Source organism: Eimeria maxima, genomic scaffold, assembly GCF_000499605.1.
Source record: "Eimeria maxima Weybridge genomic scaffold, Emw_scaff63, whole genome shotgun sequence".
Taxonomy (NCBI): Eukaryota; Apicomplexa; class Conoidasida; order Eucoccidiorida; family Eimeriidae; genus Eimeria; species Eimeria maxima.
Genome location: NW_013566651.1, coordinates 1 through 68,506, shown reverse-complemented (window position 1 = coordinate 68,506; position 68,506 = coordinate 1). Strand labels below are relative to the sequence as shown.

Genomic DNA, 68,506 nt, shown 5'->3' with positions numbered 1-68,506 from the left:
AAAAAGAAGAAGAATAAGAAGAATAAGAATAAGACTTACATCTTGTGGCGTGACGATATTATGAAGAACTAGTACTCTTGTACATACTTGTGTCCTTAATAGAGGAGGTGCAGCATTAGATCCAACAATAGATATTTTATCCTTTAAATAAGAAGAGACAGCCCCTTCATTTATTGCATGCTCTGCTGTTACTACTCTATAAGGAGAATTTGTATGCAATATCTCCATTGCTTGCTGCTGTGAATCCGCATCTATATACTCTATTACGCATACTAACTGCAGAAAAAAAAAAAAAAGAAACAAAAATAAATAAATAAAAATAATTAAATTACTTATTAATATCTATTTTATCTTATTTTAGTTTACTTTATTAAGAAAGAAAAGAGAAGAAAAAAAAAGAAAGAGAAGAGGAAAAAAAGTTGAACAGGAAGGAAACAAAACATGAAATTTGAATAATTATTTACATTTATATATTTATATTTATATATTTATACTTATATATTTATTATTTATTATTTATATTTATTATTTATATTTATTATTTATATTTATTATTTATTATTTACCTGTGAATCATCAGTATCCTTCCTTAATATATCAAAGGATTTAAGAGGACCAAATGTCTCAACAAGTTGACGGATCTAAACAAGAAAAAAAAACAAACATATTTATTTATTTATTTATTTATTTATTATTTATTTATTTATTTATTTATTTGTTTATCTATTTTATTTATTTATTATGCAATAAAACGAAAAGAGAGGCATATAATAATAAAAAAAGTACAACAACAAGGCAACATAAAAGAAAGCAAAAGAACCTGCAAAAGAGATAGAGGGGGAGAGAGGAAAATAAATAAATAAATAAATAAAGCAGCAGAGGCAGCAGCAGAAGAAGAAGAAACAGCTGAAACAGCTGAAGCAGCAGAAGCAGCATAAGCAGCAAAAGCAGCAGTTCAGCTCTCTGCAGGCAAGGGAACAAAGACAACAAAGACTAGGAGAATAAATAAATGCTCAATATACACATTTATATTATATATTATATAATGTATACATTATATATACTATATATATTTATTTTCTTAAGAAAAAAAGAATAAAAATAAATAAAAAAGACTAACCTTCTCCTCCGCCATTGTTGGTGGCAAACCCAACACACATAACTTGTCCGTTTGTGGCGGACCTGCAAAACAGCAGCAGCAGCAGCAGCAGCAAGCAGCAGCAAGTAGCAAAAATACACGTACATATACATATACAAATCCATATTCTATTTATCCGCCTATATATATATCTTCATTCCTCATTAGGGTTTAGGGTTTAGGGTTTAGGGTTTAGGGTTTAGAGTTGATAATTTGTGCTTACCATCATTACCATTAGTAGCCCTTGCTGCTGCCTGTGCAGCCTCTAATGCAGCCTTAGGATTAACAGCAACAGTAGGTAATTCAGTATTAATAAGAGATTGTTGTTGTTGTTGTATTTGATGAACAATAGCATTAGCAACAGCAGCAGCAGGATTAAGCATAGGTATAGTAGGAGGAGGAACAATATGTTGTAACTCCATAGGATAAGTCTTAGGTCTACCTATACGTAAATTAAATCCAAGACAGCTAAGTCCATTTAATTGCATAGCATTTGATGCCTCCTCCATAGTTCGAAATTCAACAAATGCGTAGTGCCCGTCGCTGCTCCTCCAGGCCTTAATTGCTGGTGGGCCGGGAAGAATTCCACCGCCTACCGCACTCATAGCTGCATTCAAGAATTCTAAGAGTTGTGGTACTTCTACGTTAGGGGGAAGATTTCCTATATATAATTCTCTTGCTGCTTTTGTTGCTGCTGGATCTAATTGTAATAAACCTGTTGTTGCTGTTGTTGCTCCTCCTGGTGCACCTGCTGCAGCTGCTGCAGCTGCTGCAGCTGCAGCTGCTGCTGCTGGTGTACCTGCTGCACCTGCACCTGCACCTAATGCTATTCCTCCTCCACCTAATGATAATGCACCTAAACCTGGTACAGCACCAGGAGTTCCTCCTGCTGCTAATCCTGCACCTGCTGCTAATGCTGCAGTACCTGCTGTTGCTGCTGCTGCACCACCTAATACACCACTTAATGCTGCTGCTGCACCCGGTACAGATGCAAATGCTGCTGCTGCACTTGCTGCTGCTGCTGCTGCTGCACCACCTAATGCATCTTCACCTTCATCCATACGAGGAGGTGAATCAAATCTATATGCTTTACGACCCTCAGAACGCCATGTACTACGACGAAATGGAGGACCGCGATCCCGATCCCGATCCCGATCACGATCACGATCACGATCACGATCACGACTACGCGAACGACGACTAAATGGAGGACCGTCACGACGGAAACGATCCATACTACGACGTTCTCTTTCTCTCTCTCTTTCTCTCTCTCTTTCTCTCTCTCTTTCCCTCTCTCTCTCCCTCTCCCTCTCACGTTGCTTCTCCCTCTCTCTATCTCTATCTCTTTCTCTTTCTCTATCTCTTTCTCTATCACGCTGTTGTCTTTCCCTCTCTTTGTCTCTCATTCTATCACGTTCTTTATCTCTTTCTCTTTCTCTTTCTTTCTCTCTTTCTCTTTCCCTATCCCTATCTCCTCTATCTCTATCCCTATCCCTGTCTCTATCTCTGTCTCTATCTCTGTCTCTTTCTCTGTCTCTATCCCTATCTCTTTCTCTATCTCTGTCTCTGTCTCTATCTCTATCTCTGTCTCTATCACGATCCTTTCCATCCTTCTCGTTATGTTTAGCCCCCTCCCTCTCTCTCCCCCTCCTATCGTCCCTCGCCATTCTCCTCTTCCTTCTTCACCTCCTATTATATATTTTATCTTCTCCTCTTAAACAATTACTTATACAGACGGCAAATTAACGAAAACTCTACTCCAATTAGAAGATCCATTCATATACATATATATACACGACATATACCTACTATGTAGGATGGATGATGATCTGCTGCTGCCGCTGCCACTGCTGCTGCTGCTGCTGTTATTGTTATCCAACCAAACAATTAATTAAACAGTCTGTCTATACACCTCAGAGAACGCCTCCTTCCTTTCTGCTGCTTCAGCTCCAGCGGGAATAGGCGCCACCCGCCGCGACAGATGTCACGCCATATGCATGCATGCATGCACGGCTGCATGCATGCATGCATGCACACAAGTGCAAGGCTCGTGTAACCCCCCAAACAGCGGCAACAAATCCAAAATGAAGAAAGCCAAAACACCAAGCTGTCCGTCCATACACTTCACCACTACTGCAGCTTCTTATCAAGGGGAAAAGCAGAAAGCTGCGCCCGCCGACGTCCTCCGACGCCCCACGAAGAAGATTGGGGTAACTGGGGAAAGCGATATAAAAAATTAAAGAAAATGAATAATAAACAAAGATGATTCAACGCAAAAAGCGACAGATCAAGCACAAAAGCTCTAGGCAATCACCAGCATGCACTGCACGCAGCCGCGAGGAAGCGAAACTCCCAGGCCTTGTCTGCCTATGGCCGTTGTTTTTTGCACTTCTTCGGGTATTTTTATTTTGCCTAAAAGAAAAAAGACAGGTGAAACGCAAAACAAACAAACTCCGAAAACATGAAAGTGCAAAGAGCCACCATGGGGCTGTGGGCTGCTCCCTCCAGCTGCAGCTCTAGTACATGCGTAGTATACGTAGAACAGTACTAGGGGGAGTCGTCAAAATTTAACAAATTTCCTTCTTTAGACGAATTAATCAAATAAGAACACTTCGTCTTTATTTCCTACCTTCTTTCGGGGTCCATCTGAACCCCCGAGTAACAGCAAAACCACTTACAAGAAACCCGTGTATATGCATACCTACAGCTGTATCGCAGCGTATGTCTATAGTGGGTATATACATTTCTGCTCGTGTACAAGTAGATTAGTGAGGCACAAGGAAGTGTCTAGCCATTTTCTATGGTGTTGGTGCGTTCGGGCTTGGGTAGGTTTGTTTTGCGTGTTGCCCTTCACCTGTAATTGCAGCAAAGAGTGGTACAGAGTGCTGCACCTCACAAAAGGCCGATCCCCCCCTCCAAACCAGCAAATGGTCTATGCTTTGGTCTGTATAGATAAAAGAGGGGATATCAGTGCTCCTGATGACATCTTATCTAACAATTTGGCTCCACCGCAGCTCACAGTGGTGGATCTAGCGAGACACAGCACCTTCGATTGTACCTCGTTGCACTACATGTTTAATCAAGGTAGGCTAAATGGCAAGAAGTGAACAGTAGTGAGGGCTCTTTGTAATGAAAGTGAAGTTAATATATCTACGAGACGTCCCCAAAATTCAAATGCCAGTGAGAGACGAGGCTACTTCTTGGGGATTCCCATTGCGGATGTTTTGCAACATTCCCTGTGAGGTAGGTATGTCGCCAACTAGGAAAGGGAACGGAGTGCAACGGAATCAAGGAAAGTCAAATATGGGAAGTCAGCGGTAGAGCGGTTTCTTAGGTGACCGGCATCACAGTGCGTGAGCTTCATTTTTTGTTACACACCAGACATCACAATGTCTGAAGTCCTCATTCAGTGTTTCATACCAGGCACAAATGAGGTTTCCAGATGAGCGTATTCGAGTGTCTGCTCCCAACAAAATGGTAGAGCAAACCTCTCGTCGTTCCAAGCATCATTCGTTACTTCCATGGTAGAACGACCGGAAACGGAATCCCAAGGAGAAATTGATCCAAAAATTCTTACTCATTGCATTGCAGGAAAACGTGAAGTGCATGCACGCCACAATGACGGTATCACGAGCGCCAAATATGCAGGACGCGATCCAATCACACCAGAGGAACATCAGACATGGGCACAAATGTCGAAACAGTTCCTCGGTGTAGTCAATAACCAGGAACTACCGAATGAGGGGCCACCTGGTGGACTTTTAATACAGTCGGCCAAAGGTACAGGAGACCCCAGCAATCTTGATGAGGAAAGGGGAAAACAGACAATTATGAGAAGAAAAGCCGGCCCTTTACACTCTACTGGCTCAAAATGGCACAATCCTGCGTTGGCGATGGAAAATAATGGGAACTGGGTGCTAGAGGGTTAAATTCATGGCGGACGTACCTGTTTTTAGCCAATTCTGCAGTGACTCTTGCAGGTCAGATTGCAAGGTTTGTCTCAACTCATGAAAATCAGCTCCGTTTGGAGGTGATATAACATGGATTCTATCCGACGACTATTGTGAGCAGCCGTTGCGCCAAAATACTTAAGAGTTCCTTAAAAGCAGCTTATCTCCATCAGCAGTCTCCAGGCCTCCCGAGTTCATCGGCTCAAGCACCTGGAACTGCGGGATATGAGATGGCATGCCATGGGTTGCGACGCACATTGCTGCATTTAAAGGTGCAAGACAGACCAAGACAAGCCTACTTGGTAGTATGTACTGATATTGCAGACAGTTGTTGAGAAGTTTACGCTAGCGTGCCGTTTGTCTACTGGGGCCTGGTAAGGGCTCATACGCCAGCACACACAGACCTGCCAACGCCGGACAGAGCATGCTACGGAAAACGCCTCTGGATTATGGTGTCGCCTAGAGACGGAATGATATGTTGCTCTTATCTGCCTGAAGAAAGGCATTACATGTATTTTCTTTCATTGTACTGCAGTTCCCAAAGGCCCTCTCCTTCGGCTGAGGATTCTGGCTTCTCTTTCACGTGTCCCTCGCTAGCCCACGCACAAGCAGAAAAACAGAAGGTAGTTGCAAACGTACCATAAACAACTAAATCAAGTAGTATAAACTACAAAATACATCATAAGAGGCAAAAACACAGTATGAACAAGCATACCAACTAATCATTGGTTATCGACCACACACTGGTTGCGTGGTTATTCGCAGTTTTGCCAGTAGAAAAGCCTCTAGCTGATAGCGAAGCATGCACATGTCAACTCGGGTTGTGTTTGCAGCCCCATCTGAAACAAATGCTGACCATTTCAATTAATTTTTCTAATAAAATAACAACGTAAACTTTCTAGGGAACGGATGCTGCGGCGGCGCCCAGCGGTCGCTGGGGAATGCATGCGTGGAAGACCTGTAGCAGCTGACCCAGGCGCAGCAGCCTCAAGCGTCTTTCGTTAGCAGTATACTCCAATTAAATTTGTTTTTCGTTCGTTTTATAAATTATAAATAGCAAGGAAGCATTCACCGAGCCCTACGGGGCTCTGCCGGCTCCGCCGGTTTCTCGCCGACAGCTGAATTGTTTAAACTGGAGCAATTTTGTTTGGTTTTTCTCTTCTCAAAGCAGAAATCTTTGACCAGACACTGTTTAAGCTCATTTGGGAGACAAACTATGAACTTTCCATTGTAATGACTATGCATTTCTCCCGTGTATGCCTCCTCCTGCTGCTCGCGGGCGTCTTGGGCATCGACAGCACCAGCTTCATTGTAGCAGCTTCTGCTGAATTTCAAGGCAAAATTCATGATTGCGCTGCAACTCAAAATTGTCAAAGTCAGCGGAGGCCCTATATAGGCCATATGCCTTGTTCCATATTAGGTGTCTGGCCCTCAGTGCCGACAAACGACAGCAGCAAGACGAGCAGAACTGCAACCCCTGCACGTTTTCTCTCTTTTGTTCGTGCAAAATCTCCTCATTGCATTAGGTATGGCTGGTGTTTGTATTTAATGCATCGAGCAACACTCAATGTCCCAAGTCATTTCAATTATCTATCCACATCTGCAGCATGCATTAATAATATTCGTGTGTAACGACGTCACTACGACTGTTGAAAACTGCATATTCTTTGTGCATGTTTGCCATTATGACCTTCAAATCCGTCTATTTCGCGCGTGCTCCATCCGGTTCGTGTTACCTCTGAAACGAGCATTTTGTTGCAGTTTGTGTCGCGAAACTGTGTCTTTTTTTTTTATACCCACTTGTTGACGTAATTATTCGTGACTTTTAAATTGCCCTTTTTCTGCGTTTCTTTCTTGCAGTCTTACCCCCACGAAATCTTCTCTGTTGCTCTCCAGTTCTTCTCTATATGCGACATCACGAGGCGGTGCCGCAACAAAAAACAACAGGGACTCTGGGCCAAAGCATTTGGGCAAGTTCTTTGCGTTTGTGTGTTCATCTGTTTGTTGACTTCTCCCATCGTGCTTGTTTTGTTTCTTAGCATCATTATGCATTTTGATGCTTCATCCACCTGCTGACTGCTGAAGTAGCAGATGACTTGTGCTGTTTGTCTTTTCATCGTTTTGCGTCTCCTTGCTTGATAATTGAGACAATTACGCAAACAATCTTGTGTGTTCGCTTCATGTTTTAATTGATGCAAGAGAAACCCTTCTTTTGCAGTGTACAACAAATTAGGCATTTGTTTTGTGTGTGATGCAACAAAGAACAAGTAGTAGAAGTGCAGTAGCTATATCTTAATGGATTCGTTCATCAAGAAGTTTTCTGCTACGACATTTTCCACGCCTTCATCTGCTTCCCTCAAAGCGTACACTGTTGTTTGCCATGCACTTTCTCAATATGCCCTGCTTATTCAGACTACTTATTCCATTTTTATCCATCTATTTTTACGTATTCTCAATACGATTTGCAGGAGTAAAGAAGACTGGGGGGGAATTTGTCTTAAGCGGAAATATTCTCATTCGCCAGCGCGGCACTCCCTTTAAACCGGGCGAAGGTTCGACATCAGCTAATATATGTGCTGTTTGTTTTCTAATTGATGTCATTGTTATGTTTTTATTCTATTTGTTGCTTGCGGGAGATTTGTGGCAATGTTGGTCAGATTTGCCTCTGAAACGGTCATGCTGTCTTCCGGAGCAACAACCACCACTATTACTTTTGGTTTGTTAGTGTTTATTTGCCCGTCTGTCCTAATTGGTTTCCTTCTGCTCTGAATGTACTTGCATTGGTTTATTTTTATGTATGCATCCATTGTTTTTGTTGTTATTTGCACGTTGTCAGTATAGTTATGTTGACAACCTATTCGTGTGTAGTGTCACTAACATCTGAGATTGTTCTCATCGGTTCTAAATATTCTCTGCGTGCCCTTTATTTGCTTTTATGCTCATTCAAGCGAACCTGCACTTCTTTCATTATTTTGCCTTATTGTACGTAATACTATCATATATCGAGTTGTTTGCATGTATGCTTCTGCAGGCGTGTACTTGTGGGCATATGCGCAGTTGTAAATTTGCTAGTGCTTGTGTACGTATGTATATTTTGCATGTTTTTCTTTATCTGTCCCTCCACATTGTATGCTGCAGCTGTTGTGTGCTGTCGTGTTTTGTCTAGGAGTTATTCGGACAGGAGACGACACCTTAGTGGCGAAAACTGCGGGCTATGTTTGTATGCGACAAACCTACAGCAGCACCACCAGGGGCAGCGGCGGCAGGCTGCGCGTCAGCCCCTGCAGCAGCAGAGGTCGTCGCGTGAAGGCGGCTTGTATCGTGTCAATAAAACCTTCCTTAGAAGAGACGCGGAATGAAAAGGCAGAGAAAGTTGGTCTGCTCAGGACTCTCGCACGCACCTGGATGCAAGAGGAAAACCCCAACGCTCTGTTGCCACCCATTAACACAGCAGAGAAAGATGATTCGTAATACTTCACCTTTTTACATCCTTTTCACCTACTTCTGGCGTCACAACATCGGTTGATCCCGTCTACCGTCGTTCTTACTTCATATGCATTCTTATTTGCCCTGTGTTGTACGCTGCTTTATTTAGCTTTACAATCTGACTCCAAGAATCGCCGTAAACACTAAACCACAAAATCATTCTAAACTCATTCTTTACCCTAAGTTATAAACTCTGAGCACTCTGTCAACGCGGCGGCAGATATCCTTTAGCATTAACTGCCTCCAGCGAGCAAACTTTGATTTGTATTCTTTCCGAGCACGAGCTCAATGGACCTCTTCACTTGCTTTTGCATTTGTCGGCTGTTTTGCTGGCTTCTACACTTGCTTATTTGCCAGTCGGTCGACACCACCTCAGGCAGAAGCCGCACAAGCACGCAGTTATATCTTCACGCGAACATGTGTATACATAAATATATATGCGTACGCATGCATGTACACTTGCAGACGATATGCATACAGATGTATATATTTATGTATATATGCATATATAGACAGGACGGGCTAATTTTGCCTGTGTATCTCTCCGCACTCAATTCGTTTCTTCAAACCGAACTCCAGGTACTTGATTGGGCCTCCCCCCATTTTCTGTGTATATTAGATTACAAACACTTTCTACATAAGGTATGCATGCACATATGTACATGTATCTATGCACGCATATACGTGCATAAGAATGCACAGATTTCTAGGATATATACTTCTGTACATAAACTAGCGAATTGCGGCAATACGTTCTTCAACACACTACACTCGCACGCAACTGCAACCGGAGAACTCATGAAGGGGTAAATTTAAAACGGCGTCTTAACCTGTTGGAGCTGCATGCGCTGCAAAGGTCAGCGGAAAGCAGCCAAGTATGCTGCTGCGTCTGCAGCAATCTGCAGATGCGGCGGAGGGCAACTGAAGGAAGAAACAAAAGTGGAGAGAGGCAAAGCTACGACCAGAGATAGAGACATACATTTATGGTGTCCGTACACCTCAACACAAAAGACCACAAAAAGTGCTCTTGGTAGCCATTGTTGTCTTTGTACTCCTGACGGGTCGATGACCTTGATCACAATTGTTATAGAGGGACTGTCGTATACATTTCATTTCACGAGGGCGTAATATATATATGTATAATATGTATGTACTGTACGTATACATGCATGCACATTCAACATGCATGTTAAAATCGCATTTAAGCGTATACTAGGCCATGCTTTTATTTGCACAACTCTACATTTGCATTTGTATGGGTATCAAGGTGTGCAAATGGAAACAAAAAAGGACAGAGATGAGACAGCTCCTCTAGAGATGAGACAGCTCCTCTTTAGCGCCACCTCCTCTTCGGCATTAAGCGGACCTGCATTTGGTACTGTCTTCCTCTTATCGTTATTATTGTTCTCTTCATGTCATGTTTGTTTTGCGCGTGTTTTGCGTACAAGCGTATATAACCTCGTATATTTCCGTTTAGTGAACTTGTCTTTGGAATCACGTTATGTTCTTAACTGTTGGGTTCTTCCTGTGTACATTGTTCCTTTTCTCTCTTCATTATACCTGCCACTTCGGTTGTTGTTTTTATGTTTATTGCTGTTGTTACTTGGGAGTGTGTCTGCAGCTCGATTGCCCCTTATCTCTTACTGACAGTTTTGTGTGCACCTACTTTAATTGTGCGACATTTGCAACCAACGAAGCACGCAGAAACCGAAGAATAAGCAGAAAGCGCCAGAGCAACAGCAGCACCCCCACTAGGAAGATCGGACGAACTTGGAACAGCATCCACAGCGACAACAAGACCGAGCGCATGGATACACACGTACAAGGAGAAACTGTGATGTTTCTTCGCGTTGTCTCGCTACACGCTGCATTGGGTTGACTTGAATCCCTCGACTTACTCAACCTTGAAACCATTCTTCAGGAACATACACAATTCTTTCCAGCGTAAAGCCTTGGTCGTGCACGCACTTGATGAATTCGGCGCGTTTGCTGCGGACTAGAGAGGGCAGGCATTTGCTCTGGACGTGGTTGATGCTGACGGGGGCCTCATGCAGCAGGAATTGCGGCATTCGAGGCAACTGCGTTACAATGTACTCTTCTGTGCTTTCGCGCAACCTCCCTTCGTGCCATAGACACGAATATAAGTCCCTCAACACCGACAAACATGCGGGGTATGGGGGCGTTCTACACTTACGACTCCGCATATCACAAAACCCAAAACCCCCCACTCCCCAGCACTCTCTGTCGGTCACGCAGCTCCTCTTGTCCAGCTCTATGCATCTCCCTGAAAACTTGCGGAACGTCCTTACAATGTCTCTGCCTAGGTTGTTCGCATACGGGTTGGGAGCTTCGAGGGGCGACGGCAATGCCAGCTGGGGAGGCCCGCCGATGCTCCCGCCGCCTACTGAAGTCCCTCCAGGGGCCCCGTACTCAAAGCGCTGCCAAGGCGCGCACACACTATCAAGGTCGACGTTGTCTGTCAAGAGGATCGGATCTCCAGCGGAGGCGTACCTTGAAGTGAACCATGGGCTGCACTGCCCGTTTATGCACGATAGCCGATCTTCGCATTCTCTTTCGCTGTCTCCCACACAGGCAGCGCCTTCGCGTTTTCGCAGCTGACAGCCTTGAGATGCATGTAAAAAGGAGCAGTAGTGATGCTGAGGCGAACAAACAAGCCACAGAACCTACAGTTACAAACATGCAAGCACGTAGGGAAAACAGCTGAGGAACGGCACACATACGTGACAATCGCGTAAGTACTCAAAGGCACATGCAACCCATCTATAAACTGAAACGAACCGAAAACTGTAGTGGTTAGATAAACTCAAGCGTTTAGCCGAGTGGCACTGCAGCAACATGAATGCGCTTTGGAAGGACGACAAGCTCAAGTGGCCGGAAGGAGGAAATTTGATGAACTTGGAGACATAAAGAAAGCATGGAAAAGACATAAATACAATCAACATGCAGAAATTGCCCAACATCAATTCTTGCGCTGCTTTCGTTTCCTTTCCACGTCCTCGTTGAGATTTGGATTGGGGGTGTTGCACGGTTTGATAGTCGGAAATTGATTACAGAATATAATAGGCAGTAGGCTTACAGAGGCACAACAGCGGTCAATCCAGCAGCCCCCCTTATAATCTGTAGGAAAACGACCCGGGAGAGGCCCCAGGATCGGCACTCCAGTAGTGGCCAGCGACGCGGGACCTAACAGAGAAGGCTGAAGCCCCGGTTGTAGCGGTAGTGGCGGCAGGGCCCCTCCCCCCAAAGCACCAGCAGGACCCAAAGCTGGCGTGCTTCCGAGTGCACCCAAAGGCACAGCGCTGAGGGGAGGCAAAGGAGCAACAGCAGCGCCGGCCCCCGCTAGGGGAGCCCCCATGGGGAGCCGCGTTGGAAGGGCAGGCTGCCGCATGTTTAGAGCAGGAGAGGTGGACAAGGGAGGAGGAAGGGGCCCTGAAGGCCTCTTTCCAGCAAGCGAAAATGGCTTGAGGGACGGATTCCCTAGCCCAGGAAACACCAACCCCTGAATCGGTTCTCCTTCTTCTTCAGCAAGGGTTCCTTCTGTTTGTGTTACTGCTCCTGTGGGACTCGGCGATTTCGCTGCTTCTGCCGCCTCCATTGCCTCCAATGAAGAGTCAAATGGAGATGAACCCTGTTGCTGCTGTTGCAGCAGCAGCTGCTGTAGCTGCTGAAGTTGCTGCGGAGCCACCTGCTGCTCCGCTTCCTGCCCTGGCAAAGCATTGGCGAGGCCTGTGGGTAAAAGCAGGTTCTGGGGGCTCCCGCCACCACCAGCAGCGCCAGCAGCAGCAGAAGCAGCAGGCGATACACCGGCAATGTGTGCAGGAGTAGAACCAGCAGGTGAGTGGGGAGGCAGGTGGGGTGGCAAGGCAGAGGGGAATCCGTGCATGGGAGGCCCCCACGTCGGGAAGCCTCTATCGTTTCCTTCTGGTGAGAAGGCGAAGGAAACGCCAGTAAAGAGACGCGCTAACCTCTTGGCTAGCGATCCATTCAGCAGTGGGCGCTGCTGCGACCCTGCTGCTGCTGCTGCTGGGGCCAGTTGCTGCTCTGCCAAGCCGGTGTTCCCGTAACTCCAGGGAGCCTGCTGTCCCTGCAGGTGCTGGTCAATATCACTCGGATTTGCTTTCCTTGTTTCTAGCGGCTCACCATCTTTGTCACGAGGCACAGAAAAAAACAGGGACAAATCTGCTGCCGTCACCGGCTCGCCAAGCAACGCGGATGCCTCAGCTGCCCGCTGTTCCCAGGCTGCCCGCACAGTTGCCTCGTCAAGAGGCCCATGCTGCTGCTGCTGCTGGTTTTGAAGTTGCCTCTGGAAGTGAAGGAAGGACTGGTTTACGTCATGTTGATTTCCGGCGTTTGTTACAGTAGGGTGAGTGGAGTTGCTGCTGGCTTGCTGCAGTTGGTGAAGCCTTCGGGCGTCCACTGCATGTGTATGCTGAGAGGTACTAGTGAGTTGCTGCTGTTGCGGTTGCTGTTGGTCGGCGCTGAAGCCATTGACGGCGAGAGGGAGCATGAGTTCTTGCTGTTGCTCCAACAGCGTCTGCTGCTGCTGTAGAGGGGAGGAGACCGGTTTGCAGACACCCTGCACGCACTGGAGGCAGTCTGAGACACAGTGTCTGAAGCGGTCGCATGAAGCCCCAGGCGGCAGATCTTTGACGATGCAGTAGCGCGACAGAGAATGACGGCCCCCTAGCGGCTCCCCTTCGACTGTCTGCGTTGCTGCGTAGCCGCAGATGCCGGACTCACACATAAACGCATTCTGTTCAGTGCAGCTGCCGCCCACGCTGATCAGCCTCCTGCATATTTTGAGAAAAGGGTCGCATGCCAACCCGGGTGAGCACAAATGTACTGAAGCCCCGCAGCTCTTGCCTTCGCCTTCGCTCCACGGCATGCGGCAGTAGCCTACAACACAGCAAACTTACCCACAATTTTAAATATGTGCTGCACCTGGTACAGTCTACTGCTGCTCCAGGAGCATTAGATGCTGCAGCACGCAGCTCCCACCCTAAAGCCAATTGCATGCAGCATTGCAACAACCACTGGCACCACACAAAACCCCTCCAGTATAACTGGGGGAAAAATCTACCATGGATTGCATTTAAACATTATGCACCGCCGCACGTTGCAAGCAAACCTCCTTTGCTCGCCCTATTTCTTTCTCTGTGCCTGAATTCTATCTTTCTCCCTCCCTGCGTGGATACATATACAGCAAGACCACTGGCTGCAAAGAAAACAGCATTTCACCGAATATGCCTTGGCGTGCGACAACAACAACAACAACAACAACAACAACAACAATAACAACAACACCAACACCACCCACAAGCCGAAGCGCCTCATGCCGAGGATATAAACAAACCTATACACAAACAACACACAACTAAAAGGGATGCATTTAGAGCTCAGAGTTGGCAGCTTCCTCACACAATAACAACCGACAATCTAGAGTGTAAATCGTCCACAATTGGCACATGTAACCTCATTCGGAGACCTTGACCCTTCATCAGTGTTTCCTGGAGAAGGGCAACGGCAACACAATAGCATATTCACGTTCTTGCCCGCCTGACTGTTTGCGTGAATGCATACGTGCGTGCATACACTTTATTTGCGACTAGGGAGGTTGATGGTGCGTGTTTTTTGAACTACGTTTACCTGTCTTTTGGTCCCCGGTGGCGGCGCAGATCAATGGCATTTTGCATCTCTTGCGCCTCCAGTCACTATTTCCGCTCCAATCGGGTGTACATTGTTCGTTCAGCGAAGAGAAACTCTTCTCAAGGACAATCCACTCTTCTTTCCTAAGAACAATTACTAAGGTTATTGTCAGAATCGCCACTAGCAACACCGCAACGCTCACTCCAATCAGAATCTTTACTTTCTTTTTCATTTTGTACCACTTGAATGCCAGCAAGACTGTCCATCGGTGTGCGAAAACGGAAGGAGTCCGACCACTATTACCTTTTTCCAAACCCTTAATCCACCTGATGTTGTGATTTAATGGTTACAACTACGGAAAACCTGAACACGAGTACAAGCATTTCTTGGCAGAACGAATATTGACCGACCGCCGCCAGGCGGCGCCACTCACCGCCGCGTCGGCGGGAACAAGGCAAAAAAGGAGTTGTTTTTCTATGAAATACCCAACTAAGCACCCTTTTAGTTTTTTTGAGGGGCATTTCACGGGCAATTATAGGGCAGAATCACAGACAAAGTGGTTGCAAGTCCGCTGGCCCCGACCGCTGTGCTCTCCGTCCGTCCGTGCGTCCCACCTGCCTTCTCCTCGTTTTGCGAAGCACATGCATAAACAAACTTGAAATTGTTTAAAGTAATATACTGGCTGTACTACCCTCCTAATCGGTCTCCTCTTGAGGCCTAATTAATTGTCCCACTGCCTCCTGCATCAAGCTACATTTGCTCCCGCCAGTGGTAAATGAACCCAAGGCTCCACTGCAGAAAAAAAAACCCACAACATCTGAAAATAAAAGTAATTTTTAAAACACTAGCACAAGTCGCTCCCCCTCATGCTCTAGGTGACAGTTGATGGTGCACTAGTCTCCTGAACTGAACTGAAGAACTGCTGACCTACTGGCAGCAGTGAGCAAAGAAACAGATTCCGCTGAAGCGCGGCCGACGCGTTTTCCTCCAAACTTTGCCCTACGTTGAAGAGTTTACTGCTGCAGTATATTTTACAGAAACCCCACGGCGTGTCTCCGTTATTATTATTACTTGCATTTCAGTCCTGCACAGGTTCGCCATTGAAGGACAAAAAGGAAGTGTTCAACGATTCTCCATATTGGGCTGGCTTGGGTATTCAGCTTGTATATGACCTTACCTACCTTGAAGCTAGAGTTGCAGAAGCAACGAATCGCTGATTCAGTTCCTGACATAATAAGTTGTCTCTCCTGCCACCATCAAGGCCTTGGACCGCGACGCGCCCAAGGTCTGAAACGCTGCAGGGAAAGCAATAGGCTGCTTCTTCGATTAAGTCCTTGACTAAGGTCGACATACATTGGTATATTTTGACTGCAATTCGCAAAACTGGTCAGCTGAGGACGATGTCTATGGGGATATATGAAGCAGAAAAACAGTCACAAATTGTCCCCACTTGCTTGCTCTGTAGGCCCCCACTATGACTCCGTGCACAGGATGCCAGGAGGTGGCAGCAAGACGTGCTAATGTGTGGTAATCATCTCCTTTTAGCTGGCGATGTAGCGCAGTGCGCACTCCCGGAGCCGAAGAAGAAAACTTAGTATAGTGGCCGTCTAGGCGATAGCAGATGAAATCACAGCTACCACCTAGCCGGCCGATATACTAAAGGGAAAGCAGCAAACTGGAGGCAAAGAACAAGCAAACCTGGCAGAAGTTCTAAAAGTCTGAGACAAAAAGCGGAAGGGAAATAAAATAAATCAAAAACGTGAGTTCTTGAAAGAAATGCATTACACTCCCGTGCGTGCAATGCGCATGCTTGCGCATGTGTGCACGGGGTAAAGTCCCACATGCTGTTTGTTTTTAGGTTTTAAAACCCCTCATAGCCGTCAAAGGGGTCTGTCTTTCGGTCGCCTCTCTCAGCTAACAAAGAAGTTGCAGCCCTCAACATCACGAAGAGCCGCAAAAGAATTAAAACCCAGCCTGACAGCCCCAAGAGGGCCCGCATGCATGCATATCATGCATGCATGCATATCATGCATGCAGTGACAAGATAAGACAAGATAAGAACGGTACGTATACACACAATGGCACGGATTATGCAACGAAGCTGCTTGTGCAGCAAGACAAGATCAATGCACACAACTCAAAGACACATGAAAACACACGGAAGCAGCAAAAGCAGTAGCCACCATCACCTGCAGCAGTTACCAATGCAACACCAATTGGTGCTAAAGTTGCATAGGTGGCTGCTGTTGCAGCATTGACTACTGCTGTTGCTGCAGCTGCTGCTGCTGCGCCACCTGCAATAGCAGCAGCAGCAAAGGCGGAAGGGAGGCTAGAAGCTGTCCGGCGCATGCGGGCCATTAACTTTTATAAAGGGGAATATCCCCACTTCAAGCGGGGTGCTCTTGCTGCTGCTTCTGTTCCTGCTGCTGCTCTACGCCCCTGAAGGCGAGCATAGGCGTCTCACCGGGTCGACGCAACCCCACACCCTCGAAAGTATGCATGAGCACACGTACATCCCGAGATGTGCAGATGCAAACATACGTGCATGCATACGTGAATGCATACATATGCACCCTTGCAAGACCCAAAGAGCAGTTTCTACACGCGCAGCATCATGAGGGTTCCTCCCTCAAACCCGCCGCCGCCAGATAGCCGCCTCGACAGAATCCAATGTTTAGTGAGCAGCAGCACGTGTCCTGCTGCATGTATGCATGCTGAAACAAGTATGCACATCTTGGCCCGAAAGAAGGGAGAAGGCGGGCAGCATCATTTTGGGTCGAGTGAGGAGAGGCAGACGGCGATTGAAGGCAACAGATTATGTTTCAGCAGATGCTGCACAACTTGAATCCCGACTGGATGTTGCTAAAATGGTGCTGCATCGCACACCGGGTTTGCTGCTGTTGCTTCTGTGGTCCGTCTTTCTTACTGTTCATACACCTCCACAGACACCGCTCCTGGCCTGCAGCACGGCGAGGCTGGAAGGCGTTGTTGGCGGTGCTGCTGCTGCAGCTGCAGCTGTTGCTGCTGTTGCTGCAGCTGCAGCTGCAACTGCTGCTGTTGCTGCAGCTGCTGTTGTTGCAATTGTTGTTTCTGCTGCAGTTGCTGCTGCTGCTGCTGCTGCTGCTGCAGTTGCTGCTGGGCAGGGGTGGCGAGTGCTCGGGAGGCAGCCATGGCATCGTCTAGGGCCCCCAGGGCATCCAACAGCAGCTGCTGCATGTCTGCAGGTTGTTTGCTGGGGACGATCCCCAGGCGGATGCTGCGCGAGAACAGCCGCAGGAAGGGCCGCAGCTCCGCTTTGCTGCTGCTACGCGCTGCTAAGGCCTTCAGGCGCCCAACCATCGGAGCGAACTGCAGCCGTTCCCGTGACAGGCTGCTGCTGTTGCTGCTGCTGTTGCTGCCGTTGCTGTGCCGCAGTTCTGACCCCACCTCAAGAATGCAGTTCTCCAGCACGTCCTCCAAAATAACACACACCGCGCGACGCCATGGCTGCAGGTCTCCACCATCATCAGCGTTGTCTGCCTCTGCGTTGTTGTCTCTTGCACAGCGAGGAGATGAAGCTGCTGCTGCTGCTGCGGCGGCGGCGGCGGCAGCTGCTCCTGTTGTTTGTCCTGCCGTTGCCGTTGCAGCTGCACCAGCTCCTGCTGTTGTTGGGTTGCTGCTGCTGCCGAACGCCTGCGAAGAGGAGGCCGACACGGGTCCAACCAAGGACGGCAAAGCTGACGTACCCCAGCTGCAACTGGAAGCAGAACTGCTGCTGCTGCTGCTACTGTTGCTGCTGTTGTTGTTGTTGCTGCTACTGCTGTTACTGCTGGTGGTTGTAGTCGTGCTGGTACTACTCAGGGGACTCCGGACAGTCCACTGGGGCAGCCCCAACGACACAGCTGCATGTCCTGCTGCTGCATCGCCTGCAGTGCTGCCTGCACCCGTCCCTCCCCCTCTAGCAGCAGCAGCTGCTGCTGCTGCTGCTGCCGCTGCTGTGGCGGATCTGCTGTTGCTTCCATCGGAAATGAAGCGGAGGAGTGACTGCACACTGTCGTGGACGCCTCTGTCCTCCAGTGTCTCACTCCACAGCTGTGCTGGTCGCGAGTCTGTTGCAGCGCAGACACTCTGCTGCAGCTGCTGCAGCTGCTGCAGCGCAGCTGCTTCCGCCGGCATCATCGCAACTCCACCCCCGGCACTTCGATCCCCAGAGCCGCCCAGCATCCCTGCTGACCTTGCGACCAGCCGAAGCAAGTCTGTTTCGACCTCTTTGCTACCGTTTTGTTGTTGCTCCGGTTGATGCTGCTGCTGTTGCTGCTGGGAATGCAGCGGGAGCCGGGAGGCGAGTTCTTGTTCTTGGCGGCTTTGTTGTCGCTGCAGCAAAAGGCTCTTGAGAGCCTGCAACAGCATTGCGGTGTCTTGCTGCTCGTTGCCGGGCTGCTGCTGCAGCCTGCTTGCGAGCTGCAGCAGCAGCTGAGTCCGCATATCCCCCTCCGCATGTGGCGAATCAGCTCCTTCTCCGTAGAAGGGATCACTTTTAACTGCCAGCGGGGTGCCGGAAACTAAGGGCCCCGTGCCCTGTGACCCCGCCCCCCGGGATGCCGCAGCAGCTGCTGCAGCAGCAGCAGCTGCTGATGCTGTGGTAGCTGATGCTGCACCTTTAGGGGAAAACAAGCAAGCAGCCCCATCTGCCAACTCTTCCTCGGATCGAGGAGATCGCGCAGCAGACAGCGACTTGCTGTTGGCCTTTCTGCGCGCTGCTTGCTGCTGCAGGTGCTGCTGCAGCAAAGCCCACTGCGAGGCCGATAGCTGATCAGCGGAACCGGCCGCAAGATCGTGCTGCTGCTGTTGTTGCTGCAGCTGCTGCTGCAGTTGCTGCTGCAGGTGCTGCTGCAACAGATGCTGTTCCTCCCCCTGCAAGAGCAGGTGCTGCTGTTGCTGCCGCTGCTGCGGCTGTTTGCATGCCTTCTTCGCATTGGCTGCTCTGCCTTGGGTTGGTTTGGGGGCATCATCCGCTCCAACAGCCAACGCAGACGCGCCCTGCCGCTTTTGCCTTGTCGTTTGCTTCGCTGGGGTGTCTGTAGCCGCAGTAGCAGTAGCAGCAACAGCACCAGCTTGCCCTCTTCCTGAGAGAGCCGCAGTGTTGCAGGCTACTCCGACTTGGACCCCTCCTGGGGTTGCCGCGCAGCGTTGCATGCGCTGCGTGCGTTGGGGCTGCTGCTGTTGTTGCTGCTGTGACTGTTGCGGTTGCTGTAGCAGCTGTTGCTGCTGGGACGCTCCGGCGGTGCTGCCGTACAGCTGCAGAGCAGCAGCTAATTCTGCTGCTTCCGCGTCGATGTCCAAGGCGTCGGGAGGGGCCCCCTCAGGGGCCGCTGTTGCATTTATGAGACCGGGCTGCGGTGTCGCCTGCTTCATAAGCTTGGCGTACTTAAGGCGAACCTTCTCCCACCTGTACACCCATTACCCAGCAGCAGCAGCGACACGAACACCACTTGGAACACGGCCATTTGCAGCACCAACAACAGCACGAGCAACAGCAACAAGAGAAGTGGAGGCACAAGCACTAACCTCAGCAGAAGTAGCACACTAGCATTAACAGTGGCAGCAGCAACAGCAAGAAGAACAACAGGAGGGGAAGCAGCAGCAAAAGGATCGCACCTAAACTGCACGGCTTGCATGCGGGCTTCTGTGAAACCTTTGCACGCTTTCACAGAAAATGTTTTCCATCTTTCTTGTCCTTCTTCGGACCATCTCGCAATCCATGCGTTGCGGGAATGGCAATACTTCACCCCCGGGAGTCGAGGGGCGACTCGACCGCCTGCTGCTGATGCCCGCAGCGCAAGAGCAGCCGTCCCTACATCTTCTGAAGGCCGTCTGCTGCTGCTTGCTGCGGCGGCGGCGGCGGCGGCTGCAGCAGCGGCGGCGGCGGCAGCGCGGCGGGGAGGACGCGAACGGCGAGAGGGGCCCTCGCGCCACCCTGCTGTATTCCCCAAGGGCCACCCCGGGGCTCCCTCTGGAACAGGGCTCTCAACCACACCATCCTTGGTTCTGCTGCTGTTGTTACTGGTGCTGCTGTTGCTGCCACTTGCAGCAGCTGCTGCAGGAACAACAATGTTCGGAGAAATACCTTCCGCTGTGCCATCCACCACAGGATCAAGGCCTTCGGGTGTCGTCGGGCGTGTTTCCAGGCGATCCTCCCCGCCTGTAACCGTTGAAGTAGAAGTAGCAGCAGGCGTTGCTGCTGCTGCTGGTGTTGGTGTTGCTGTTGCTGCTGCTGGTGCTGCTGCCGCCGTCCTATGTTCTTGCTGTTGTGCCAACTCTGCCTTCAGCCGCAAGCTGTCACCAACACTACCCGACGCCCCACCGGCCGCCAGGGACGGAGAAGGCGAAGGGGAGGAGGCGGTGCTTGGCAGCGCAGCAGCTTCTCTTGCTGTGCTGTTGCTGCTGCTGCTGTCTGCGACGGGGGCTGGGAGCTGCACGTTCAGAGCAGCGAGAGCAGGAGCTGCTGACAAAGAAGGTTTCCCCGCCGCTGTGGTCTCACGAAGCGCTCCACTCCCTTCTTGCTGCAGGTCCTTAGCTGCCGCAGCAGCTGGTGGTGGTTGTGCTGCTGCCCTTGTTGCTGGGGGTGCCCCTGCTCCCTCCACAGCCGCCCCCAATTCCCCTGAACCTGCTGCGCTTGTTGCTGCACCTGCTGTTGCACTTGCAATTGCAGGTGTAGCGGCAAATCCTACCGCATCCGCTGCAGCACCTGCTGGAGGCGCAGCAGCAGCGGGTGTAGTAGTTGCGGCGGAAGCCATAGTGGCGCTTTTAAACCTGCAGAAGGTGCAAGGCAGCTCGGGTGTATATCCACTTCAAACCCTTGGAGAATCTCTCAATTGCTTTAGGATGCACACCACAGGTAACCACAGAACGGAAAACCCTCAACCCTATAAGCCTATAGGCAGGGCTCTGGCGGTGGCCTTGGCTTCGTTGGCCTCGTGCTGATGTAGCCACTGCTACTGCTGCTGTTCTTGCCCCTATTGCTGCTGCTATTGCTGCTGCTATTGCTGCTGCAATTGTTGCTGTTGCTTCTGCTCATACACCCAAAACACCGGCGCGACTCGCGCGGGACGGGAGACGGAGCCTCTGGGGCGTCAACAGGGTGAAGCAGGTGTACTGCAGCTGCCTCCAGGCTGCTGCTGGTGTTGCTGTTGCTTTTTCTGGGGCCTGTGTGTATCTATTGGGTCACTCTGCACGAACCAATGGGACGTGCTGATGCGGAAAAAACTCAGGATTGACGGTTTTGTCGGAAGAGGCGTTCCAGCCGACCTCTCCACCTCGGACAAACGGGCCGGCTTGGAGTCTACGTACACCTCCGCCGCGCCTCTTGCTGCGTTCTGCGGCGTCCCCTCGCTTCCGAAGAGGCTGCGGCGTTCCCTCTCAATAATTAAACTGCGGAATGCAAACAGGAAGCTATGCCCACGGTTCTAGGCAAATGAAGAGAGAAGCGCAAAGACACAAAGAGACGAAAAAGACAAAGTCGGAGTGGCGCAGAGCGCGAAGTGAGAAAGAAACAATCACACAAAGAGCGGTGCTTACTGCTAGTGAAGATCACAACCCACAAGTAGCAGAAGAATTGTACTCAGTCAACATCAGGGAAGAGTGCTGCTTCCCATCGGTACAAGCGGATTTCGGACAGGGCCGCTAGAAGGGCAGCGGAGGACCTAAAAAGAGCAGCTACAGTAGCTGCTCCTAGATGCATGCATCATGCCAATGAAAGGTCTCTCGCTGCTGCTGCGGGGTCTGCTGGGCCCTGGCTCGGGGGCCCCAACGGCGCCGCTGCTCGGACACCGAGGGGGAGACAGGCGGAGGGCGAAACGCAGAAATGCTGCGTCGTATTTTATTAGGGGATATGTGAGCTTACGTCCCCACACAAGCCCGCTGCCGGTACCGCTGCTGCTGCTGCTGCTGCTGCTGTGGCCGCAATGAGCAGGCAGCGGTGGGCCGCAAGGGGTCCTTTGTTGCGGTTGATGCGACCGAGGCGGCTTAAGAGATCTAACGGAATCAGAGGGAAAGAAGCAACAGCTAAAATCCCTCACCTACGGGCTGCAATCAACAACCAGCTAATGGGCAGAGGAGGAACAAGTGCTGCTGCTGCTGCTGCTGCAACAGCGGGTCCCCACGCAGTATTCTGCAGGCGGAGAAGGAGCACAGCATCCCTGAACACGGATGCTTGCGAAAACAAAGATCAAGTAGACAACAAAAAGAAAAGAAACCAAAAAACAAACGCGACGTTGCACACAACACCCACGACCGCCGCACAGGAGCCGCTCGTTGCGGCGGCGCACAGTAGCGGATGGAGGGGAGTTCTGCGGCCTGCGGGCGCCTGCGGATCTGGTGATTTAAATCGATCGTTTTCAAGTTTTTTCCAGATTTTCCACCAAATATAGTGCTCTTAAACAAGTCCCACTCATAAGAAACACCGTATTCGCAGTTTCCCAGAACAAAATACCCCCACACAGAGCACCTCCTGCCTACCCGCGGCACGGTACACACGGGGCCCGAGCACAGATTCCTAGCACCCCCAACAGGCACGTATCGACGTGCATGTACTATAAATTTCCTCAGTTTTGTAACACAAGTTTGTGGGAATTCTGAAATAATAGCATTAGAAGCCCATCGGCCATGCAGGTGCACGGGGGCGCTGCACGGGAAGGAGTTCACAGCTGCCTTTTGTACACCTCCGGCGGCTCTGCGGCGCAGTGCCTACTTTCCGGGAAAATGTTCCCCAAAAAACAATTTAAAAACCTCAGGAGCATTTTACATTTCCTTAGTATCCTTAGCCACGGAATACCTTCGTCCCCAACGAGTGGGGCCTTCCTAGCACAAGAGCAGACCCGATGAAGTCCCACGCACCCTCAGCATCCCCCACTGCTCCGATATAGGTATGCCTATTCGAGAGCAAAGCAAACTGCAAATGCATGAAAGATTCTAAGTAGGGGGCATCGAAGTCCCACATACTTCCCCCGCCTCCCCCTTGCTGTGCTCGCAAGGCTCTCTGTGGTCTGTCCAGATGTTGTTCTTAAGCACTTACTGGGCCCCTCCTAGGCAGCGTGCACGCAATTAGAAGTACAGAAATTGCATAGAATGTTACTGTGGATGGCAAATGGGGTCTGGTTGAGCTTGTATGTAAGCTTTCCCTGCAGCATTAGTTGCAGCGAGGGGGATGGCCTCATGCTGAGGCCCTTGAACCGCTGTCCCTAGGTTGTTCAAGGAGCATAGAGGATGTCATCTTCGCTATAGGATCTCGTCCTGAACTTTTTGGCTCAATTGCGGCTTGCGACCCTCCGTATACACGACTGGCAACAATTTATCTTAGACCAGCGTTACCAGTTGGTGCTTTTGGACTACGTTTAACAGTTTGTACCACCGATGGGTCTTGAACTTATTGAATGAGTGCATTATATTATTCCCTGGTGCTTTGATGGGTCTCCCTTCATTTCCAAGGGTCTCACACTGTACAATCTAGAACTTACATATATCTGCTCAAGGTAGGAGAGCGTAGCCTCTTCGTCCTCGTCCTCCCTATCGGAACTACGACAGAAAATGCCTCCTTTTTCTATACTTTCCTTTAACTATGCATGCTTAAGTGTTATTTTGCATGCACCTCGCTTGCCCACCAAGGTTTGGCTTGCCGACGGCGGATAGGAGAAGTGCATGCTGGGGGGGCGATGTGTGCAAGCACTCCAGAGGATAAAGGGTTTTCTTTCCGACACCTTTCTGCCTCTTCGTCCCCAAAGAAAGATACTCTACGACAAAGTGAATGAAGGGGGTGGCAGGGACCAGTAGATGATATAGGGGGGTTTTCAACAGGATGATTCAGCAGCAAATAAACGTTATATGGATACGTTACAAGCGAAATATTTTGGCAGAATACAGCGATAAATGTATGCCACTATTCGTTTGAGTGTAGATATAGTTAAATGACAAGAAAACAGTCATCTCGCTTCCCGTACCTCATGCATTCGAGGCCCTCACAGAACCGGACACTGAAAAGATCCCAGTCTTGGCCGCTATTTGTTGCAACCAGCCCCGGTGTGGCGGACTACTCTAGCTGCGGCCGGAGTTATATGGCTAGCTGTTCACAACAGTGGTCAGCTGATACCTATCCCACTGCAAAATGCAACGCGTAGATGAAGTGCAGAAAAAAGCGAAATACAATGAAAAGCTCAACAACAATTTTTCTTTTTTGTTCTTTGACGTAGTTTTAGACGGTTCATGCTGCTCACACATACAAGACGCGAAGGAACAAGAACTGTGAGGCGTCCACAAGCCGCAGTAGTGCCCTCTAGCAAACTGTTCTAAAGCAATAAGGTTGTCTCACTCGTCTACTTTCTGTAAGCTATCCTGCCGTCAAGTTAGCGCCAGGGAGCGACACCCAATAGAGGCACTGAGCAAGGTCCACGAAACTCTCAAGGGCGTTGAGGGGCCTCAATCTTATCAGTTCTGTGAATGGTTTATATGTGCACTTCTGCCTGTTCGCAGGCTGGCTTTTAAGGGCAACAAAAGCATTCATAAACTGGCGACAGTGCTAGCCAGTGCGGCAAAGATTAATTAGCTTTGCTCTGTATGTGTAGTTGCATTGCAGCATTCGCTGAAGCCAGGAGGGTTGCAGCTCATGGCAATCCGATTCCCCTCCGCACAAGCCCCAGAAGTGTAGACCCGTTTACACAGGACAACGAGGAAATTGACAGGACCTTTCCTACAGGAAATCTATGTTTTGGCATTTAAAGCCCTTGTAGCTGGCGACAATGCTCAATTTAGACGGAGTGCCTTGGTACACTTCGATGAAGTATCGGGGCAAGTGTTTGCACACAACTCCAAATCCATAGCAAGGTGGCATGCTATCTAGCAGTCCCAAAAAATTATCTCCACAAAGTCTGTCAAATATATGGCCACGTACTCGCACAGTGGAGATTGTCCAGGACCTTCCCCCCGTCGGTTACTGAGCAACGGCTGGGAGTCTCAAATCATTGAAGCATGGGCAGTGCCTGCACCCAATGTGGGACAAAATGTGTTGCACCAAGCTTCGGTCAGTAGGAATGTCTTTACCTTTGATGAGAAGCCAGGTTTGACGAGTGCCGCGAGGCGGTGACATGTAATCTTTGTTTCTCCTACTTTTGCATTGACGACTCAGCAGAAGAATTACAACTTCTATTCATATCTTAATTATTAGCAGTAGGTCCACAACAGAGGTAGTTTCATCAAAAGGAAGGTACTGTTGGTGCGGAGCAAGATCTTACTCCAGAAGCCATCCGGTCTGCTCTGACGTATAGGTCCATCCCCAGGGATGCAACGGAGCAGGCTTTGGCAGTACTGAGAAGGTTGAAAAGCGGAAATATGCTTGTAGGGAGCCTCACTGAAATATCACAGTCGTTCGTGGACGGAATTCCAACGGTGGACTCAGAAATGACTCATATCCGGACACTCATCCCAAAGGAGGCGACTGGTAACCAACAGGGCAGCGGCAATACGATAGTGCAGCGCTCAGAGATGATGGAATTAATACGCACCAGAGGAAGAAAAGAGACGCCTCTTGCACCAGCCCACCTGGGAAGGAAGAAAGCGAGCTTGTAATGATCGTTTGCATGGCCTTTCCGTAGAGCCAGCTGATATTATGGGGCTCTGACTGCCAGTCCCGCTGCGCTGACGGAGACCAGCTGGAAAATTCGTCGCTCCCAATGCGGCGGGAAGTACCGAGGAGAGCAGAGGCTGCTTCCAAAATAAACACGGACAGATAAGTCTCGATTTCTGGCCGATGGAAGAAGTCAAAGAACTAGAGAAGCAAAATTCCGAGCAACTCTCCCAGGGGAACAAAAGTAATCACTAGGGGAAAAAACTGCCCTCCATGCCACACGTAGTGAGGCAATGAGGCCGAAAGGCAAATATGGCTGACATAAGCTCTGTGCTAATCTCCGTTATTACCAGTTAGCACAAGATGGTGTTGCGAATTGGCACAAGCTGCAAACTGGATCAAAGATCCGTAAGCATGGGAATGGGGTGCAGCCTACCGGTCTAGACGTTATATTGCTCTCCAATGGCTGACAGGAGAAGCGATTCGGTAGTTTCTTCGGTCTGTACAGTGTTGATCATCCTGTGTTCATCGGGAATTGTGCAAGAACCAAACTTGCAGCAACTGTTGCTTGACACGCAGGTGCCATGAAAGAGGCGTAGGCTCATGACAACAAAAAATATGTGTATTCTGGTACACGCATTTAGCTTTCAAAGCTTTCAAAGTTTTGCAGTAACTGGGGCTGGTGTTGAATCAGATCCAGAGACGACTGAGTGATATTAGGCGTGTCCTCCCCAATGGGTACACTTTCACGGGTGTTCAACATTTCCTAGCTTTCGTAACGTCCTATAAAATCACCTTTTGAGATTGGTTTTCATATCTGACCATATAAGAGACCGACCTAAGTTGGAAAAACAACTTCTGTGGGAATGGGGGCGAAAATGCAGCGGAGAGATGCCACATCAGATATCTAAGAGAGTCTTCGGAACCGGCACTCCCTAATTTCGCTAGGATTTTCTTCCTAAAGGCAATGAGAATTGCACGGCTGTTAAATTTGTGTCCTACGAGCAACCGACCGACTTGAAATGGCACCCAGCTATTTACACCGTTTGACGGATAGACAGCAAATGCACCCTGTTCCTGTATCTATACCATCTTATAGTTACAAAGAAAGCGTCATCACTTCTAATATGGCAAGCAATGCACCACTCAAACCGGTGATCAATCCTTGACTCGGCTGTAGAAGAGCTTTCAAGGCCAGTATAGTGATGAATTTGTTCGGTAGTTCTACCGGCTTACACATTACGACTTCGCTGGCAGATATACCAGGCGAATTGCCAAAGTGGAACTGGATCACACTTTTGATGCCCTATCATCCAAACGGCAGACTGTTCTGCAACTACGGTGTTGCGGGAGGTTGCTGCCCTTCCAAACTGTCTGCTTACCTCTGCGCAAGGTTCCAATTAGTGCTACAACAAGTGCTTGACAAAAAGTGCCTGTTTAAGCACTGCAGAAGAGAAGTAAGGATTTCGCAAATTACACGCTCTAGCTTCACTCCGCTCAGACTTTTCACTCCAAATGATTGATCTTGCACTAGCCGGTCAAGAGAGGTCCATATGGCAATGAAGCAACAGGAGAGGAATTTTTTGTGGCCAAGGATACAACCCGTAGGGTACCCATGAGTCACCAAAGTTACTGGATGTGAAGGGGTTGCATTGGGGTTGCCTTGCAGCATTTCTTGTAGCAAGGTTCGCTTCAGCACATAACATGTTCTCTAGGAGTTTCAGGTCTTGGTCCAGGCTATATACTTTAGACAGGTCTTATTGTTAGTATCTCTAGTGCAGGTTAGTTTCTCCTTGGGGGCACCAAAATCGAGCCACTGCCGCTGATGCAGCACATAGACCGCAGCTCAGATGGATGTCACTACTTGCAACTAATACTTTTACAGATCATGAGAAAAACTTACTCACGGAACATGAAGGTGTTAGGAAGCAATTCCACATGCAGATAAATGCGTGGATGCTTGCCGACGTCCCCAGATTTTGTAGAATTTCTGCTCCGGCCAAGGACTGGGGGAGTATAATCCTGGACATCTGGTGATGTAGGTGGCGTGAGGCGGTGTGTATCCCTAACTTGTATGCAACTAGGCTTGAAGGCATGAATTTCCTTCGGTGCGTTGTTTCTCTTCCCCTGTCTACAGCCTGTGTACAACGTGCCCTCAGGTCTTGCTGAGTACCGGCCTGGGCTATGATTGTGTTAAAGGCTGTAAAGTAAACGCCTCGCCAAAACAGCTGATAACCGTTCATCTAACCTCCTGGCGGCCTGGGAACATGGAGGAGGAAAGGTCTGCGGTAGGTGCTGGAGGGGGGGCAGGTTATGCAATATGTCCATGCTCGCCGTGCTGCAACCGTTTCTGAAAGGGGAATTCACCTGCAAGTATGCCCAATTTTCCATTTTATGCATGCACTAACATCATAAACAATTGTTATGCAGCGGTTAAACTCTTCAGAGGTCCTCGTTAGCCAGCTTACGTGCAGCCGGAAACCCAGGTTGGACCAAGCTCACACCGAGCACGCTACGGAGAGTGCAGGGGGACAAAGCTAGGCGAAGTGACTTTTTCTATTTACTGAATACAAAAGTGCACTCATCAAACCTTGTGAAAAATGAGCACTGTTCCTCGGACATTCTGCACGTGCCGAGACGTGAGGTCTGCAGAACCCCCATCCTGCGCGACGGTTGAATTTGAACGCCTGGGTCATTTGGCAATTAAATAGGGGGAATCTCTTGGTCGTGCACATTATGGCTGTTTATTTATTATAAATTAACGTGTGTTCCTGTTAAATCTACATAAAGACTTGATCTTACGCTTCGCTGCGCCCCTCATCACAGCGGCCCCGTCTCCCCTTCTCTACGATGTGCAGTTCACGAGGGGATGCAACGGTAAATGGTATTGTAGTCAATTCCGGCTTGTCGGCATACAACAGACAGTGCATTTTCTTTTGGGATACTAAAGTCCGTGCTGTCTGTACATTGCAGGCCTTGTAGTTCCCCCATTATGATCTGGGCGTCGGCGAGGATGCTGCGGTGTTCAGAGGAGCGCTCAGTGCGAAAATGGAGCATGTAGTCAACCCCCAGAGAGTTACGTTTGGACCAAATGTTTTGCTTTATTAGTGTGTGTTTATGATACTGCAGAAATCGTGTTGAGAGCGCTATTTAGAGCCCGATCTGTTACAGGTGCTCTCTCAGAACTCGCACGCGTGCTGAGCCCTTTCAGTCCCGCGGCGCCGCCGGCGGGCAACTACTCTTCCCTTTACTTCTTCTGTTCCTCTTCGTTTTTTCTTCATGATTTTGTCGTTTTTAAGAAGCGAATTAATTTGCTGACCAAAGCGCCCTTCGTGGGGGTTCGCAGCTCCCGCCTCCCCGCACGCCGGCCGCCCTGTGCCCTGGCGGTTCAGACCTTGTACGCAAGAGGAGAACACGTGCCCTTTTTCTTTTGTTTATTGCCTAGAAGGTCTTTTGTGTTGTCTTTGGTGTTTTAAATCATGACGGAAGAGGCCGAGCCTGCTGCTGCTCCTCCTGCGGGCAGCCCCTCAAAGCAGGCTGCGGAAAAGAAGAAGAAGAAGACCAGCAAGAGCTCGACGAAGAAGCATTCCTCTACATCTTCGAAACCAAAGACTTCAAAATCGAAGTCCTCTAGCTCCAAATCCAAAGAAGCAGCGTCCACAAACTCAAACTGTGCCCCCGTAGAGGAACAAGAGCAGCTGGAGCTGCCACCAGCCACACCCCTCACCAATGAGACGTCTCCCCAACAGCTTGACGCCCACGATCAGACGCAGATGCCTGATTCCGAGTCACTGACACATCCTGCAGATGCGGAGACAGATGCACAGGATGCTGCTGCTACTATGGTTCAGGAGGAGGAGCACCAAGAGGAGGAGGACCTGACGGCCGCTGCTGCGGAAGCGCAAGAGGCGACAGTAGACCCAGAAGTAGAAGAAGAAACAAGAGAGGCATCGGAAGAAGGAATAGAGGCGGAGGAGGAGGCCGAGGAGGCCAAGACAGAGGACGCCCCACCAACAGCAGGTGCTGGTGCTGCTGTAGGGGAAGGAGCCTCCTCTGGAGCTGCGGAGACAGTTGAGATGCAACGGAAAAGGGCCTTTCCGGAGAGAAGCCAGGGCGCAGGAGACAATCGCCGCTCGCCTCTCAAGAGATTTGCAGCAGCTGTAACTTTGGACCAGTTCCCCCGCACTTCCGTTAATGGCAATTGCGGTGGTCCCTGGCGGACCTCTGCTTACTGCAGCTGGCTGCATGACACCGTAGGGTGTACATGCAGGCGAGAGGCAGGGGGCCCTCTCCCAGAGAAGTGGGCATCTTTCTCAGATTTCTTGGCGGCTGTAGACTTGCGCGCCACTGCCGAGAAAAAGCAGAAGGGGGAACTGGTGGTTCCCGAACGAGACAAGGAGAAGTCACAAGAAAAGAGTGACGCAGAAGGTCAAGAAGATGACCAGCAAAAGGAACAACAGGAACAACGGCAGCAAGATGAGGCTGCTGCAGTTCCATTCGTGACACCCAACCCATTGATGGTGGAGAAGCTACTGCTGCTACCGTGCAAGACGTTTTTGTCTGTCGCCTTCGCGCCTCAACTTTTTCGTTGCCGCCCGTTCTCCCCGGTGGGTCTACAGGAGCAGTTCGATGGAGCACAGCGCCGCAGGGCGGGGATGGGTGCTCGAGCCAGCCGCTTGGGACAGCAGCGGCAATCAACTGCTGCAGCAGGCCAAACTGTTGCAGGAGAGAAACAGGAACAGCAGGACAACAAAGAAGCGAAGACGCCGCAACAAGAGGGGCATCAGCCGCAGGCGGACGAAGGCCAACAGCAGCAGCAGTTTTTGGGTCGTCGGGCGATAGGGAACGGATCTGAGTGTTTGATAGATGAAGGCCGCATGCGTTTGCTGTCGGTAGTGAATTTGTGTCTGACAGAACGTCACTACGAGCCTCAGATGCTACGGCGTGACGGCATCAGTGTCTTCTGGCACAAGAGTCAGGGGGGCGGAGAAGTTCCCACCAATGAGGGCTTGTTGCTCTACTTCAAGCTGCTCGCCCTCCTCACAATGCACGGTGTACGCACAGCTGAGCAGTGGGCGGCGTCTGCTGACTGTGCCGCATGCAGTGCTGTGGGTGGGAGTGCATCAGAAGCCCCTAGGGGCGAGAAGGGGGGCCCTCAAGGGTCCTCCGCTGTGCGACCAGGGTGCAGCTGCCCTTGGCGCTTCGCTGTGGTGACGCACTGCACCCACGGATTGAACAGGACAGGGTATATGTTATGCGCCTTGATGATGGCTCTGTTGGGCTTGTCTGCTGCTGAAGCACAACAGGTCTTTGCTACTGCTCGAGGGCAGGCTATTGCAAGAGAAGAAGTTGTTGCGGCGCTGCAGCAGCTGCACCAGCAGGGATTCTCCGATGAGCTGAAGGCGGCACTTGTTGCTCCCGAGCTCCATGCGGTGTTTGCACAGAACGCAACGGCAGATGGCGTCAATCTCCAGAAAGGGAGCTGTATCATAAATGTTGCTGCAGCGGATGCAGCAGCAGCCGACGATGCCCCAAGACACCTTCCCATACCAGAAGGCTTCAAGAAGAAACTCGTAGAGTACATTGACTCCGAGCGAGAACGGCTTATCCGGGGCAAACAGCCACCCTCAAAGCAGAAGCAGGAGCAGCAAGAAGAGAAGAAGGAGGAGGTGGAGAAGGCTGAAGAGAAGGGGGAGGCTGGGGAAGAAGAGACAAAGAGGGAGGCGGAGGTCAAGGAGGAAGTATCAACAGGGACAGCAGGAGAGGGTGCTCAGAAGAAGACGGAAGTGGTGCTTAGCGAGGAGGAGCTACAACAGCTGCCATCGATCCCGGAGACGATCCCCAACAACGGGGTGGTGCTGCTTGGACCTCTTGCAAATGCCTTGCTGGCACCTGAGGAGGCGCTGGTGTACTTACTGGGTCTACACCCCAACCTCCGTCTATGCGACTTCCGCGTCATCACTTCTGAAGACATCAATGAACACATGCGCTACTCCACAGCCTCCAAGAAGGCGGGCCTTAAGAGAAGGCGCAGGGTCGGCGTGGCACCCCAGAACGCTCCTCAGAAGCAGCAGGAGGCGGCGCAGCAGCAACAGCAGGAACAGGAGCACGAGCAGCAGGACAACGAGCAGGAGGAACAGCAGCAGGAACAGGAGCAGCAGGAGCAAGAGCAACAAGAAGAGCAGCAGCAACAACAGCAGCAGCAGGTGCAGCAGCAGCAGGGCACCAAGCCGCTGAGTTATCACTACATCCTTTACCTGCAGGCAGCGGATCCATTCTCGTTTTCTACTCTCCTCAGTGCTGATTTGGTCTCTCTCCGGCGCCAGCCCTTGCATGCATTTACTCTGGATTTCTTACCTTATCTGTTGAAGCGCGGACAGGAGCTGGACAATTCGTTTGTCACATGGGCCCTCCAACGCCCTCCACGACCCAAAAGGATCATGACACCCTTCCCTCTTCCTGGGATGCCACCCTTCCCGATTCCGGGATTTGGGGGGCCTCTCCCCCCTCCCCACCTCATGAGGGGTCCAGGAAAGGGTCCCCAAGACAACATGCCTTTCGGCAGCTTCCCAAGGGGCAGTGGCAGGAAGCAAATGGTGGGGGGCCCAGGGGGCCCGCCTCCGCCGCCCTTCGTTGGAGGCCCCCAGTGGAGTGGGAACCCCCCACCGCCACCTCCGCCTCCCCCGCAGCCTGAGGGGCCTTGGAAAGGGGGACCTGGTGCAGACAACACACCAAAGCGTTTCCCCAGGAGGGCCGATGCAGACAACAGCCGGATGGGAGGCCCTAAAGAAGCGTATAAGCAACCTGTTGATGACAGGAGGGGGGGGGCTCCGGGGGCGGGTCGTCAGGGCCCGCCTCGCGATTTCTACGACGCCATTAAACAGCACTCCCCGAACCCGCCATCTGTGGGGGGTCCCTGGGGCCCCCCTCCCAGCTCCAACGGTACAGGGTGGGGAGCTCCCGGAGGGGGCCTCGGGCCGAGCGACAGAGCTGGAGCAGGAGGTATCCCTCCCCCGTTTTCGATGCCGAAGGAAAGTGGAGGGAGAGGAGCGTGGGGCGGAGGCAGCTGGGAAGGCAGGGGCCCGCAAGGGCCCCCTGGAGAATGGGGTCAGGGCCCCCCCGGGGGTCCTCAGGGTAACTCCCGAGCCGAGGGTCCGGGCGGCTCGAAACGCCACCGACCAGCGTACGACAGTAACTACAGCTCAGGAGATTGGAACGGGGCAGGGACTCACAAAGAACCCACTCGAGGTGGAGGGCCTCAGGAGTGGGGCTACCAAAGAGGAGGGCCTTCTGGGGGCCAGGGGCCCGCCACCTACGACAGCTTTGCGACACACCGCGGCGGAGATAGCCTTGGCGGGGGAGGGGGCTTCCGGGGAGGGCCTTCCAACTCCTTTGGCAGAGACGGAGGGCCGCCGCCCCGCGACAATCAGTATGGGGGCCCCAGAGGCGCAGGGATGGGCCCCACGCAGCACCAGCAGCACCAACAAGGGTTCACTGGGTATTCGTCTAACCCCATGCAGCAGCAACCGCAGCAACAGCAGCAGCATGGAATGCCTCCTTTTGGTGCTGCTCCTCAGTACCACCAGGGAACGAATCAAGATTACAGTGGAGGCCAGCAGCAGCCGTATTCTCAGCAGGGCTACATGTACCCTCAGCAGCAACAGCAGCAGCAGCAGCAGCAGCAGGAGCCTGTGCCTGCGTACGTGATGCAGCTGCTGCAGCAGCAAGCAGCACAGAGAGGGGCCTCGGTTGATCCGCAGGTGTTGGCCCAGCTGTACACGCAGTATTACCAGTCTTTCTTAAGCTCAATGTCCAATCCTTCGGGGGGGCAGCAGATGGGGCATGACCAGATGCTGCAGTACATGCAGCAGCAGCAGCAGCAGCAGCAGCAGCCTGCCCATTGATAGTGCAACCAACAGGTGCCCGTCTGAGCATATTTGAAGTGCCCTCTTCTACACCTCGCGGCAGCGGTCGTTTGTCGTCCTATAGTAGAGCTTATTTGGCGTAACAGCAGCAGCAGCAGGATGCAGCACAGAGCAAAACTTCGGTGACGTTGGGGTAGGTGTTGAGACCTGCGTAAGGGAGGACTTGCTGCTCGCGAGGGAGTGTTCGAAGGGGGGGGGTGTTGTTTATTGGCTGTGTGTATTTGTCCAATCCATGGACGCACTGCAAGTCTGATGCAGTGTACGCTCATGGTAAACAGCAGCAGTTACGGCAGCAGAAGTTGTTGCTGCTGCTGCTGCTGACGGTGCTTGTACTAAGTACTGCGGGTTCAGCTGCAGATAATGTGAAGGGGGGACGAGTAAGGGATAGAGGAAGGAGAGGGGGGGTTTGTCTGCCCCTGTGTTTGTTGTTTGCTGCTATTGCCGCCGAGCTGCTGGGGCCCCCTCCCTCCCGTCCTACCCTTAGCTTTAAGGTGTTACTTTTCGAATGTTTCTTGTCATTGGCTTGAGGTGCTGGTGTTGCTGTCTGGGGACAGCAGATGCAGCAACCCCCAGGCCAACTCCAGTAACGACAACCTTCTCCCCCCTACCTGTGTCCAGAACGCGGACTTTGTCTCCTCCCTCTTTTTCCCCGCTGTCTGTGCTGCTGTTTTGTCTCCGTTGTCCCCTCTGTCCCTGCTCTCTATAGTTTGTCTTTTCCTACCCCTGTTTCTGCTGCTTGTGCTGCTGCCGATCTCTCCCCTTGTACAGTTTCTGCCGTTACGGTCGCTGCCGTCTGCTCGCTGTCCCGATCCTGCGACTATCGTTGATGTTTCTCCTAGTGGTGGTCATCGTAGCTAGCTGGGTGTCGTATTTGACTAGCTGCAGCGTGCAGATGACCTGCACCAGCTAGCCCGGTTGGTGCTTGACAAGCTGGTGGGCGCCCCACAGCTGCTTGACAGCAGAGCAAACCAACATGAAGGGAGGTTGATTAGGGTTCTGGAGTTGAAGGGTAGACAAAAAAAGGCACTGTAGGACTGCAGGGTCAACCCACTGGCGCACCGCAGAGACCAAAGCTGACTGACTGTATAGACAGCACTCAACAACTGCACTAACTCATGCACCCGAACTGCTCCGGGCATGCGCATGCATGCATGCACGCATGTGCACGGGGGGACTGGGGCTTGGGGTAGAAAGACTAGCAACTGCTTAATGCCGCCAGTTTGTCTGCCTTGTGGGCTGCCAGTTTAGGGTTTAGGTCGGAGGACTTGTGGTTTGCACAACATCATTGTTCAGTCTGCCAGACGAACCAACAACAAGCCCGCGGCGTCCGCCACGTCTTTATCTTGGTGCTGCGCAGCGCAGGTCACACAGCGGTAGAAAGGAGAGAAGGTCAGGTGGTGGCAGCTAAATTCAGGATAAGGCGGCTACTGGTGTTTGGGCCTTCAGATGTGCATGCACACGATGGAGCCGAACAAATGCGAGAAGGCGGCATAATAAAACAAAAATCAGGCGATGGAGAGACACTGCCAACACAAACACAACGAACACCTAGATGGCTCTGGATGCGACGGCACAATCGTTTCAATGTATTTGGTCTAAACGCAATGAACGGCGCAGCTGCAAGCGAAGAAGCGAATTCAGCGCCTTTACAGAGGGCCCCTTGTCCTTCTGTCAATCAACTGGGGCTATTGAAGCGCAGAAGCAGCAAAAGTACACTGCAGGTGATTCCGGCAGCAATACCCATGAGACGGCACCATGAGAGATAGGACAGACACCAGATAATTCAGGAAAGAAGAAAGCGCACAACCCACCACACGCAAGAACGAGAAATGGGTAGACAATTGGAAATATAAAGGTGGACGGAAACACCACAAAATGCACAAACAGCAGACAACAGGCAGCAGAAACCCCCCACATCTCGCAGCTTCATGAGTTTCTGTACGGCACCCGCCGACTTCACCGCCTGCACAAACTCAGGCACGTCATCCCCGCCTTCCTCTGCAATGAAATCCTCCAAGTGATAAATCGCCTCTAGCTGAGTGTACAGATTTTTGGCGTTTGGAGGCCTGCAAGGCAAAAACAGCGGTGATAATACCAGTATACATGCAAATACACAAATAGGTTCAAATATAATGCAAACCCCTGCATACCCAGATGGGCTTTGCAGACTACTACGCTCTGCAGACCACTACGGACTTCACGCCAACAGCTTGCAATTCCATCAAATCAACGGGAAAACACCGCATGTACGGGTTACAGAGGAGTGTATGCACGCGCTATGAACACTGGCAACTTCATATTCTGGAAAACACTTCTTCACAGCCTTATTGCTTGCTGCTGTCTTACGCATCCAAAAACCGCACGAGCTGTGCAATGCCTCCTGCCTTCAAGAAGGCGCGTCGCTGCTTCGGGCCTGCAATAAGCAAATGCATTCAATACTGATACTGTATCTCCTCACTCTGTTGCTGTTTATGCGTGTATACATGCACGTAAGCAAATGTCCTTGGGGCCGATTGTCCTTGGGTCATCCGTAACTGCCCCATCTGATACACTGCAGCTATGCATGGGAACAAGGGCCCAAACATCATGGAGCGTTATCGTAATATCACTTTGCTGGTGGTTCTCTTCAATCAAATGCCACAGTGGCTTGGTAATGCATGTATGCAAGTGCATGCATGCGATAACAAGCCGATACAGTACGGATACAGATGTTTGTATACCGGTTGCATGTTGAGAAAAGTGAACCACTGGTAGTTGCTGAGCTTGCACAGCATTCCTTTGCGCTATGTTGTGCTTAGTTGCCTCTAAGAGCCTCTGCTGTTACTCCTCGCTGTTTCCTGCCGTGCCTCCCAAATATTTTGCTGTTTTTCCCTTACCCAGAACGTAAATGTTGCGCGCAGTCTGAGCGCAGGCCGCCCGCATGCCCTCTATGTCGGACTTCATCCCTTGAATCAGAGGCGGCAATGCTCCCTCGTTGTACATGGCAATGCAGTTCTGATTGTCTAAGCCCGACAGCAGCAACAGCAGAAGCAGCAGCGACATGAAGCTCACATGCAGTATTGCCGCGAGCTAACTGAAGTAAACTACGGCAGCGAAGCGGGGGTTACAGACAGCAAGCCACACACAAGGAACGCTCACTATCAACAGACAAAAATGAAAGCGCCACAACTGCAGATTGCCTCCTGTCCAATTCCTGCAAACACAACCACCAAAATAAGGGTTTAGGAACTTGCAATCTGAATGTTCACAAATGCATCAAGGCCTGTTTACACTGGTCCTATTTGGCTGTCCTCAACTAAATGCCGGCGACTGTGATCATCAAACGAGCGGGTAATGATTCTTCATGACGAAGCAATAGCGCCGAACGATGTAACCAAGTAAACAAGACGGTTTCATTTTTGAAACACACAGCATTCCATGATTTCGAACACGATGTGCTTCGAGTGGTAGAAGACAATGCTTTACAACAAGCACTAAAAAATGCCTGGTCATCCTCTATGGTGTGGCCGGCAATCAAAAGGAAAAGCCAAATGCACAAGGGCGAATGCACTAAACGATACTGTGATACGCATATGTGTACGTATTTCCAGATGAACAGCAAAAGGTTCTGCCTTCCCTGTAAGAGATATGCAAACACACCTTCGATGCCAAGAGCTTAACCAGCACCTCAATGCCTCCAGCTTCACGAATTTCATCCTTCAAATGAGGCTCCTCTGCAGAGTAAACAAGATCAACGTAGTCGCAGCACATGTATATGCAACATTTCCGTTGAAATGAACGGCAGCAAGAGCAACATTTGTGCCAGCAGTAACAGAAGCTGTTCCCGCATTCGCTTGCTGCTGCCGGCCCTGCTGCCGGCAGCAGCACAACAACAAGGAACTGCAGCGTCATATTCAGCAGCAGCAGAGGCAGCACTAATTCCCGAGGATGTGCTAACAGCAACAGTGGCGGCAGCAGCTGTAGCTGCTGCAACACACAACCTGCTGTTCACACGAGATTCTAACTGCATCACTAAAAGGGGTACTGGGTGGGTGCATGAATCCACACAATGCATGGGACTCATGTGTGATGCTTACGTTCACGCGAAGCAAAAATTGCCAGCTGAGTTGCTGCCAAAGCCCCAATTGTCTCAGGGTCTGCAGCCCACGGATGCATTCGGTCTTCTAGCTTCTCTATCTGCAAATGACACACAGATATATAAATAGGTGCTTGTATGCACGTATATGCACTATCACATAGTGTCCTGTTAACCTCGAAACAACTTTAAGTACAGGCGTAAAAGCACGACATGCATGTTTTCTTCTGCATCTAACGTCCCCCTAATCTTCGTGCAAAAACCATAGGGCCCTGATAAATCCTTTGCATTTCCACGTGTTTTACCTCGCAAGTGGAGTTGCACAGGCGCACAAACTCGGCTATATCCCCGTTGTCGTAGGCCCTATCAAAGCGAACGACATCGTCAGCCACTGCATCACAGCAAGAACAAGGGTGCACAATGTTCGTCTGACTTCTTCATGCTTAGCTGTTGACACATTTGTCAATGAGTTGCTCGTTTATTTGAATCTGTCTACTCCTCAGTACGGTTGCTAGTTCATCTGTGCTGTCATATTCCACGTCTGTTCAGTTGTCGGTGCGGCCAATCAGATGCCGCCTTGTGAACTAGGGCGTGCTTTGCGCCCACAAAAACGCAGAGAGCGGATGCTGTTGACAATTACGTAAAAAGAGAAAAAGAGGAGGACAGTCGAGGAGGCTTATGGCAAAAACGGGAACGGAAAACCCGAAGGGTCCAACAAACTAGAGCTCATTCAACACAAGGAACAGACAACTGCTGTACGCAGTGAATTAGGTACAAGCAACAAACACCAGCAGGAATAAACAGGAACAATGCAACGCGCCGACACACTGGCACTAATCAACCTCCCAACGCACACAACGAAGAGACGTACCTGCTCCAAAAGACAGCATGTTCTTCAGGTGGTCCCCATATTCACTCTCCTGAGCCCTCCGCTTGTATGCGGTCTGCATGAGGCAATGCGACCACAGCAATAACACAAAGCAAATCGAAGTATAGCACATACACAAATACACCCGTGAGAAGAAGGCAGCACTAGATGCTCCCGTTAGTGTTGCTGCTGCAACTTCTACCGCCAGTTGCTGCCACTGCTGGTGGCTGCTGCTGCAGTTACAGCTGCTGCTGTTTATGTTGTTCAAATGCACTCGACGCTTACATCCCGCCCGGCGCAGCACTGGTTCCCCATGTCGGCAGATGACGAAAATGTTCTACAAATAAAACAAACAAAAAAAAACGCAAGGAAGGCCCCTGGGAGTGTCCCTAGTGCCCCTCCTCTCAACGCGCCAGGCCACGCTAAACTTCCATGAAAGTGGATCGATGAACTCGTAATGAAGGCGAAGCAACGAACAAGTCGACAACAAACAAGTCGTTTCGTGAAAGCACAACTCTTATGGAAGTGGCCGAGACGCTACGGAGGAAATCGAAGGGCACCTGCAAGTCCGTTATTGCTGCTGATGATGGTTCTAGAGCTGGGGGCGCACCTGATTGAGCAGCTTGCCAAGGCAGCCCAACGGCATCGTACTGAGAAGTACAGGCATACACTGCAGGTCCTCCTCCACCTGGAAGATGCGCCTTGACTTGCTAGTTGCTGCGACTCGTCAATCAGTCGTGCTGCACGTGCTCCTTAGTCTGACGTTTCCTTTACTCTTCGGTCCTCCTACAGACACTCGCGAACGACGCGGTAACTTTCAGCAACCCAGCTCTCTGCTGCCGAACACCAATCGGATAACCTAAAACCTGAACCTTTCGCCGTATGTTCGAGCCCGGCGCCCTCGTACACATAGGGGCCAAGTGGTGCTGCTGCTCCTGCAGTACTCAGTTTGGATTATAAAGTATGGAATGTCTGTACGGTTTCCACGAGGGCATTCAACTGCCAAGCAAAGACGACGTGTGTGGCTGAATGTGATGCGCGGCTGCCAATCGAAGTTGAGGAGGCGCCATGGGGCACGCCCCCAAAGGGCCAGTTAGGAGCAAGGGATGAGTCTTTTGTTTTTGTTTTGAAAAACAAAAGGCGAACGAAGAATGCCACTGCAGCTGCAAAAGCTGCGCATATGCACTTCCAAATAGCTGGGCCGAGCCGCAACCTCGAGACGGCCGCAGGCGTCAACAGGGAACTGGGAAAAAGAAGTAAAAACAACAAACGTGCTCCAAATATGACCCAATTCAGTAACAATAGCATCTAGGAAGGAGTTGGCACAAACGGGGGCTGCAGCAGGTGGTGTTGCAGCCCTCGATCGTGAACTGCGACCAGCCAGTGCCCAGCAGGGCTGATCCGCAGACACCGTTTTTCCGTGAAAATATAGTATCTGAATTTCATTCGCCTTTGTATTGGGTTGCTATTTTAGACTGAACTCAACAATTTAAAAATGTCCTCTCCCCTATTCTGCACACAGGCCGTGTGCAGCTAGAAACACCCACCCGTGCGTCGCTGGCGGACAGCGGCGGTTTCCCGGGTGTGCCACCAGATTAAACTAAATGTTCGGACTACATGCCCTTGTTTTTCAGAGTTGTATGGTTGTAGAGGTGAAATGGCATTTGAAAAACTATGATTTAGCAAGCGGAGCGATGGGCGCATGATGGTTCGCTAGTATTGTATGGGTGGATGGCCTCGATTCGGCAAAAGCAGCAGTTTCTGTTACACCGGCAGCATGAGGCGTTGCTGTAATATTAAAGTACTGACTAGGTAGCAGAATAGAAATGTTCTGCTCGAATATTTGTTCTACTGAAGAATTGAGAAGAGATCCACAGTATCGACCGGTGGTAATCGGTAGGCGCACGGCGGCACGGGCCTCGAGACGGCGGCGCCTCCAGGTGGAATAATGGGAGCATCAAAGCGACAGACAATTCCTCTACCTTGCATATTCCTTCACTTTTACAAGTGTATGTGCATCTCCATCAAGGTCAAGGGGTAGATTATCTTGGATCCGCAACCCACGTGCCCCATACGGCAGTTTAGTTGAGTTTAGCTTACTTCCTTGGAGCAAGGGATAGTACCTAGGAAATGTTGGAGCTCCTTAAGAAGGAATCGTTCTTTCATTGTTCTACGCAGACCGCTCTCTAGTTCTTGAATTTTAGCCTGCTGTCGCCAATTTGCCCGAAGCCGCTCAAACCTGCGTTGGGACAGGCGCTTGACCTAGCCCTGCGCTGCGTTGCTGCTGTTTAGTGTGGGTTGCAATCGGTTGGTGGTCACCATAATGGCAGTTTGAGTATCAAATATTCCTGACAGTCCATCGCAAAAGGTACAGTGTACAGTGATACAATATACCTACCCCGAAGGCGGTGATGGAGCAATCGAAGTCTTCCCGTTTGCGCATGGAGGTGTTTGCAGTCACATTTACTGCCACTAACACTACGTATACAACGCTCAATGAATTGTTGCTGTTTAGAGTCTAGGCTTGATGAACCAAGAGTCGAGACGAGGCACATCTTTGTTAAGAGGAAAGCGTTGCGGCACAATTTGTGTTCGTTGTTTTAAGGCGGCGTGCTAGCTCAAATCTGCATGTCGTGATAATATCACGAGCAACGCCTACTCCGGACCAGTAATTCAGTCTTATTCCCTGCTTCAGAGATTTGCCCCTAAGTGCGTTTTACCTACGACTTCGCAAACTTGGGTTCTTATTCTTCTCCTCGTTCCTGCTTTCCAATTAAGCTTTACGTTGTAGCCAGGCGATGATCGGACGAAGCCAATGACGCAACTGTCAAGCTATGAAGTCCACCGTATAGAATAACGAATATCTCAACATAGCATCAACGGAAACCAGCGGAAGGCATTCACGCACTACAAGTATTACAGACATTGAGCCAGAATTGGTGCGCTGTGTTGGTTGCAATCGCGGCAATTGAGTTTAGCGCTGGAATTAGAGTATATCTTAGCGAAAACAAAGACCTTGGGTACCCGGCATAGAGTCAGTAGACTTGAGATGTAATTTCGTGATGACCTCCTCTCCAGTCTGCTATCATACTGGGTACATCGGCTCGAAGGCTTCGGGGTGGTGAGGCGAGAATGCATATTGTTGTACGAGTAATAGTTTACATGGCTATAACCCTAGCTAAGACGAACCTAGCAGGCAAGGATGCCCAAGCCAGTATTGGTGCATGCACTAACATATAGAGAGCCGTGCAAAGCTGATTCGGCACAATGTCCACCCACGAAGACGTGCATGATACCACATCAGACGTATCTTGCAACACAGCGGGAACTACTGAAATTTCCTCGAATCTCCCTGCAAAGTTGCATCAACTTCACTACACGGAGGAGATGTTAGATGTACCTTTGCTGGATGCATGCTTCATGATACTAAGAGGTAAAAGATACACTGGAGCAGTATGTTGACGAACCAGGACATATGATAAACCAACCGATTCCTTGCCCTCTTCGTAGCAGTGAGTCCTCACTGAGCCATGAGCAAGCCAGCTTGAATATTTGTTGCATACAACATTTTGTTGAGAAACGCTCTGCATCGTAGACATGACCAGCTTCTGCATTTGCTTGCAAGCGTTCTCCGGCCAAAAACATTTTTTATTTATGATGTGCATCCGACTATGCTTCTTCAGCTAGCTCAGTGCCACCGCCAATGGCACGGTGAATTTCTCCTTTCTTGATCTGGGCCTATCCTTAAGGCCAGGACGGACTCCTTACCCACGTGAACAAATATTGTCAGCAATATTCCAGTCCGTTCACTAGCGCTATCTTTGCGCATATGCTTCGGAAATGGTAGACAGTTCATGCGAGTTCGCAAAACTATGGGTTTACAGCGTGAAATTAAGTCAAAAGTTAATAATATAACCATGAGAGGGCTGCTTTCACGTTAGACCAATTCACCACGACATAATCCAAATGTATGGCTAGGCTTCACGTTGGTGACACAGTATATGGTGGAAATGTATAAGGCTGACAACCGCATTGGTATGCACGGGAGTAGAGGAGAGAGTGCGCCTCTCTGCACTTTCAACGGGGTTTGAATCACCTATGGCGAGACGCGTGGAAGCAGCGTCTCAGAAAGACAGCAGCGAAGAAGTTCCTATGCAGTGTAGGGCCGCTGCCGGAGGATTATTGAATGCACTCCGTTGTGAGGATCTTGCGAAGACCGCGGGTTTGTTAACAGAATCGGGTGCAATTGAAGAGAGAATTATCAGGTGTACGAATCAGTTACCATCTAGCCGGGCACTCGTTGAATTCTGAACTCACCCCAACGAAATTTTCGTAACAGCCACACGCTGCGTTCCAACAAGCCTGACCCCCATATCTTGAGGGGTAAATCCAGCGTCAAGCAAAAGAACTGCTAGAAAAAGGGAAAGTAGACCTTGCAGCTAGTGCCTTTGGACACAATCCAGTGTTGGGCGAGTTTGGGCGAGGGGAAAGAGCGAAAGTGGGGCATGTTTGTAGACTTCAAGCCTCTCAACAACAACATGGTGAAGCAAAAGTTCCCGATTCCCCAAATCGACGGGCTGCATGACCTTCTGCAGGATCCAGAAGTGTATATGCATTATTTGCTTTCCGTGAAGGCACCTGGTAAACTGCAGCGACAGGCCAATCGCGATTCTTGGTCTTAAAGCAGTGAGAAATCGATCATCTTGGCAGTGCTTGTGCTAAGCCGGAATGTGCACGAACACCCACAGCACCTGTGAGAAGCAATGGTTCATGAAACACAAGCGTATTCGTTCGTATACAAATAATTAAGGTCTCTTTTTCTCGGCAGTGCGGGTCCAAGCAGATTCGAAGTAGATAGAAACCAAGAGGAAGGTGGGGCGCAGTGGAGCCGAAATATCTAAGATCAGAATTCTTTAAATGCGACTGACCTCCCTTCCAAGCCTACAAGAGTCCTGAGCTTAGAGGCTCTCGCATTTGAAGCTACGGGAGAGGGGCGGCCAGCCTTCAGGTGTAACGAGCTCTGCTGAAACTGCAGGTGCGTGACAGCCCCACAAACAGGCACGAACAGGCCTTCTCGACTGCATGCATAAACACTGTCGACAGTTGTTGAAACCTTCTACCTGCGTACCGCTTGTCTAATAGCGCCAGGTTATTGCCGGCGTGCCCACTTCAGGCAGTCTTAACAACATCGCATAGACGAGGCCACACGCCCTCTGTGCCAGACTACACATTTCCACTTCGGCTAGAAGTAATTCATCTGACTCGAAAAGCGAACGATACAATTCGGATAATGGAATTGTTATTAAACATTTTGGCATGTTTACATTAATTGTCGTTTGTCAACCACAAGCTCAGAGCACCTGGTGAGACTACAACAGCTTGCAGTAGGACGCTGAAATCAATATATGGTGCGACAAAGATGCCTTTCGGCAATTTACGCCTGCGAATTTCACAAAAGCATTTGATGTACTGGAAAAACGCGATAAAATAATCAGCTGCTCTATCAATGCTGCATGCCCTCACAACCTGAACGCGTCGCAGCAGTCAGGAGCACACCTGAATGGCTTATTGTGGAAGGGGAAAGGCAGGCTCGGCTTGGTTATACAGCCCTGAGAAGAACAGTATAGAAAACAGACAGTAAATTTATGTTGTGTAAACTAGAAAAAAAGGGAAAACAGCGGCCTTCTGGGCTACTAACATACCGGCTGCTTCTCAGCGGCTGTGGAGGGGCGGCGAAGTTTGCCGAGGGTCTGGCTGCAGCGTCTGTGCGTCGGCGGGACGGGAAATATGTCTTTATGAATGCTGTAAATAGCTTTTCTAATTGCTTGTTTTCGTGGACCTCTTTATAGCTGTAGGCGGCCACAGCCTCATCTAATTCTCCACCCTGCATGTGCTGTTCACGAACATCGCCGCCAGCAGCGTCGGGTGTACCTGCAACATCCTGCCACTAGACCTGCTAGCACCGCTTCTGCTGCAACAAGTTGGCGTTCTCACACATTTTTAAAACTACGGAGGCTCCAGGAGCCCTCATTTTCTCTCTTTTTACCCCAAGATCAGCGCGCCAGTGCCCTCCGAGGCCGCACAACCTGTGCGGTGCTACGCCCGTTTCGTTTTCGAGCTGCGCCACTTCTCTTTCTTTTCAAGTAAAGTGAACAGGTCAGTATTGATTTGAAATGCTTCATCTCCGTTGACCTGCTCTGGATCAGGTTTTGGGCAGCAGAGGACACAGCCTCTTGGTTCGTGGCTAGCGTACGCATGTGGTCTGCATGGCAAGGGGGGTTATTGCAGCACCCTTCTTCGTATTTTTCTCTTGTCCTTGCATGCGCCACTCAACTGCATGCACTGATGGGGCCTCCCCGGGCGGCTCTCGTGTGAGGAGGCGGCCAGAGGCTTCCACTTGTTGCGATTTGGAAACTGCGGACCTCACCCGTTGCTTCTGCCGGTGCAGTTGTAGGTTTTACTTTTATTATCGAACCTAGAGTTTCTACAGTCGGATTCCGATTTTCGAGGGCTTTATCGGCACCGGGGGCATCACGTCATTTAGTATCCTCGTGTATTCCCTTTCAGGGACTCAAGGGCAGTACACGATAATACCAAATGGACTGCCGTGCATACACCCAGGGAGCAGGGAGCTGTACATGGACGTATTTTTTTGTGTTGTTGTATGGTGTTCTGTATGGGTTGCAGTTCAGGGCTTGGACGCGGCGCTTGAAGAGGGAAATGCATCGGAGAGTACTGCAGCTGTGAGTTGGGTGTTGCACTACATTGAAAGGCAAGCCAAGAAAAATTTGCAGAGGAGAACGAAGCAGAGCCCTCGCGGTGTCCGTATGCCGGATGCATTTGTGTGGGTGTACATGTCTCGTTTTTCGCCCCCTCCGGTTGTTGACGGCTCCAAGAGCACTAACAAGCAGCTGCAGCAGCGGCGGCAGCAGCAGCAGCCGCAGCCTTCGCATCTCAAAACATACTCTTTCAGCAGCTCTCCTACGAGCTGCAAGAACCCGCTGCCCGAGTGGGGTGGCTGAAAACCCTCAAGGCGTCCCCTTAAGTCTGGTCTGCTCTCTAGTGGAGGTGAGAGGGCTTTTTCAGCGGCTTCCAGTAGCGTCACATCCAGTCGTTGCTGATTACCCATTTTACCTTTTTTATCTTAACTGTTGCATAAACTCACGCTAATCTGCGTGCATGCATATTGCTGGCTGCAGACAGTTCAGCATAGCAAGCTTCAGGTTCGCTTGCTGCTGCTTTTTCCCTTCTTTGTTGTTGTATCGTTCATACCAGCATTGCGTCAGATCAGGCATCATTTTACATCATATGACCACAGGCGGCATGAACATGCATAACTCGAGAGCACCTGTGTGTGTCCTTTCTGTCGATCTGCAGCAGCCCGCTAATACCTTCTTGTCCTCATGAATGGCTACGGCGACGGTCTCCGCGGCCAAATAATTGAGGTCTGGGCGCACAATCTCGGTGAGTCTTTTCTGAGCTAGCTTGAGGCTGTACCCTGTTTCTGGCAGACTTCTTCACGCCGCAGTAGGCGCCAGCGCCAGGCTTTGCATCTGTGTGTGGCGTGTACGCACAACTTGTATACGACGTGAACAAGTCTGCGAGTTTGTGTCAATCATCGCGGCCCAGTTTGCATGCAACGTTGTCTTGGGAGCCTTCCGCGGCTGCTTTGCATGCAAATACAACATGGGGCGTTGAGGCTTTGGTGTGCGCTGCTGCAGAAGAGGAAGTCGACCGCATTATGGATGTTGTGGAACGCTATCCATACATCGCGCTGGTGAGCTGCGGTGTCTAGCTTTAATTGCTGCTGTTTTCGCCCATTCAGCTCTTGTACTTTCGACTAGTTACCGGTTGAGTGGCGTTGGTGAACAGCGATGTGGGGCACAGGGTTTTGGCGTTTTTGATTCTTTTGTACGGTGTAGGGTTTGAGCTGTATTTGCGGAAACGGTGGAATGTGCTCGCAGGATACGGAGTTTCCAGGGATTGTGTGTCGTCCGACGTCAATGTTAAATGCTTTGGACTACAACTACCGGATTGTGAAGTACAATGTGGATTTGTTAAAAGTAATTCAATTGGGTTTAACATTTGCGGATAGCCGTGGGCGGTTGGCGGAGGGCACGTGTACGTGGCAGTTCAACTTTCGTTTCGACTTGAAACACGACATGTACGCGCAGAACAGCATTGACTTTCTGAAACAGAGCGGCATCGACTTTGACGAGCAACACAAGAAGGGAATTGATGTGCATGATTTCGGCGAATTGGTTATGAATAGTGGATTAGTTATGAACGAAGACGTCAAATGGATCTCATTTCACGGCTGCTACGACTTTGGGTATCTTGTGAAACTGCTGACTTGCGAGTCGCTGCCGGAATCGGAAAATGCCTTTTTCGAGCTCGTTCAGGACTTCTGTCCTTCTCTCTATGACATCAAATTCCTTTTAAGAGATCTCCCGAACTTCAACCTAAGCCAAGGGAGCAGCTTGCAGAAAGTGAGCGAACAGCTGAACGTCAAACGTATCGGACCCCAACACCAGGCCGGCAGCGACAGTCTTGTCACTTGCTGCACTTTTTTTAATCTTGTGGAATCTTATTTTGATGGAAAGATCGATGAAGCCAAGTTCTCAGGTGTTATCTACGGCCTTGGTGCAACGGCCCATAAGCGACACAGGGGCCCTCCCGGGGCTCTCACCAAGGCCTTTTCCGTAGACCTAGGTGGGCCCGTACATACTAGCGACCTGAAACAACAAGACGGCAACAACGGCGAAATCATGCTGGGGGGTCCTGGCTCGATGGGCCGTTACGTCAGTGCGGGGCCCGGCGGGCGCTTGGGAGCGCATCCGCAACAGCAACAGCAACAGCAGCAGCAGCAGCAGCAGCAGCAGCAGCAGCAGCAGCAGCAGCAGCAGCAGGGACCTTGGGGGTCTATTGGCCGTGTAGGAAGTGGGGTGATGGGAATGCGGCAGCAGCAGCAGCAACAACAGCACTCGCAAGCGCTGCTGGGAATTCCTGCAGCCGCAGCCGACACCAACACAGATCGCCTGAGAGGGGGGGCCCCAGGAGGCCCCCACTCGGGCATGATCCCAGGTAATGGGGCCCCAAGGGGATTCGGTTCAGAGCTCCATCGCACAGGCAGCGCACCTCCCGCTCCTTTGCTTTGCGGCAGCAGCGACGGCCGCGTCTGGCCCGCCAGCGGCAGCATTACAGTGGGGGGGAGGCATGCAAATGGGGAGCAGCAGCAGCGGGTTGCTGTGGGAGCCCCTGCTGCAGGCGCTTTCGTTTTTGAAGGCACAGGAGGGGCCGCAGGGGCCCCCAGGAGGCCTTGAGGGTTATGCGGGGGGTTGGATTCTGAACAGAATTGCTACCGCTCGCCACCCTGTCTTCGTTCGTTGCTGTTGCCGATGCAGCTGCTGCGGCTGCTATGCGGTGGCCCTGATTTAGCTGCTGCGGTGTACTTCCATAAGGGAGTGGCGCTGGCAGTGTGCGGGGTGATAGAGGGGCAAGAGGGAGACAACAGGCAGGCTGACGGTGCCTCTGCTGCTGTTCGTGCTGCAGCAGCAGCGGCAGCAATGGCCGTAGCAACAGTTGCAGTTGCATTGCATACTTTAAGCGTCACGTTCCCCCCCGCGCAGCGCATTCATCTGCAGCGGCGAGGAGGTCTAGGGTTCAGCATCTAGCAGCTTACAGATAGGTTTGGGGAGCTGGGGCTGTGTGGGGCCCCGCAAGGGGCCCCCAGGGGGGTCCCGTAAGGGGCCCTTAGGGAAACCCGGATGCGGAATTGCATGTCGGGGGCCCCGAAGTAGTGATGGGGCTCATCATCAACTTCTTGACCGTATGGAGGTGCCCTCTGGGTTGCAGTTTTTCGAGCGTTTGTCTGGCGTTGGTTTGTGTCTTGCTGCTGCGGTTGCCGCTGCTGCTGCTGGTAGTAGTAGCGTTTCTCGTTCTGTTTCGATGGGGAACCAGTAGGATGTGTAGGGACCTAGCTGTAGGGATCAGCTAGTTGAGCTGGAGTTACTTCTTACACGTTCCTGACATACGCACCTTACACCCTGCAGATTATAAAGAGATGCATGAATGCCCTTCCGTCAGACGTTGACACGGGACGTAGGTACGGGGGTGGAGGGTTGCTGTTGTCGTGCTTCTACAGGAAGCAGCGAGTGTACGGATATTTAGCTGACTGAAGCATTATTACCATCAATACTAAAGGTAAATAATCATACTGATTGTACTTTTATTTGGGGGTGAATAAACAAACCTCCAACCCCCTGCTGCAGTGGTGCATGCATGAGTGGATATTGACGGGGGTTAAGTAAGTGGGGAGATGAGAGTCCAGCGTTCCTTCTGCGGACATTCAATTTAGTTGGTACTTTTTAACTCTAAAAAACAGCGAGAGCCAAATGTTGATTTTGCTGGTGCTGGGGCTGCTTAGAGGCGGCAGCAGCAGCAGCAACACCAATGGAAGTTGCCGCTTGAGGGTGGGTGTTGTGCAGGGGCCCCCATGCGACAGAGTGGCAGAGTGCTTACAGGGTGTAAAAATCTGTATTCGTCTAGTAAAACTGTAGTAAAGGGAATTAAACGAGTTTGTTTAATTAATTAAATCAGCTGCAAGATGGCAGGAACGCTGCAGCTTCGTCACACTCGGGTTGCGTGCGGTATGTATGAGGGTTTGCTACAGGTCCAGTGGTTAGGGCTGTCTGGATGTACACCGCAGCAGGTGCGTGGCTTGTGTTTCCTGAAGAAGCATTAATGCTTATTTAATTATTGTTGTGGTGATCTGCAAAGGGTTGCAAAGAAGTTTCCTTAGGCCCTTAAGCCTTTGCTGCAACAGCTCTAGAAGCGGCAGCAACGGCAACATCAGCAGCAGACAGGGCACCTGCGCTGTGCACATACATACACCTGCGTGCTTTGTCCTTAAAAATAGACAAAGCCTTCCTTCTTCATTAATCAAATTTCCATCTGTTCTTTTCGGTTTGTTGAAGTGGCCGTTCTTCATTCCTTCTTTTCGCTGGCACATCTCAACCCTGCAGCAGCTGCAGCAGCTGCAGCAGCAGCAGCAGCTGCAGCAGCAGCATGGTGGACCCTCCTGGGCCCCGTAGCCTTCGTGGCATTGAGCTTTCTGTTCCTGGAGGACATCAGCAGGAAGAAGGCCGTTGTTGCCTTGGTTTTAGGGGTCCCCGGGGTCTACAAGTGGGGCCCCCTGAGGGCCCCCCGCTTTCTCCTACCATTGTGGGGGCCCCTAGGGACACTTGGGGTGTACCTTGTAGCGGTCACGTTAGCAGCGACGGCGCTTGCGAGGAGATGGATCATTCTGATGACTCGGAGGGTTTCTTCTTTGAAACCCCAACGGATATAGAGGGGGGTTTCCTGTTGCCTGATGGCGTTGTTGCATCCTTCCGGCGTGCTGTAGGGGGTGTTAGTAGGCGTCTTAGGAGTGCCTTTTTAAGGTTTCTTGGTCCTCGCTCTCCTCCGGCATTGTTGCGCCCTCTGCTGTCTTCTCGTCGTTGGGGAGGGGGCTTTGCCTCTTCCACCTCCCCCAGCAGCAGCAGCACCACCACCACCAACAACAGTAGTAGCAGCAGCAGCAGACAGAACCTGTTGATGCGTGGGGGGCCGTTATCTTCTTCTTCAGTAGCAAGAGGTCAAGAAAGCACAGGGGGATGGGGGGTAGGTGAGGATACACCCGAGGATAGGAGGAGAACGGGTTCGGGTGTATGTTGTAGAGCAGAAAGACTGCAGCAGCCATTAGGTGCAAAAGAGTATTCAAGAGTTGCTGGTACAGACGAATCAAATCACCACGAGGAGGGTGCAGCAACAACGGCAACAGCAGCAGGAGCAGCACCGGCAGGAGAAGAAGCAGCAGGTGCAGCAAGTTGGGATGCTGTAGCGGATTTGGATCGTTTTGTTGTTGGGGTGTATACGTACTGGGCAGAGGGAGGCTTATGTGCTATGTTATCTTCTTATGCTGCTCATTTAATAGTATTAAGTTTTACTGTTTATTTTAGTTGGTTCTTATTAATGTTTGTTAATTGGGGGGGTATTTTATTTTGTGTATCTGTAGATGCATGCGCAGCAGAGCCGCTGCTGCGTGTATCTCCTTTTTCACCTTGGGGCCCTTGGCAGACCTTATGTACTGTGTATGTACTCTCCTTAAGTTGGGTTGTTCTTTTCTCTCTTTTCTCTGTTTTTAATAAATGTAAAGATGCTGTTGCTCTTAGACTTTATTTCCGATCTAGGCTGTACATACACTGCGACACGGCGCTGCAGCTAATGGGGTGGCCAGAGGTTGCTGCGCTGCTGCTGCGAGCTCAGCAGCAGCACCCTTTCTGTCTCGTGAAACAAAACTTATCTGTTTTAGACTTAGTCTCTGTTATCATGAGGAGAGACAATTATATCATCGCTCTTACTAATAAAGAAGTACTAGGAAGAGCTCTGCCTCTGTACGTACACCCCAAACTCTTATATACAAGAATTCTTCTATGGACTATAAGAACTGCCATCTTCTTTAATTTATTCAATAAACAACAAAAACTTAACAAACAACTCTTCTGCACTCCTCCTCCCCCAGGGTAATTGACTCACTTACGTACTCCGCTTCCCCTAATACTACACTAAACACTAAACCCTAAACCCTAAACCACTAAACCATACATCTAGGGTACGGCAAGAAAGGAACTGGGTTTTATCTGTCTCTGTCTCTTTGTGTCTCTATCCCTTTGCCCTTCTCTATTTCCTCGTCTTTCTCCTTGTTTCTTTTTGTTTGCCTCCCTGTTTGTTTGTATTGTTCTCCGTTTGCCAGCACATGTTATCTTTGCTACCTGCATATTATGCTGCTGCTCGTCGTTGTGCTGCTTACGCATCATTGCTGTTGTCTCCTTTTGCTGCTGTTCTTTTTGGGGTGTCTCCGCAGCTCTCGGCATCGTTCTGCTGCCGGTCACAGTTTGGCGTTGCGATTTGCTGCATTTGGCTGTTTGCATTTGCTGCTGCTGCTGCCATTGCTGCTGTTTTCTTTATTTTTCTTCTTTCTTAAGTATACAGAAGCAATTCGTCAGAGTCATTTCTCTCTTACATCCAGCAGGGAGTTTACAGGTTTTAGTTGTTGGGGTTTTAGGGAGTTTAATGAGCTGCCGCACCAGCTAGCTGGACGGCTAGCTGCAGCTAGCCAAGCAGCAGATGCTTACCTGCGGCTACATCCCCGTAGCCCTAGCTTCCGTCGTCTTCTTCTTACTCTTAAGTTTATTACGGGGGCTCTACTAGCTGTTTGTTTGTTGCTGTATATATGCGAAGATCTTCCTCTTGTTCTTACTAGGGCAGAAGGACGCCGTCTCTTAGGTGTTACCTTCGCATTGGGTATCCTCTATGCTGCACTCAGCAGCAGTAGCAGCAGCAGCCAAAACTCCCCTGCTTTCGATGCTGCACATACAGCAGCCAGCAGCAGAGGCACAGACAGACAACTCTTCGATGAAGAAAGCTCAGCAGTTGCCGTTGGTAAACCCCTCACACCCTACTGCTACTGCTGCTGCTGCTGCTGCTGTTGCTGTTGCTTCTACTTCTTCTGTTGCTGCTACTGTTGCTGTTGGTCCTGTTTTTACTTTTGCTGCTGGCGCATCGATGTGCCTTCAACAAATCTTTAGGGTGCCCGTGTCATTGTTGTTGTGGCTGCTGCTGTTTGTTGCGCTGTAGACATGTCTGCTGCAGGCCCCTTGAGGCAGCAGCACTCGCCGTTGCAGCTGTATCAGCAGTGCATGCGTCTGGTTTCTTATACACATTTTCTTCCTGCCTCTTGGATGTCTGCCTCATGGAAAGTTTCCTTCATATCCCCCCTATTGGGTGATGCAGAAGACGAAGCAGCAGCAACAACAACAGCACCAACAGAAGCAGCACCAGCAACACCGAAAGCACCAGCAACACCCAGTCATCATAGCTGTAGCCACGCTGAGTCCGGTCGCTCCAGATCCTACAGCAGCAGCAGCAGCAGCAGCAGCGGCAGGGCAGGAGGGTTGCTGAATGAAGCAACGGAACATCATCACCACCGCTCACATAAACGGCAGCACCGACCGATGTTCAACGAACAACAGCTGCAACACCAGCAGCACCAGCAGCAGGATGGCTACCATGATTGTCGCCACCATCATCATCACTCCGGTGAGCATCAGGAGAGTCAGCAGCAGCAGCAGCGGCAGCGGCAGCGGCAGCGGCATCGGCGGCGGCGGGAGCATCGCAACCGTCGGCACCAGCAGGAGCAGCATCATCACGGGCGTAGATCCTCACGTTTCCGTAGCAGCCGTAGCACTAGCAGGAGGAGGAGGAGCATCAGTGGTAGTTTCTGCAGCAGCAGGAGCAGCAGTATCAGCAGCAGCAGCAGCAGCAGGAGCATCTCACCTCCTCGATTGGTATTTGGAGGGGAATCTGTGCAGCACGGGGCATTTCATTCAGTGTCTGCACAGCATAGACAAGCAATGAGGGATTTATGCAGCAGCTTATATCGATTAAGGGTATTTTGCATGCTTGATGAGCTGCTGGCGCTGCTGCTAGCTCCTTTCCTTCTTTGCTTCTGTCTTCCTGCTGCAGCAGATGATATCTGCGACTGTATCTTTGCATGCACCGTGTCAACCCCATTTGGTGATCTTTGCTGCTTCTCTGGCCTCGATGTGGCAGCTTACGGATCGCAAGACTACACTCCTCCCCCGTTCCTCCTCCAACAACAGCAACAACAGCAGGAGCAGCAGGAGCAGCAGGAGCAGCCCCGACAGCAGCGGCACCAGCAGCAGCAGCATGAGGAAGAGGAAATTGAGGCGTGTCGACACGCCGAAGTGGAGATAGGCGCAAGAGAGAGCAGCAGCATTGAAGGTATCTCTGCTCCGTCTTCTTGGCGCAGACAAATAGAGGAGGAGGCAGCAGATGCTGCTGCTTGGGTGCATCTAGCCCCAGCTGTGCACACACCTCAAGGGCGCCGCCCTCCTGTTATCCCTATGCTGCAGCGTTTCATGCCTGCAAATGGTAAATTAGAAAAAAGTGCTTTATCTTTTCTTCTTACCTATCGCATTGCTGCACCTCATGATGATACGTCCCCTCTATGGGCTGTCTTAGCCTCACGCAAACTTACACGATCTCTTATGGCGGCCTCCGCTAAACGTAAGTGCCAAAGCCCCAAACACAAGTACATACTAACCCTTGCATCAATGAATGTATGCATGCTAACCCATGCATGCAGCCATGTATGTGAACCCTTTAATGCGTGCAGCCCTGAACGAGAGCGAACTTTTGCCTGCATGCATGCATGCATATATGCATGCAAATACGCAGGGTGTGCGGCGTGCATGAGTGCATTGGCGCTTTTTGCGTCTTGAATGTTTCGTTGAAGTGCTGTTTCTCTTTGGGTTTGGCACTCCTTCATTTTCGTGTTTTTCTGTTGTGTTGCATTTTATTTTTATTGTCTTTTATTTGTGTGTTTGCCTGCAGATATCGGAGCAGGAGGGACTCCTTCTAGCTCTAGCTGCGTCCCTCTGTGCTGCTCATCATCCCCAAGGGACAGAAGCCGTAGCTGTTGCTTGGGGGCACAGCGTGAGCCCCTCATAAACTGGGGGGCCCCCCCATCTGCTGTTGCTCTATTAAGGGGCCTCGAGGCCTTTCACGATTATCTGCTGCAGCAACAGCCTTTCCTTCTTCAGGAATTACCTGCCTGTCTGACGCAGTTGCGCGGCTCTGGATCGCACCGATTCAGCCCCCCTGCTGCTGCTGCTGCTGCTGCTGCTGGTGCTGCTGCTGGTGGTGGTGCTGCTGCACCTACAGCTTGGGGGCCCCTGCATGCAGCTTGCGGACCCCGACCAATAAGCGATGAAGAGAGAGGTGCGTATTTCTTCTGGCTAGAGAAACTTTACGAATTCAATTCAGGAAGAGTTTTATTTGCAACTAATCAACTTAATTTCTTTACAAGAGCTCTCTTTAAGCAGACCCACCTCCAAGACCCGACTACTACTGCTGCTACGAGAAGCAGCAGCAACAGCAGCAGCAGCAGCAGTAGCACCAGTGGAAAGCGCGCCTGGGGGGAGGTTCCAAGGGCCCCTCCTTGTAGGCACAACAATAGAACAGCAACCAAACACTCGTCGCGCCGCAGCAAGATGAACAGAGACAACAACTGCCGAATGGATAACAACAGCAGCAACAGCAGCAGAAGCAACAGCAAGTGCTGCAGCGACACCAGCAGCAACAGCGAAGATGGCCATCCCTATTATCGGATGCACCACAAGCACCACGGAGTGAGACTGGAGCACCATCGTCATCAACACCACCAGCATCTCCAGCAGCACCAGCAGGAGCAGAATCACAGGCATTTTGCCTCGCATGTACAGCACCAGCAGGAGCAGCAATGCAGCCCCTCCCACCATGCCGACATTCATAAGGGATATTACCCAAGGAGCAACCAGTCAATACCACACCAGCAGGGGGATACCCATGATGATCAGCAACAGATGCAGCAGCAGCAGCACCTGCAGCAGCAGCACCAGCAGCACCAGCAGGTGGTCCCTATCTTTCCTCCTACAGGCGATAGCCAGACGGCGCAACTGGATAAACAGGTGGAACCAGACATGCACCCGTGTACACTAGACAGGGGACCTACCGAAAGCAGCAGTAGCATCAGCAGCAGAAGAAGCAGCAGTGGGGGCTACCAGTATTCATCCACACCTGCATCGCAGCACCAGCGGCTGACGGTGCAACAGCAAGTGCTGCTGCAGCGGCTGCTGCAACAACAGCAGTTAATGCACCAGCAGCACCAACAACATCAGGATCAGCTTCATCAGCAGCTGCAGCACCAGCAACGGCTGCAGCAGCAGCAGCATTGCGGCGTCGAAATATTCGATGGCGGGGAAAAAGACGAACTGATGCAGCTGCTGCAACAGCAACAACAGCAGCAGCAGGAGCAAGACAGCATCCTACAGGGCCTTCAGCAGCAAATGCAGAGCCGCCCTCCTGGGCGCCGTATATCGGAACAGGAGCACCTGTACCATTTGCAGCAGCAGCAACAACTGCAGCAGCAGCAGCTGCAGGAGCAAAAGCTGGTGCAGCAGCAGCTGCTGCAAAAGCAGCATGACATCGAGCAACATGGGGGGAACCCAGCGCAGTGGGAATAGGCACAGAGAGCCTCCCTGCTGCTGCTGCTGCTGGTGGTGCTGCAGCCATAGCAGCACCAGCACCAGCAGATGCACAGTGCCTCAGTGCACGGCAGCGGCTTGCTGCTGTTTTGTAAATGTCAATTTGTTGTCTAGGCAGGTGTAACGTTTGCTGCAGCGTAGCAGCAGCAGACGCAGCAGCAGCTTAAGGAGCACAGCAAATATTTGTAGAGGTCGAGTGCCCCACAGTGTAGTGACGCCGCAATGCCCACTACATGTTGTTTCTTTTTGTCATGCGCTACAGCTCCTGCTGCTGCAGCAGCAGCAGCAGCTGCAACTTCTGCTGCTGCAGTTGATGGGGGAGCTTTGGCTTTGTTTGTTAACCTAACACTATTTTTGCAGATGATGCACAGAAGAAGAAAAGACGAATTTAACAATAAGAGGGAAGACAGATAAACACTTACAAGAAAGTTCCGTTGCGAGATACGCATGCAGACGGGTACCATCTGCTGCTGCTGCTGTACCAGCAGCTGTTGCTGTAGCGGCTGTTGCTGCAGTAGCTGTTGCAGCTAGTGTTACTGCAGCACCTATTGCTGCTGGTGTTATTGCAGCAACTGTTGCTGCAGGCGCTGCTGCAGCAGCTGCAGCAGCGACGGAAAGATTGGCGAGGGACGGATACAACGGCAGATATAAAGTAAATGAGAAGAAAGAAAAGGTGAAAGAAAACAGAAGAAATAGGGAAAAAGACAAACTTACAACGGCAAATAAATACACCAGAAAACAAGCAGAGACAGACTCATTGCAGCAACAGCAGCAGCTGCTGCAGCAAACCAGCCTCTGCTACTGATGCAGCTGCTTGCTGTAGCAGCAACTTCCGCTGCGAGAGCCTGTGCTACTAAGCAGCAGGTGGGGGGGAGGGAGAACCATTACCACCATCGGCACCAGCAGCAGCAGCAGGAGGTGCAGCAGCAGGAGGTGCAGCAGCAGGAGGTACAGCAGGACCAGCAGCAGCAATAACATCTCCATTCCCTGCTTCGTATTTACGCTTAAAGTCTTCATATGCCGCCACCACATGAGGAGACACAGACCGCCTGAAAACGCATGCAACGTGAGACAGCAACTCGTACCTGCTGCTGCCGCTGCTGTTTCTGATCGATAAGCTGCTGCCGCAACTTTCTTGTCTTGCTTCTGGGTGGCTAGTGTGTGTCTGGTGGTGGTGGTGGTGGTTGCTGTTGTTGTTGTTGTTAGTGTATGGATTTACCTTGCATCTTTGGCTGCTAGATCGAAGTGTCTCTTTGTAAGCTGTTTAATTCCCTTCTTTCCTTGTTTCTCCGCTTCTATTCTCTCCCTAATTGCCAACTTAGCAGCGCGCTGACAGAGAGCAGTTATATCGGCCCCTAAAACACGCAGCAGCAGCAGCAGCAACAACAACAAAAACAGCAACAACAATGACACAACAGAAGCGCAATCCGGCATGGTACCAGTACTTCTTGTCACGAGTACTGCTGCTGGATTCCGTTTGCTGGTGTTACTGCTACTGGAGTTCCCTCTGCTGCTGCTGCTGGTGGTGGTGGTGTCCATGCTGCTGGTAGTTGTTACCTGAGAATCCTTCTGTGATGGTAGCGAGTTTCTTAAGGTCAACATCACCAGCAATTGGTGTTTTCTTTAAGTTTGCCTTTAATATACTTTCTCTACTCTTTAAATCAGGTAGAGGAATATATAAAAGTTGATCTAAACGACCGGGACGAGTAACAGCAGGATCTAAAATATCCGGCCTGCAGTTCAGGTGTACGCGGGCACCACAAATGTAGTATACACATCCATACTTGCCGGTGGTGCACTCGTTGCTGCTACTGCTGCTGCTGCTCTAGGTCACCTGCTGCAGGTACTGCTATTGTTCCTCCTGCTGCTGCTGCTATTGCTGCTGCTGCTGACCTGTTGGTTGCGCCAATGATGAAGATTTGTTTTTGTTTTCCGATTCCGTCGATTTCTGTTAAAATTTGATTTATTACGCGATCAGACGCTTCGCTCCCAGAACCACCTGCACAGATACAGCAAAACCCTAAACCCTAAACCGCAAAGCCTAATCCCCAAACCCTGAATGATTCGTCTTTGTAAGTACAAATGACCTATGAAGGCTGCAATTAACATCTGTGTTGCCTTCTGTCTACTCAGCTAAAGTGCGTTGTGCATAAGTTGTCTCTGTCAAGTGATCTTATTGCTTCTATGTCTTTTTCTGTGTTATGCCTATTTGTTCCCCTGTCTCTGTCTTTGTCTCTCTTCGCTGCATTGTGTTTGTCTCCATCTGTCCCTGTCCGTGTTTTAACTGCCTCATGTGCTGCTGTCTCTGTCTGCCCAGCTTCTGTTGCTTCCTGCTGTTGCTTCTACTGCTCCTGCTGCTGTACCTCCGCCACTGCCTCTCTTCTTGGCGATGGAGTCGATTTCATCGAAGAAGATGATGCAGGGTGCCGCAGCTCTGCGCCACACAGGAGACACAAAAAGACACAAGGAGACAATATGAGACACAAGGAGAGTATAAGAGGCAATCAGAGACAATAATACACAAAGGGGGGCAGAATACGACAGAAGGAGACAATATGAAACAGCGCAGCTGCCTCCTACAGAGCAGTATCAGTAATACCGTTCTGCAGCAATGCAACACAGATATAATCAGCAACCACAGTAGCAGCAGCAAGCCTTACCTCGCTCTGTCGAAGAGGTCGCGCACGTTGGCCTCCGACTCGCCAAACCACATCGTCAGCAACTCAGGGCCTTTCACCTGCAGAAGCAGCAGCAAGAGCAGCAGCAGCCAGACGAGCCTCCAATAAGCTAGTTGGCGAGCAAGCTGCCTGCGTATAAAGGAGAGGTGAAGACAGATCGGCTTGCCTCACGCTGGTTTGCACTACTATAACAGAAACAAAAGTAACATTAGCAAACAACTAATAAAAGGAAACAATAAAACAAGTAATAAAGCAAAAAAATAGTATGACAAAAAATAACAGAATAACAAAGAATATAAGAACAAAAACAACAAAAGAGGAAAAAAAAAACACAATCGGCAAGAAGAAGACTATGATAGAAAGCAGAAGGAGAGACCAATGCTGAGTGTATAAAATAAGTGTTTATATATAAATTAGTGTTTAGGGTTTACAGATATAAAGTTTGCTTTGCACTCATTAGCAACAGCTTTAGCTAAGAGGGTTTTGCCACAGCCTGGCGGCCCATAGAACAAAACCCCTCGAGAGGGTTGGAGGCCAAACTCTTGAAATAAACTGCCATATTCTACAGGATATTGAACTGAGACACACAGCAGCAGCAGCAGCAGCAGCAAATGCAGCAGGTGAGCAACACCAAATGCAAGAGGAAGTGCAAGAGTAACAGGAATTGTAGGGCATCCATGGCATGCAGCAGAAGTGGCGAAAACGAGAGAAAATACGTGCAAATAGAAACAGCAGCAGCAGCATCAATGGAGCAAAGTCTGATACTGGTGCTGCTGCTGCGATTGCTGCAGTCGTGCTGCAACGAGTTTGCGTGCGGGTGTACGGGTATCTCCTCTTTCTTTACCTGTCTCCCTTAGTTCTCTTTTAACATCTTCAAGACCACCAATATCTGACCAACGTACTGTTGGCACTTCTACGTGTCTCTCTCTTAATGCACTAGGGTTTACTGTAGCAAGAGCAGCACGGAAATGCTCCTGTCCTACCTCCAACCGCTGCAGCACCTGCAACACCAGCAGCAGCAGCAGCAAAGACAGCAATGGTAACAGCAGCAAAGATAGTAACATCACCAAAGACAGCAGCAGCAGTACAGTCATTACCAGGTGCAGTAAAGACATCACCAGAAACAGCAGCAGCAGCGACAGCAGCAGAGACGGCAGCAGAAGCCTGCGTAGTTTAATGTAATATTACCTCAGGCTGAATGGTATCTTTATCAAAGTCAATATGTTGCAACTGCTGCCTTAGACACTGTAGCGCTGCTTCAAGACAGAGTTGCTCTAAGTCTGCCCCTACGAAGCCATGAGCATCTGCTGCTATTTGCTGCAGATTAACATCTGATTTTAATCGCATGCGTCTTGTCTTTTTTTTTAATATCTCTAAACGCCCAACATCATCAGGTATGGGGATTTCTATTTCTCTATCAAACCGACCAAATCTATAAAAAAGACACAAAATAACCAGAAGCGCAAGCAGCATATATGACTGCAGCAGCAGCAGCAGCAACGGCAGAAGTAGAAGCAGCAGCGAACACGTCTCTACCAGTAAGGCAAGCAGCAAAATGGACACCGACAAGGATAGAGGCAACAGCAGCAACAACTGCAACAATAGCAGAAAGAACAGCAGCATCAGCTTACCTTCTAAGAGCGGGGTCGAGTTGGTTGGGGCGATTTGTAGCGGCCAAGACAACAACATTTTTATTTGCTCCAATACCGTCCATCAGCGTCAGCAACTGCAGCAGCAGCAACAGTAGTAGCAGTAGCAATAACCGTAGCTAGTTAGAATGGGCTCAAGAGAGAGACAAGGCATATTGCTTGCATGCATGCACCGATTCACGCATATATGAATGCAATAATGCATGCATGCATGCATACATACATAAGTACAATAATGCATGCACTAATGCATGCACTAATGCATGCACTAACGCATGCACATACCTGTGCAACAAGTCTTTTTTCTATATCTCCTTGTGTTTTATCTCTTTTAGTGGCGATGGAATCGATCTCATCAATAAAAAGGAGACAAGGAGACAAAGAAGATGCTTCTTCAAATACTCTTCTTAAATTTGCTTCTGTCTCCCCTGCCATACGCGACTAAGTATAGCATATAACACACACAAAATACTCACTCCTCCTGTTGCTGCTGCTGCTTATGATGCTGCTGCTGTTGGTGCTGCTGCTGGTTGTGGTGCTGCTGTTGCTGCTGATAGAGACATCCAGATAGAGAGACATATCAAGAAAAAGGGAGACAGAGAAACAAGGAGACACCATAAAAGGAGACAACTAATCTTACCATGATCTCTGGTCCGTTTACAACAAGGAAGTTTGCCCCACACTCTGTAGCGACGGCCTTCGCTAACAAAGTCTTCCCTACACCTGATGAACCATGAAGTAGTACACCGCGAGGTGTTGATATACCTATCTGCACACATAAATATATATAATATATATGTATGTATATAGGCATATATATACATATATGTATACTATATATAGTATTATATAGAGTGTATATAGTAGTAACAATAGCAGAAACCACAGCAGCAGTACAGCAGCAACAATAACAGCAACATTTATGTACGCGCACATATATTCACAGACTTGTACGTCTCTACCATCCCCCGTAAAACGATAACCCCTTAAACCCTAAACCCTAAACCATAAAACCCTTGAAGAGTTACTTGTTTAAATACATCAGGGAAGCGGAGAGGTAATTCAACAAACTCTCGCAAAAGTTGAACTTCTTTCTTGAGGCCCCCTAAATCATCGTATGTTACTTCACTAGCGGAGTCAAATGCGTCTGCATACAAACCCTAAACCCTAAACCCTAAACCCTTAAGCATTTCCCCTAAGCCCGATACCCTGGAAGAGGAGCTCCGGAAGGAGGACAGACACATAACCAGCACCAGCATCAACAGCAGCAAGAGGAAACGAGTGTCTTCTGACCTCTATCGAGTCCCTCTTGCCCCACGACTTTTGCTGTGTGTTCCCCTACAAGGGCATATTCCAAGTCATCTGTTTCTTCTCCATCTAAACGCATAACTTTTACTTCAATCTCTTCTGCTTTTAAACCCTCGGGGCCCCCCTTGTGCGAGTTCCCCCGCAAGGGTGCTCCCCCACTCTCAGCACCAACACCCTCTCCTCTACCTCCTGGTAGATACACCTGGATCTTAAATTGATCACCAACACGTATTGGTCTGGGCCTAGAGCTAAAGAAATCTTCTACTGCATGCAATACTGCCTCCCATGCTTGGGGGCCCCCTGGGGGGCCCCCACCTTTCTCAGTGGCCCCCCTGGCGCCCCCAGTAGAAGATGCAGAGGCCCCGAAGAAAGGGAAGGAATCACTAAAGAGCTGCACATACACCCGAGAGGCCATTTGCAGTGTATTAAGCCTGCTGATTAATAGAAGATCTCCTTCACATAGCTTTAATTGTGAATGCAATCTAGAGTGTACAGACACCTCATCTTCTCCTAACTCCTCATCTTCTATTAAAACCCCAACACTTTTTCTTTTTCTTCTTCCCTGCAGCAAGAGTGGGGCCCCAGGCTGCAGCTGCAGCAAACGCGCTCTCTTGGGGTGTATGTAAACCGCAGCAACATCAGAAGCATGGGGGGGCGCCATAGTCAATAGGCTAGGGGGCCTCGCATGTCCTTTTGAAGAGGGCCCCCCTAGGGGCCCCCCTTTTCCCCCTGATGCTGCTGCTCCTCTATTCGAGCTACCAAAGAGGCCCCCTCCTCTTAGGGCTCCCAACCACCGAGAGGGGCTCTGGGGACGGGGGGGCCCCCCAGAGGCTGAAAGAGGCAGAAGCACCAAAGAGGTGCCTTTTCCTGCTGCCCCTGAAGAAGGAAGCAACGAGAGGGTCCACACTGGAGATGCCGTCAGCACCAGCAGCAGCAGCAGCAGCTGCAGCAACCCCACCCGTAAACACATACATCCAGGTACAGGAAGAGACCGGGGGAACCCCATGGGGGCCCCCGATCCTTGTTTTCTATGGTACATGAAAAACCCTTGGCAACTCCCAAACCCTAAACCCTAAACCCTAAATCTTTGACCAATGCCAAGAAGGCAGCCAACTGGCACCTCCAAGGACAAAACACAGCCCAGGCTTGCCAGCAGCACATGCAGCATGAAACACAGCAGCAGCAGCACCAGCTGCTTTTTTCAGTTCCTGCAGCAAGGGGAATAACAGCGGCAACAGCCTTTGATGATACTGTGTGGGGTGGCTGCGGCAACGTCTCTTCCTAGCTGCTGCTGCTGCTGCCGCTGCTGTTGAGGGGCCCCTTTTGCTGCTTGTGTCTTTTAAAAGAAAACAAAGGCACAGAGAAAGAAACAGATAAAGACAAAGGGTTTTCCCGCTTCAACAAATTGGAGGACCCCTGCTGTCTCGGGGCCCCCAGAGACAGCGAGGGAAGACGCGGCCTCTGCTAAAGAACTGCCGAAGAAACCCTCTCTAATCCGTATTAAACCCTACACCCTACACCCTAATCAAATATTATTTCTAAAGACAACACAAAACAAACACAAACCCTCTGTGGGGCCCGCTGCAGCTCCGTTCTTAACAGATGCGGTGGGGCCCCCAGTCCCCTGGGGGGCCCCCAGGGTCATGGGGGCCCCTCGGGTTGTTAATACTCAATCAGTTTATCTTTGTAGTCTTCTGAGGGTCTTCTTCTATTTAATATATTTTCGTTTGCTTCAATTTGCTTATGGGGGCCCCCAAGACACCATCTCGGGGGAGCTGGGGCCCCCCTAACCTCTCTTACCCTTCTATCAACCACCCATGTACGAGTCGAGGCCCCTAAGCATACGAAGGGGCCCCTGGGGGCCTATGGGGGCCCCCGTCTTCGTGCAACAAATCCATGAGTACCCTGATGCAGGCTGCGGTACCATCTAGAGGCACTCTCGGCCGCCTTCCAGCCCTCAAGGGGGCCCCTTGGGGGGCCCCAAGCATAGGGGCCCCTATTGGGGCCCCTCGCAAAAGGGCCCCTTTCGAGGCCTCTAAATGGTGGGCCCCAAGAGGAGCCCGTCGGTTTGTTTCCTTGGGCAATTTTAGGGCGTATGAAGGGTTTTCGGGTGAATGGACAGGAGCTCGTCGTCACCTCTCCAAGAATCCTCCAGGGGCCCCTTTAAGCACATCTGTAGGGCCCCCCCCCTCTACGGGGCCCATTGGGGCCCCCGGGGGCCCCTCATCCCACACCAACGGGGCCCCCGGGGGCCCCTCGGTCGAAATCCGGCATATTGTTGCTGCAGCAGACGCAGCAACGGCAAGGGGATGCCCCTGTTGCCCTCTCTTTTGGGCACAGACAGCCGCAGCAGCCGCTGCTGCGAGTTTTCAACTAACATGGGAATTGGCGGCCCCCGGGGCCCCCAGGGGGGGACCCCGACTGGAGGCCCCGCCCCCACATGTTGCGTTACCTTTCTTACGACCGCTTTTACGGGCGACAGCAAGGCTGTCTGTAGCCATAAGAACTGCAGCATTAGCAACAGAGGCTGCCCCTGCTCCTGCTACTTCTGCTGTTGACATGGGGATTTCGGTTGGGGTGGCCGGTGGGGGCAACAGCATTATCACCTCTAATGAGACGTGGGCCCCCACGTGTGGAGAGTGCCAGGGGCTTCCCCAGGGGACCATTACGGTGTCTTCTTTGCTTGAGATGCTGCTGCTGTGTGAGCAAATGCTTTGGGGCCTCCTGGAAGCCCTTCGGTGTTCCCTAAGGGGCCTCAGCCGGCACCAGGGGGCCCCCCAGGGGCCCCCTGGGGGGCCCCCTCTGTCCTTCAGAGAGATTGCCGCTATCGCAGGGATTTTTAGGTGTCTTGCACCAGCACTGCAGCAGCTTCAAGGAATAGAAGCTACTGGAGGGGGCCCCCCTGAGGGGCCCTTAAGGGAATACGAAACGACAAGGAGACGACTTGTTCTTCGAGGGGACCCTGCTTCTGCCTTTACAGCAGCAGCAGGGGATCCCTCGGGCACCCCTCCTGAGAGGCCCCCTACCATAGCGGCGTGGGCCCAAGAGCTGCATGGGTTGTATAGGGAGGTGGTGGGTGCGGTGTTGCTGCATGCATTGGGGGCTCCCCAGCGCCCTCGTTTGCCGCCGGGGGCCCTCAGCTTTGGTTTATTTTGGGGGCCTCTAGATAGAGAGAAGAAGGGGGGGGCCCCCACAGGCCTCTCAGATTCTTCAGGTTTGCTGCTGAGGGCCTCTATTCCTTTAGCGAGTTTGCTGCATATTCTTGCTGCATTTCAGCAGGGTCCGGAAACGCGTTTGAGGGCCCCCCTCGGGCGGGGACCTCCATCGGACCTAGGAAGAGAGGGCCCCCCCGCAGCACGAGAGCCCTTACCTTCCTCAAGGGCCCCCAGGGCCCTCCTTCAGCTTCTTGAAAGAATCATATGGGATACCCAAGGAGACTGGGGGTGCTCACCGGGGTCCCCAATACTGCGGAAGGGGTGTTTGCCTGCTGTTGCTGCTGCTGCAGATATGCAGCAGCAGCGACAGCTGCTGCAACAGTGGCAGGAGCAGCAGCACGACGATGCAGCTACGACAGAAGTTGAGCGGCTAGTGTTTGCTGCTGCAGTGCTGGCAGATGCTCGTGCCGAAGGGGGCCCCCCTAAAGGGACCCAGGGCCCTTTCTTCCTGGTGCGGCTGAAGGAGCAGCTTGAGGGATCCCTTAGGGTTTAGGGTTTAGGGTTTCGGACTGAGGGATTAAAACTTTGGGTTTAGAGGTTGCACTTCACCTTCTAGGGTTGAGGGTTGAGGGTTTAGCGTTTAGGGTTTAGGGTTTTGTGTGTGTTGCTGCAGGCTTTGTCCCTTGTCAGTGATGCTCTGCTGCAGCGCATTGATGCATTTCTAACAACAACTCCGCAGGCACTGGTTGTTTCATGTGGGGGCCATGCTGCAGACCTTCTAGGGGGGCCACCCCCTCCCCCTCTATTCCCAGAGGCTACGCTGCGGGCTGTGCTTCCTGGGGGCCCCTTGGGGCCCCCAGGGGCCCCAGGGCATGCAGCAATTTGCCTGTTGCCGCTGCTGCTGCTGCAGTCGTTTGCACGCGCGAGCTTTGTACACGACAGCCTTGTTGCAGCAATATGCCACTACCTAGTGAGGCCTCTGGGGGGGCCCCCAACGGTGAGCTGTTCTGTAGGAGGTGGAAGGGGGCCCCCACGGGGTTGTCTGGGGACGGTAGGAGTTACTGAAGGGGATTCCCTGGCGGCTGAGGGTTTAGCTGTGGGGGGCCCTCCTCCAGCAGCAAGTCGACGGGGCCCGCACTCCTTCTGTTTATTAGACCTGTGGCCATCTACTGCTATTTGCTCTCTTGCAGATGCATTAAGGGTACTGGAAGCCCCCCACCCTCCTTTCTGGCGTTTCCTCTTCTCGCATTACATGCCCCCAGAGGGCCCCCCAAACAGTCTTCACGGGGGGCGCTCGTTAAATTGCAGCAATAAGAGCACCAACCACAACCACAATCGCAACCGCAGCCGCAGCCGCAGCAGCAGCAGCAGCCACCGCAGCCGCAGCAGCTTCCCCGCACCCATTGCTGCAGCAGCTGCTGCTGCTACGGCAACAGCAGCACAAAGATCTATGACTGAGGCAGCAGAAGCAGCCTGCGCTCTAGTACCCTGTGAATTGGAGGGTAAGGAAGCCCCTTGGGGGCCCCTATTAGAAACGTGGGACTCCGCTGTAGGGTGGACAATACGGTCTACTAAGAGACAGCGGCGCCTCTTGCGTTTGCTGCTGCTGCAGGGCCCCCCCAACTTGAGGGGTCCCCAGGCCTTTAGGCATGCATTCGTTCGAGGTTTCTCGCGCTGCAGCAGGCGGGAGCTACTGCAGCTTCTTGTTGCAGTAGCAACTTCAGGGGCCCCCCCACCGAGTCCTGAGTGGCTGCAGCACCTGATTATGCTGCTGGTGCAGCACAGGGGAAGCTGTGCCAGTCAGCTGCGAGCAGCAGGAGCAGCAACAGAAGCAGCATCAACGGCAGATGCAGCAATGATAGATGCAGAAACAACAGCAACAGCAGCAGCAACAGCAGCAATTGATGCAGAAGGGATTGATTTAGCTATGTTGGGGTTTGCCTTGCCTTATTTCCCACCCCTTTCGATGCTGCCAATCTTTCCGTTTCCTACAAATAAAAAGAGAGGCAACAGGGGGCCCCCTTTAGTGTTTCCTCAGGGTCCCTCTGAAGGAGAGGTCCCCCAAGGGTACCAAGAAGGAAGGGGCCATCAACGGCCCCTAGAAAGGGCGTCCCCCACAGCCTCTGGCAATTCTTGTTGTTCGTTTTCTTCTCAGTTGCCTCTTTGGGGCCCCCTTACCTCTGCTTCCCTTAGCAAAGTCCCTGTGGCTGCGCTACCGAGCCTCCTCTTGGGGCTGGTGTTGCATGCCCCTCCCCCTCAGCAGCAGTTGCAGCAACGGGCAGCAGGCAAAGCCCTTACCGACAGCAGCAGCAGCAGCAGCAGCAACAGCAACAGCAACAACAACAGCAGCAGCAGCAGCAGGGCCACAAGATGTGTGGTGGACGGTCCCCGCCTTCAGTGGGGGTCTCTACAGGTTCTTGCTGGAGTCCTTGAGGAGACAGCTGGGGGTCTGCTGGCCCTCTGGCTGCACCAATACTCCCCACAACACCTGAAGGGGGCCCCCCTTGCTGCAGCCTTCGGCATCAGATGCAGCAGAGCCAAGGAAGGGGACTGTCCCTTCAACACAGGAAAGGGCTCTCCCCACCACCAGGGGCCGCCAGATAAGGCCTTCACAGGGATGGCAGCAGCAAGGCTATGCAGACAGTCTTTAAGTGCTGCTCTCTCCCTTGTTCTTCTCACAAAGGTCATTACTGTCGATGCAGCAGCAGCAAGCGCAGCAGCAGCAACAGCAGGTGGTGGTATGAAGACACGAAATGCGCAACAGCACCAACAGCAAGGAGAGCAACACCTGCTGCAGCCGCTGCAGAAACGAGTCAACGGGCGCCGTCGCGTGCTGTTGTTGCGGAGGCAGAGGCCCCCTTATTTGTCTCATTTCTGTCTCCTGCAGCTGCTGCCTCTCCGCATGCTGCGTCACCTGCTGCTGCTGCTGATGCTGTCTGCAGAACCGCTTCTCTGGGGGGCCCCAGAGGGGCCCCTGGTGCAGCAGATGGAAGCCCTCTTAGCGCAGCTACACCAGGAGCAGCAGCAGCACCTCCCCCTACAGCACAAGGAAGGCCCTTTACTAGCGCCAAATGTAACGCAGTGCAAAGAGGATGTAGCAGCAGCAAGAAATAACGAATCGCTGCTGCTGCTGCAGCAACCCCTGGGGCCCTTAAGAACCTTGAACGGTCTTCTGCACTCGGTGCAGCACCAGGAGCAGCAGCTGCAGAAGGAGCCTGTGGGACGGCAGAAACTACAGCAGCAGCAGAAGCTTGTGGTAGGGGGCCCTTCCTCTTCTGAGTTCCAGCGCGAAGTTGCAGCAGTTGTACAGGGCCTCAGCAGCAGCATCAGCAGCACTACTCTAAGTACTAACTTGGCACGAGAAGTTGCTGCGGGGCCCTACTACATAGACATTGTTTTAGGGGCACCGGAGAACTTGACAGGCAAAACCTAAACCCTAAACCCTAAACTAGACCTTACACTATAAACCCTAAACCCTAAGTACGCAGAACCATTTGCTGTATGTTTTTTAATTCGCCAAATGATGAGAGAATTTGTTAAAAGGGTACCCTTAAATGAACAGGGGGGCCCCCAAGGGAACAAAGGGGCCCCCGACGGAACAAGAAGGGGGCCCCTCCTCGTCCTCTCAATAGGCGGGGAACAATTGAAATATAAATATAATACAAACGTAGAGATTATCTATAGTAAAAATTAATAGTATATACATAAATATAAATAAAAGTATATAATATAAATATGAATAAATAATATATAAATATATAAATTAATAATACGTATATATTGGCGGTACCGCTATATACATATATTACATATTATATGTATACAAATATAGACAGACAGCATATGTATTTATATATATATATATAT

General features: G+C 51.0%; 12 protein-coding genes across 12 annotated transcripts in view; 6 read left to right on the top strand and 6 right to left on the bottom strand.

Moving 5' to 3' along the window:
- The window catches only part of EMWEY_00009670 (U2 small nuclear ribonucleoprotein auxiliary factor U2AF, putative), a gene marked incomplete at both ends in the record, with an annotated part of 4,202 nt that extends 1,397 nt beyond the window's left edge, over positions 1-2,805 (bottom strand). The window contains 4 exons of the mRNA XM_013482465.1: positions 88-276; positions 567-641; positions 1,121-1,182; positions 1,362-2,805. Coding sequence (XP_013337919.1) covers positions 88-276; positions 567-641; positions 1,121-1,182; positions 1,362-2,805 — 1,770 coding nt within the window. The remainder of the gene's footprint in view (positions 1-87; positions 277-566; positions 642-1,120; positions 1,183-1,361) is intronic.
- An 8,079-nt stretch (positions 2,806-10,884) lies between these two features.
- Positions 10,885-11,193, top strand: EMWEY_00009660 (hypothetical protein; the record flags this gene model as incomplete). Its single annotated transcript, XM_013482464.1, has 1 exon — positions 10,885-11,193. The coding sequence occupies one exon, from the start codon at positions 10,885-10,887 to the stop codon at positions 11,191-11,193; it is 309 nt and encodes a 102-aa protein (XP_013337918.1).
- A 361-nt stretch (positions 11,194-11,554) lies between these two features.
- EMWEY_00009650 (hypothetical protein, conserved) lies at positions 11,555-13,339 on the bottom strand (the record flags this gene model as incomplete). The annotated part of the gene is made up of 1 exon (XM_013482463.1): positions 11,555-13,339. One exon carries the CDS (start codon positions 13,337-13,339, stop codon positions 11,555-11,557), a length of 1,785 nt encoding a protein of 594 aa, XP_013337917.1.
- Positions 13,340-17,163: 3,824 nt separating this feature from the next.
- Positions 17,164-21,017, bottom strand: EMWEY_00009640 (hypothetical protein, conserved; the record flags this gene model as incomplete). Its single annotated transcript, XM_013482462.1, has 2 exons — positions 17,164-19,669; positions 19,879-21,017. The coding sequence occupies 2 exons, from the start codon at positions 21,015-21,017 to the stop codon at positions 17,164-17,166; spliced, it is 3,645 nt and encodes a 1,214-aa protein (XP_013337916.1).
- Positions 21,018-29,313: 8,296 nt separating this feature from the next.
- On the top strand, positions 29,314-33,738 carry EMWEY_00009630 (hypothetical protein, conserved; the record flags this gene model as incomplete). Its single annotated transcript, XM_013482461.1, has 1 exon — positions 29,314-33,738. The coding sequence occupies one exon, from the start codon at positions 29,314-29,316 to the stop codon at positions 33,736-33,738; it is 4,425 nt and encodes a 1,474-aa protein (XP_013337915.1).
- Positions 33,739-35,048: 1,310 nt separating this feature from the next.
- EMWEY_00009620 (armadillo/beta-catenin-like repeat-containing protein, putative) lies at positions 35,049-39,613 on the bottom strand (the record flags this gene model as incomplete). Its single annotated transcript, XM_013482460.1, has 12 exons — positions 35,049-35,108; positions 35,675-35,825; positions 36,106-36,172; positions 36,636-36,761; positions 36,898-36,952; positions 37,399-37,472; positions 37,836-37,935; positions 38,140-38,225; positions 38,706-38,778; positions 38,988-39,039; positions 39,313-39,352; positions 39,493-39,613. 12 exons carry the CDS (start codon positions 39,611-39,613, stop codon positions 35,049-35,051), a joined length of 1,005 nt encoding a protein of 334 aa, XP_013337914.1.
- A 4,414-nt stretch (positions 39,614-44,027) lies between these two features.
- EMWEY_00009610 (hypothetical protein) lies at positions 44,028-44,642 on the bottom strand (the record flags this gene model as incomplete). The annotated part of the gene is made up of 3 exons (XM_013482459.1): positions 44,028-44,142; positions 44,259-44,311; positions 44,586-44,642. The coding sequence occupies 3 exons, from the start codon at positions 44,640-44,642 to the stop codon at positions 44,028-44,030; spliced, it is 225 nt and encodes a 74-aa protein (XP_013337913.1).
- A 380-nt stretch (positions 44,643-45,022) lies between these two features.
- EMWEY_00009600 (hypothetical protein) lies at positions 45,023-45,724 on the top strand (the record flags this gene model as incomplete). The annotated part of the gene is made up of 2 exons (XM_013482458.1): positions 45,023-45,152; positions 45,390-45,724. The coding sequence occupies 2 exons, from the start codon at positions 45,023-45,025 to the stop codon at positions 45,722-45,724; spliced, it is 465 nt and encodes a 154-aa protein (XP_013337912.1).
- A 381-nt stretch (positions 45,725-46,105) lies between these two features.
- Positions 46,106-48,025, top strand: EMWEY_00009590 (CCR4-NOT transcription complex subunit, putative; the record flags this gene model as incomplete). Its single annotated transcript, XM_013482457.1, has 3 exons — positions 46,106-46,166; positions 46,424-46,479; positions 46,667-48,025. The coding sequence occupies 3 exons, from the start codon at positions 46,106-46,108 to the stop codon at positions 48,023-48,025; spliced, it is 1,476 nt and encodes a 491-aa protein (XP_013337911.1).
- A 4,786-nt stretch (positions 48,026-52,811) lies between these two features.
- EMWEY_00009580 (autophagy protein APG9, putative) lies at positions 52,812-55,828 on the top strand (the record flags this gene model as incomplete). Its single annotated transcript, XM_013482456.1, has 3 exons — positions 52,812-53,133; positions 53,355-53,831; positions 54,159-55,828. The coding sequence occupies 3 exons, from the start codon at positions 52,812-52,814 to the stop codon at positions 55,826-55,828; spliced, it is 2,469 nt and encodes an 822-aa protein (XP_013337910.1).
- An 874-nt stretch (positions 55,829-56,702) lies between these two features.
- EMWEY_00009570 (cell division protein 48, putative) lies at positions 56,703-61,899 on the bottom strand (the record flags this gene model as incomplete). Its single annotated transcript, XM_013482455.1, has 13 exons — positions 56,703-56,898; positions 57,069-57,204; positions 57,684-57,848; positions 58,213-58,283; positions 58,510-58,586; positions 58,959-59,104; positions 59,372-59,528; positions 59,716-59,959; positions 60,159-60,253; positions 60,462-60,617; positions 60,817-60,899; positions 61,183-61,323; positions 61,470-61,899. The coding sequence occupies 13 exons, from the start codon at positions 61,897-61,899 to the stop codon at positions 56,703-56,705; spliced, it is 2,097 nt and encodes a 698-aa protein (XP_013337909.1).
- Positions 61,900-63,392: 1,493 nt separating this feature from the next.
- EMWEY_00009560 (hypothetical protein, conserved) lies at positions 63,393-68,072 on the top strand (the record flags this gene model as incomplete). Its single annotated transcript, XM_013482454.1, has 2 exons — positions 63,393-65,186; positions 65,313-68,072. The coding sequence occupies 2 exons, from the start codon at positions 63,393-63,395 to the stop codon at positions 68,070-68,072; spliced, it is 4,554 nt and encodes a 1,517-aa protein (XP_013337908.1).
- Between the last annotated feature and the right edge of the window lie 434 nt (positions 68,073-68,506).